The sequence below is a fragment of the Aphis gossypii genome, unplaced genomic scaffold (assembly GCF_020184175.1).
Source record: "Aphis gossypii isolate Hap1 unplaced genomic scaffold, ASM2018417v2 Contig00441, whole genome shotgun sequence".
Taxonomy (NCBI): domain Eukaryota; kingdom Metazoa; phylum Arthropoda; class Insecta; order Hemiptera; family Aphididae; genus Aphis; species Aphis gossypii.
In genome coordinates this window covers 29,669-101,757 of record NW_026083107.1, presented here as the reverse complement: position 1 = coordinate 101,757, position 72,089 = coordinate 29,669, and the positions used below count along the sequence as shown (strand labels likewise).

The window sequence follows — 72,089 nt, the reverse complement described above, 5'->3', positions numbered from 1 at the left end:
GGTGGTGGAATGGTGTCTCTACCAGTGTTACCAACCAAATTACAATTTTCAATTTCCGTCATATTACGGTCTGAAAAATTCCTGTTTTCCGTCATATTACGGTCCGTAGTTTTTTTAATTCTTCAACTTGACGGTCCGTAATCTGACGGTTTGTGTTATTTTTTTTTCCGTAATCTGACGGTCCGTAACTTGACTGAAGAATTCCGTAATATGACGGTCCGTTCGATTATTTTCCGTATATTTACGGCCTCCCATATCGTTTTGTTCCATTTTAACTAATTGTTGTTCGATTTCCTTTTGTTGTGCTTGTGGCAATCTATACGGTCTCTTATATATTGGTGGCTGATTAGCGGGTAATCTTATTATGTGTTTAGTGGCGTTAGTAAATGTTAAATAATCGTTTTTAAAATGAAATACTTCAGAAAAATGTTCGCATATTTCTAATATTGTTTTACGTACCTCGTTATTTAAATGGTCACTACGTATTAAACTTTTTATTTTATTTACGCGATCGTTATTGTCATTTACTACAGTTATTTCGTGTAATTTATATTCTATGTCATGATCGTATAATATTTTATTCAATTGGTCCTCAAAAATGTTTCGTGGTAATTCAGAAATATTCAGTATAATTATTACCGTGTTTCCATTTTTTACCGTGTTTATTATATTAGCGCAATATACGTCCTATATTAATTCTTGTTTCTGTATTAAAATATTTTTATTTTCCATTATCGGATCAGCAGGGCCGGCTTTAGATACGATCGACGTGTGCGACTGCACAGGGGCGCCAAAATCAGGGGGGCGCGCAAGATGCGTTAAAATTAGAACACCCTCAAGCACTGGCGGTAAAATTCTTGTACGGTTTGCAGACGAGCGGTGGTGTGGTGGTGGTACTAGGCAATTTCTAATCTTGTCGTCGCCGCTCGGGATCTATGTGTTAGTCGTAAATGATTATTAGTGTGTGTGGAGTTCAGGGCGGTGGTCGTTTGGGCGAAGGTAATAATTTTTACCAAAAAAATAATAGTCCGTTTAGGCGACTATCATTTGTACCGTTTGGGCGAGTGAAATTATTTTTACCTGTGCGAGGTAAAAACCGGATGATAGATACTCAGATGATATTATTGCAATATTGCTAATTGTTATTAATCACTATTATCGAAAATAAGATTACGATTCAGACACGCTGTACAAAATATATTGTACATAATAACACTGTAGTATGTTATGTGTAGTGTCTTAAATAATACTTTCACGTGTATGATTATTTAAAAATTAATTCTAACGATATTAGTCAGTTGTAAGTTTTTATATTTTCTTACATTTATAATGGATTTAAAAATTGAACATATTTTAACTACGAAAAGAGGTAAAAGATGTATAGTTATCGAACAGTACAAATACACAGAATCAAATATTCTTCAAAATGAAACAATTCGATTTCGTTGTACAAACAAAAAATGTAAAGTAAGTGTCTTGATTGATAGTAATGTAAAAAATATATTAGAGATGACAACACATTTACATAATCATGAGCCGAGTACAAAAAGGTCTTTAGCTATAGATATAATTCGAAGTTCTTCTAAAAAAAAAGCTACTGAACAAACACATGAAAAACCTAATAAAATTATTAGGAAAGAATTATTAGCAGATAAGTCAGGGCTTCAGAATGAACTTAACTATTCTGATATTAATTTAATTAGGCGATCAATTTATCGTAGTCGTAAACAACAGTACCCAATATACCAAAATCTCAAAAAGAATCATTTGATCAATTATATGATATGCAATCAACAATTAAATACAATGATCAACAATTTTGTTTTGTAAATCAACAAAAGTCAATTGTTATTTTAACTTGTCGTGACAATTTACAGCTCCTGTGTAATCTAAAAATGTCTTTGGAGACGGAACATTTTCGTATTGTCCCAAGTTTTTTTGTCAACTATATACATTACATGTCTATACTTACAATTATTATGTACCAGTAGCATATATATTTTTAACATCAAAATCAACAAACAATTATTTGAATATGTGGTTTGAAATATCTAAGTTATGTAATGAACTAGTTGGCAAAATTCTTCAAGTAGATTTTTTTCATTCGGATTTTGAAAAAGCTGCACATTTAGCTACAACGCAAACATTTCCTAACTGTCAGTTAATAACATGTACATTTCATTTAGGCCAAAGTTGGTATAGGCAAATAGTAAAACATAAAAACTTATCGAAAGCGTATTCAATTAAAGATTCTGAAATCGGATTGTGGCTAAAATTTTTTTTTGGTTTATCATTTTTGCCACCATCCGAAGTAGGAGATGCATTTACTGAGTTGTTATCAATTATGCCAGCTGACAATGAATGTGTACAATTTGCTGATTATGTCTTGGACACCTATATAGACGAAAACTCAGAGTTCCCCCCTCATTTGTGGGCGTCATCACCAATATTTGACCATCCCAGAACCACAAATGGACCAGAATCATTTCATTCTCACTTTAACAAACAATTTTACACACCACACCCTCATGTACATCAAGTCATTGCAGTATTATTAGAAATCCAAACTGAAAATATGATTAAAATCAATTCCATTTCAAAAAATATCCCTAACGTTCAACGAAAAGAAACTATAAAAAAAAAAGAGTTTGTGCAAGAAACGTGGATTAAATATGAAAAAGGGAACATTAGCCAATTAGAATACATAAAATGTTTAGGTTTAAAATATCAGGCTAATAAATTACTTTAAACTGTACTATAATTATATTATATGTAATTTTATTTATAATTGTTGACTTATTATTAATTATTTATGTGTTATATGATTTTTGACTGCAGATTTCTTATATTTTATATTATTTTTGACTGCAGATTACTTATATTTTATATTATTTTTGACTTATTATTTGTGTTTTATATTATTTTTGACTGCAGATTACTTGTATTTTACATTATTTTAGACTTATTATTAATTATTTATATTTTAAACGGTTTTTGACTAATTAGGTATTTATATTTTATATGATTTTTGACTGCAGATTACTTGTATTTTACATTATTTTTGACTTAGGTATTATTAATTATTTATATTTTAAACGATTTTTGACTAATTATTTATATTTTAAACGGTTTTTGACTAATTATTTATATTTTATATGATTTTTGACTTATTATTTGTGTTTTATATGATTTTTGACTTATTATTAATTATTTATATTTTAAACGATTTTTGACTAATTATTTATATTTTATATGATTTTTGACTAATTATTTATATTTTAAACGGTTTTTGACTAATTATTTATATTTTATATGATTTTTAATTAATTATTTATGTTTTATATGATTTTGTTTAATTAATTGTTGAGTGTATATTATAAGCATTTTCATACCGCTCAAACCGCGGTATTTTTAATTGAATAATTCTCGCCCAAACAATATGTATCTATTCGCCCAAATGGTATATATCTATTCGCCCAAACGGTAGTTTTAGTTGACTAAACCCTCGCCCAAACGGTATATAGTTATTCGCCCAAACAGACTATATTTTGGGTCGATTCGCCCAAACGGTCTACGCCCGGAGTTCAATGTGGGTACATATTATTCTCTAACAATCCAGGTAGTCGTAAATTTTTATAGCAATAATAGTTTGTCGAATATTGTATCAGATATTATTATGTTTTCTTGTACAACAGTAACTACTAACTAATATTATTGTGACCGACTGAGCGATTAGATAAGTGGACCGATTCGATAACGATAATTTATTATGAATCGTATTCGCATGTACGTAAAATCATTTTTGAATTTCTTTGTTCTTTTCATTTTGACTGTTTAGGTGAACACTTGTTAGTTGCAGTCTACAATTACAATTTACAATAGGTAAGCTTTAAAACTTAATTAAACGTAATATTTATTATGTATTTAAAATTGTAAATGGTTTTGCTTGGGATGTATTATAGTTTTTTTTTGTTTTCTATTTTTCAATTCACTGAATCGTTATCGGCACTTATTGCAGTATCTACTTGCAAATATCGTATAATCATAATTGGTTGAATAATAATAAAGTTGTGGTAAAAATATGTACTCACGTTTATTTTATAATTTTGTATTATTTATACATATTATATATATTATAAATTGTGTTATGTTCATTTTTCATGATAATTTTCTAATAAATAAAATTATTTTCTTTAACAGTTTCGATTTATTGATAATCAAACATAAAATAAAAATGTCCGGATTAAAAAAAAAACCCTCTGGAGCAGAATATAAAAAAAGAAAAGCTGCCAAAGAAATCGAATTTGAACGAAATAAAAAGTCAATGAATCTTCAAAAGTATTTTAATAGCTCATTATCTGAAAGTAATGAATTTCATAGTTCACCATCCACCTCGGCTTCAATAGGATCTAATAGTGAAAATACCCAGATTGAATCGGATAAAATTTCCAACAATCAATGTGGTTCTATCGCAATTACGAGTAATTTTGTTCTTAATAACATTAATAAAACAATTATTCCTGATACTGCAAACAATGACATAAATAAAAAATCACATTAAGTTCAAAATTCTCCTGTTACGATCGATAATAATATATATGATCATGATCCAGCTTTATGGCCTAAAGTTATAAGTTCTAAACTAAAAGATTTAATAATTTCGTATGGCCCTAGACAAGTGTTTTTAAAACAATATCCAAAGGATGATAAAGATCGACATTTTTCAAGTACTCATTATTCTCGTACACTCCCAAATAATGAACTTATTCCTCGGCGTTGGCTCATATATTCCGAAAGTTCAGATAGAGTATATTGTTTTTGTTGTTTATGTTTTCACCAAGGATCAAGATCTTCTCTGGCAAATACGGGCTTCAATGATTGGATTCATTTATCATCCACCTTAAAATCTCATGAAACCTGTAGTTATCATATTTTATCTTATACTAAGTGGATAGAAACTGAATTAAGACTTAAAAGTGGGAAATCAATTGATCACTTGGAACAGTTACTAATTCAAAAAGAATCTGAGCGCTGGAATCAAGTTTTAACAAGCTTAATGAACATTGCCTTATACTTGGCAGAAAATAACATAGCTTTCCGCGGAGTTTCTGATAAACTTTACAGTCCAAATAATGGGAAATATCTTGGTCTTATTCAATTGTTTGCCAAGTTTGATCCTATAATGCAAGATCATGTAACTCGAATTTTAAAAAATGAAATTAAGGACCATTATTGTGGAAAAAATATTTTAAATGAACTGATTCAAATAATGGCAGACAAAGTCACTGCTACAATCATATCCAAAGCTCACAAAGCTAAATATTATTCTATCATAGCTGATTGCACTCCTGATGTAAACCACATAGAGCAATTGTCTTTGACTATCAGATTTGTCGATTTATCTAAAGAAAATGTAGATATAAGTGAACATTTTGTTTAATTCACTCCTATAAACGATTCAACTGGAGAAGGGCTGTCTGAAAGTATTTTAAATTTATTAAATATACATAATCTCAAACTGAAAAACTGCAGGGGACAAGGCTATGATAATGGCGCTAATATGAAGGGCAGACATTCTGGTGTACAAAAGCTGATTATTAACAAAAACCCATTGGCATTTTATATGCCTTGTGGTTGTCACAGCCTCAATTTAGTATTATGTGACGCCGCAAAATCATCGACAAAATCCGTCACTCTATTTGGAGTATTAGGAAGACTATATAATCTTTTCTCCGCATCAGTAAAACGTTGGCAGCTCTTGGTGGACCATCTGAAAAATTTTACTTTAAAACGATTAAGTGATACTCGTTGGGAAGCAAAAGTTAGAAGCGTTAAAGCAGTAAGATATCAAATTGGTGATATGTATGATGCTCTAATTAGTCTTTCTGAAAAGGAAGAAAGACATGATCATATTACTTCTCACGAAGCCTTCACATTATCTAATCAGATAAAAGATTTTAGTTTTCTAGTTTCTTTAGTCGTCTGGTATGATATATTATTTCAAATTAATGTGGTCAGTAAATCTATGCAAAAATCAAATTTTGATGTCTGTAATTCAGTTAAGTTGATCGAAGGGTGTTATAACTTTTTAAAAGATTACAAAGTTACTGGTTTTGAAAAAGCTATTTCCACTGCTTCTGAATTAGCTTCCGAACTTGGTTCTGAGCCAGAATTTAAAGATTCTAAAAGAGTAAGATACAAAAAACGACAGTTCCAGTATGAGTGTAGAGACGAGCCTATAATTTCTCCAAAAAAAAATTTGAAGTTGAATTTTTTAATCCTTTACTAGACACTGCTATTTTATCCATTAAAGAAAGATTTGATATGTTATTAAAACATACAGAAATTTGGGGATTTTTTTATAATTTCAGTAAAATATCTAGCTTTGAAAAGGATGAATTACTAAAATATTGCGCTGATCTCCAAATAGCTTTGACTGATGGGTTAGAAAGTGATATTGAAGCAGTTTTTCTTTGCGACGAATTAATTAGCATACAACACTTCACCAAAATCAATGATTGCAATTCACCCCTCGATGTACTTAACTTAATTAAAAAAAATCAATTAGAGGATTTATACCCCAATATATGGATTGCATTAAGAATTTTGTTTACCATACCGGTCACAGTCGCAAGCGGAGAAAGAAGTTTCTCCAAACTTAAGTTAATAAAAACCTACCTAAGGTCAACTATTTCACAAGGCACATTGACATCCTTAGCTACACTAAGTATTGAAAATACTATTGCTCAAAATTTAGACTTCTCAGAACTAATTAAAGTATTTGCTGATAAAAAAGCGAGAAAAGTGAACTTTCATTAGATTTTTTGTATATATTTAGTACCTCTGTAACAAAGTTTTTTAATAATAATAAAGTATGTTTTATATTGATAATTACTATACAATAGGTAATAAATAATAATAAAACTAAGGAAGTATTTTTTTTTTGAATTTGACTAATCCCCTAATTTTTCCTGTTTAATGTTTAAAAAGAGGGCAAAGGGCGCCGAAATAATTCTTGCACTGGTCGCTGAAAAAGCTAGAGCCGGCCCTGCGGATCAGCTATTGGTATAGATAATATTGTTTCCGTTCGCGGTTTTAATGTGTAACATATTTTATCTTTATTTAATTCGCACGGAGTGTCATTATTTATTGTTAATATATTATTCGCAACATCTATTATCGCGTTATTTTGTAACAGGAAGTGGTGACCTAGAATTCCATCTCGCGGTATTGGAAATTCCTTATCGACCACATGAAATTCTGTTTTTGTTTTATTATTTTTTAATATTAATATTATTGTAATTTTGCCTATGGTAGTTACTATTTTATCGATAATACCTTTTAAATTTATTTTTTCTTTTTCATTATTAATGTTTCGCCTGTTAATTTATTTATTTTTATTAAGTTGATTTCACTACCGGTGTCTAAAAGAATATCTGTTGTGTTAATTTTAAAATTAGGTGATTGAAATGTAACGTGATTTTCATTAATTACTGATACGATGGTGAAACATCGTTGAGTGACAATTCCTCCGTTACGGCCGTTATTTGGTTGATCGAACGGACGCCGTTCCCGTTCGATACTTGACCGTTTCCCGTCCGGTTTCAGGTTTGCATCATTACGCTCATCCCGTTGCTTACTATAACAGCTAACATTAACGTGTCCTATCTTATTGCAATAACTACAAGTTATTGGTGCCGAATTATTGTTAAAATTATTATTAGTATTTTGCCTTGCGTTATTATTTTGCGGTTGCGCATTATTATTATTATTATTATTTCGACGCGCATATGTGTTTCATCTGTGCACTATTACCACGACAATCGCGAGCGACATAATTAGTTCTGCCGCAAATATAACATCCGGGATTATTTTGCTGTCTCCGATTATTATTGTTATATTGACCGTTATTATTACGCAGATAGTTATTACAATTATTATTATTATTATTGCGACCAAAATGGTTATAATTATGTTGCGTCCCGACTAGGTCAATTCATGCATCAACGTACAAAATGAATACGTCGTGTTGTTCAAGTATAAGTTAATTGTTTATTAAAATAATTCTTGCACGAATACAAATATTATAAGCTTAATGTAAAATATATAAAATAAGATGGTGAGTGGTGTTACGACCTGCCTCAGAAACTGATATCAAAATGACTTGAGTGGTGTTACGACCGGCCTCTGAGTGTCATAGATATCCCTATTCGTTGGTTATACAGTAACCGTCTGTCGAGCTTTTGTCTCGATCCCTCTTATATATGATTTCTTACAAGAGTGGGCGGTGACTTCGTCATACGAGGGGTCCCGGAACGACTGCTTGTGTATTCTTACCCATGATTCTTATCGAATCGTTAAGACACCGAGTTTCGACTTTTGCAAAGAGACGTGTGAATTTACTTTAATTGTCAAATTATTATATTAATATAATATTCTACTCTCTCGTGTCCTGTACTCGTGTGCCTGTGGTATTAATTTTACAAGTTAGGAAATTTGACATTGTATGATCTTATGCATATAAAATAATCGATACGGACAGTATAGGTCCGTAACAATTATTATTACGATTAACATTATTATAATTATTAGGACTTTGTCTATTCTGACCACGATTATAGTTTTACTTATAACCGAATTTTTGTCCGTTTGGATTATTTCCCTGATAATTATTTGACCAACGATTTCCGTTATTATTTTTATTTCCGTTCTGATTTATTTTATTTTCATTATTCTGTAATTCTTTATTAAAGTTAAATTCTATTTCTAACTGCCTAGCCATTTGCATTGCCAGTTCTAACGTTTCTGGATTCCTAGCCCGTAATATCGTTTGTAAATCCATTTTTAACCCATTTATATAAATTGCTAAATCTAATGCCTGATCTTTAAGAGTTTGCCTTAAAATTCTCGCCTCTTAAGGCGTTTTATTTGCTAAAGTTGCATTACATAAATTATAGTATAATTGTTCTACACGACTTGTATAAGTTAATACATCTTCGTCATTTTTCATACGTACGGAATTTAATCCTATCTGCAATGTTTGTGGTGACAATTACTGTTCAAAAGCCCCCCGTAATATTTTTTTAATAATTTCCCAATCGCTAGTTTCTCTATAGCGACATACTTCTAACGCTTTGCCAGTAATTCTAGTGTTAATACATTTTACTAATAAGGGTATGGTTTCTCTATCTACGGCCTCGCATGCATAATCGCATGCCCTTATGAACGAACAAACGTCTTTCCCATCGGCGTAAATTGGTATCATAGCAGTGACCTGCTCAATTGTAGCCTTTACACTAGACATCTTCGTTCTTCGTCTCCTTCTCACTGGTCTTAATTCTGTATGGAATAAATTTGGTGTACTACATAACCCTATTATTCTTGGTTCTACTCCTGTATTCGAGTCTTCTCTAACAGTAGTATTTAACAAACTTTTCTCTTTTGTATTTTCCTTATTAATTCCCTGTGTAGAGTCGCTATCCTCTTTCGTATTTATACTTATTTCTACTTATTTTTCTACTTCAATATTTTTATTTAACTCTACTTGAGTTTTGATTTTATTTGTTTTATCAGTTTCCTCTTCCGAACTGTTACTTTCGTTTTCACTATAACTATTTTCTTCTCCTTCCTTATTCATAAATTTATTTTTATACTCGTTTATTATAGCTTAAATTAATTATATTTTATTTCTTAAAATAAATTATTTATTATTTTTTTCTTCAATTATTATTTGTTTTGCGCAACTTAGTATTTTTTTCTCAATTATTAGTTTAACATTAATTTCTCTAAATAATATTTATCAATATTATTTTATTATACAACTTTTCGTAATATTTTTATTATTCCCCCAATTATTTCTATCAATATTTTTTAATTATTATTTTTTTTTTTTTACTTAGGATTTTTTTTTATCCTCTCTAAAATTCACAATATACGTCAAGTAATTTTTTCAACACGATAGGACTTTTTCGCCTATAAAATTTCACAATTATTTCTCAATTATTTTCTTTCTCATAAAACACTGCTTATTTCTGCTTATAAAATTCACAATCATTTAAATCACTAAATACGGCTCTTCTTGGCCCAATAAAATTTAATACTTATTTAATTCACATTATATATGGCTCAAATCCGCTCCAAAATAATTCCTTTCATCAACTTTTTAAAATATGGCACTTTTTCAGCCTAAATAAATTCAATACTTTTAATTCTCAATATATGGTTCAAATCCGCTCCAAAATAATTCCTTTCATCAACTTTTTAAAATATGGCACTTTTTCAGCCTAAATAAATTCAATATTTTTTAATTCTCAATATATGGCTCAAATCCGCCCCAAAATAATTCCTTTCATCAACTTTTTAAAATATGGCACTTTTTCAGCCTAAATAAATTCAATATATATAAGGACTTACTACTTGCTTTCCCAATAATTCAATAAATAAGGTCTTAACTGCCTTCAATAAAATTCTCTATTTATATTCTCTTTAATTCACAAAATAATTTTTCTCGCGTGTTTCTTGACGTATAATTCACTAATAATTTTTTTTTCTTTCAATAAATATTTATCCCGTATTTCTCACGTATAATTCTCTCCAAATAAAATATTCCCCCTTAATTTTAATTCTCTTTTTTTTATTATTTAATGATATATCCTCTTTTTTTCCTTGTATTATTTTTTTTTTGAAATAAATTTATTTTATACTATTCTTCCGATAATTATCTTAAATAATTTTTCCACATAAAAAAAGTAATATTTTTTTTTCAAAAAATATTTAACTTAAATAAAATAATTTGTCTTGTCTCTTATATTCTTCTTGGTTTTTTTTATATATTAAGATATTATTTTTTTTTTATGTATCAAAAATTTAATTTTCTGCTATTATTAGTGATGGCAAAAGTCGTTCATTTAGGTGAACCGTTCGTTCGTTCATCGTTCACTCAATTGAACTAGTTCATCAGTTCACTAGTTCACTGAACAATTGAACCATGATATCATGGATTGAACGATTGAACGATAAACACTTCAAAAAATTTAGGCGTATCATCCTCCCCCCCTAAGCCCGCCCAATCGAAGTGGTGAGTTCCGTTGTGATTGATGCAGGCACTATAGCTGATAATAGGAGGCCATACAACATTTTCCAGTGTATACTCGCTCCTAAATCAAGGGGAACTAAGTAGGGCAGGGATTCCCAACCTTTTTATCATCGAGTACCACTAGACACTTTTTCAATCAATACGCGTACCACTTCAATTCTAAAACTAAATTAGGAGTCAAATTTTTTTTAACGTATATTTTTATGATTCATTAATTTCTTAACATTTTTTTAGATTCTGAACGAAGTGATGAATGTATTGATTTTACAATGGTGTGTGTTTTTTTTTTTGTTTTTGTGTCTGTGTACAGCATAATTAGTCGAAATAATGCTCCAATTTCAAACAATGGGGGTGGTTTCCGATGTAAAAGTGAATATCCTTGGTGCATTATAGAGGTAAAAATTTAACATTTCCCAACAGTTTTCAAAAAAATCGAAAAAAACAAAAAAAAAATGACGGAAAAACGGCAATTTTTACTCAAAACCAGTTTTCGACCAAATCGATTTTTTTTTATGGTTGTAATTCAAAAACTAATCACTGAAAATACTTGAAATTTTCACCAAATGTTAATGTCAGTAGTATCCGTATATAGTTACATTTTCAAAAAATTTTGACTTTTTTGAGTTATTTATAGACCACTGAAATTTTCGATTTTTTTGAGAAGTTTTTTGTAAAGTGTCGATAAAAAATTTTTGGATGACCAAAAAGTTTTGAAAATTTAATACAAGGTTCCTTATGAGTTGTTTTTAATGTAGCTAAAAAAAATTAAAAATCGTTTGTCACAATTTTTTTTTATAAGCGTTTTTAGTTCAAATTTTTACGAAATCTGTCGAAAACGCGAAAATTTGCAAGTAGTTTTGAAGTTGAAAAATCATAAAATTTTTTTCTTTTATAACTAAGTTTTGAAAATTTGGTGCAAGGTTCTCCATACATTTTTCTTCAAATATCTGTAAAAAAAACTCTACCGGATTCAGACAAAAAATTTTTATGAGTGTTTGAAATTTAAATTTTTAAAAAAACCGCGTTAAATAACAGTTTAGCCTCAAACGATTTTTGATATTTGTTATTATTCAAAAAGTATAAGTCGTAGATACTTGAAAATTTTACCAGTTATTAAGATTCGCGTTTTCTTTACGTGATTTAATTTTCAAAATATTTTGAGTTTTTTTGAGGTATTTATAGACAACTGAAATTTTCAATTTTTCTGAAAAATTTTTTTGGCCCTATCAAAATACTTGAAAATTTTATACAAAGTTCCTCATATGTTATTCTTATAGTGATTAAAAAATTATAAGAATACATAGGCACAATTTTTTTTTATTAGCATTTGAAGTTCAAATTTTGACGAAAATTCGTCAAAATTATGAATATTTGCGAAATATTTGAAGTTGAAAAATCATAAAATTTTTTGTGTTTATAACTAAGGATTAAAAATACAACACTAAGTTTTCCATAAGTTTACCTTCAAGTATCTATAGAGAAAACTCGAAGCATCATTATAGGAAAAATTTTAAGTGCGTTTGAATTTTAAATTTTAACGAAATAGCGTAACGATAACGATTTATCCTCAAACGATTTTAAATATTTATTATTATTCAAAAAGTATAAGCCGTAGATACTTGAAAATTTCACCAGTTATTAAGATTCGCGTTTTCTTTACGTTTCAAAATATTTTTTAATATAAGCTGGTTTTTTTAAACCACCTTTTTCACAAACCACTAGAAATTATATCCTAGGCTGACAAATCATCTTCGTTCAGAATCGTTTTTCGTATACAATGATAACTATCATTGGATTCAAATTTAACACTCCTATAATATATAATAATGATCCATACGGTACCTAATGTACAGCAGAGCGGTACTCACTTGCCCGCTTTTTTATTGTTGGATATTTATGAAAGTAAAAAAAAATTTAAGTTAAAATTTCTTTACGTACCACCTACGAGCTTTCCACGTACCACTAGTGGTACGCGTACCACGGGTTGGGAACCTCTGAAGTAGGGAGTACTCGCACTGATATTAACGTGTATGGAAAATCTTTATATATTAATCGTTATGAACTCAGGTGTTCCAAGTGAGAGCTAAAATATCACGCGGACACGCGACATCTAGTGATAAAAAAAAATCGTTATTTCGTATCCAATATATTATCATACTTATCATAGATAAAACACGATAGAAAGCGATAGAAAGCTTATCAATTTTTAGGTCGGCGGGGGGTGGATTTGTAATGGGGCCACTGGAAAAATAACATATAAATGATACACAGCGAGCCCCGTTACTCTTTTTTTACTCGTTATCACTTTCTATCGCCAATAGATAAAAGAAAAATTTACAGTACTTATTATTTACACATAACACTAAACACAATAACACATGATGCTGTACCACAGAACGATGGTAAGAATATATATTTTTTTAATTCTAACTATAAAATTATAATAAATTGTCTTAATTGTTTTAGAAGAAAAATATAAATATATGATATTTCCATTAGTGATGCATTGGTGTCCATGCTGATAATATGCATTTATCCACGACCCTTGTACAAGGTTCCATATTACAAACATAATTAAAGTAAATATCAATATTAATTATTATTATTAATAAAATCTAAACTGAGTCTCTCATTAAAAATATTATTATTGTAGCATCAGATAATATTTGAATAATTATTTTTCAAAAAAATACTAAGATAGTTTACTATTGTATACAGATGCATTGTTATGCTATCATATAGTTTTAAATTAATTGTAAAAATTGTTTATTTTTTAACTGTAAAATTTAAACTGATAGTTATTGATAAAAGCATAAACTTAAAAACATGCTATATTATTATTTTTATTATTGCTCATACAGTAAAGGCTAGCTTGTGCCTAATCATATAATATGGTTATACTAGGTTTATCAGGATTGGTAGCATGACATTAAATGTTAACTTAATTAAAATTTTACTTATTCAATACTTAATCAATACTTATTCAATAGTTATTCTTCAATATTTGTTAACAATACAATTATTGATACTTAATCACTTTTAATGAAACAAAACAAACTCAATTACATTTTAAATTTTACTTATTCAATACTTACTCAATACTTACTCAATACTTATTCAATAGTTATTCTTCAATATTTGTTAACAATACAATTATTGATACTTAATCACTTTTAATGAAACAAAACAAACTCAATTACATTTTAAATTTTAATATTTACCTTTAACAGATTAAATAAATTATAAGTTTTGGTTTAAAAATAATACTTTTGATGCTTTATCAGGTTTCAAACGACTTCTTTGATCGGTTATGATATTACCAGCCTTACTAAATAAGCGCTCGCATGGCACTGAACTTGCAGTTATACAAAGTCGCTTTTTGGCTAGAATGAAAAGTCGAGGATACAATTTTTGACGATCATCCCACCAAGCTAAAGGGTTTTCATGTCTCCCTATTGCTGGTTCATTAAAATATTTGTCCAGCTCTATAATCCCGGCCGCTTGTGGATTATGAACTGCTCTACACCGATCAAACTCTTCATCAAATGACTTCCATAACAATGACTGACTATGAGTTGAAGCCTCTCGTGCAATGGAAGTATCTGTATTAGTTATTGTATTTGGTATGGATATTGAACACACTTTTGTTTTTAGTGAAGACATAGCATTTGTTAATTTTCTTTCACTTGTGTTAGAGAATGCCAGTTTTTTAAATCTCGGGTCCAGTAACGCGCTTTGAGTAACCAACTCATTTTCCTCCCATGGCCTCAAACGTGTCATTATTTCTTCTTTTAATGTACTAACTAAACTAGATACTTCCGATGGTAAACATGCATCATTTTCATACCTCATCATAGATTTAGTCATTATACCAATAAAAATGATGGTAGTAGATAGAGTCAAATACTTATCTCCACTTATTTCCTTGGTGACTTCATAGAAAATTTCTAATATGTCAACAGATTTTTCAACAATACACCATTCCATTGGTGTCAATATTGGGATATCAACCTGGAGTTTTTAATTGTAAAGAGAAATTACTGAATTAAAATCTTAATTAAAACATCTATGTACTTGAAGGACTGCAATTGTCGAGATAACAGCATTCTTGACTGTGATGATTCTTCTCAGCATATCGTAAGTGGAATTCCACCGTGTTACGACGTCTTGTTTCAACTTCAGAATTGGCAGTCCCATTTGTTCTTGGGTGGCATGTAACTTGGACAATGCATGATGGCTACGTTTAAAATATTCTACAATCGACTTGATCTAAGTTATAAAATTTAAATATTAACATTAAGATAGAATCTAATTAATTGTTTTTTCTGTACTAACTTTAACTGTTACAGGTGCTATGTGCTCAAGAGACTTTTGAACTACCAAATTGAGCGAGCGAGCAAAACATGATAAATGTCTATACCCAGTCATTCTTACACCAGCTACGAAATTGGCAGCATTATCACTAACAACGGCTGTAACTTTATAGTCAATATCCCAAGCCCTGGCTATTGTCATTATTCTGTCCCCAATGTTTTGGCCAGTATGGCGGTCACTAAACTCAGTACAATCAAGACAATATGATTTCAGTTCCATATTGTTATTTAAAAAGTGTGCTGTTACTGCCATGAAACTAGTGTTGTTCAAAGAGGTCCAACAATCTGTGGTGAGACACACAGCACTTGATTTAGTTATTTGTTCTACAACAAAATTTTTAGTGGCCTCAAACAACCTTGGTATCAGATTTTTAGATACTGTGTTTCTGCTTGGCAATGTATATCCTGGGTTTAGCATTTGGACAAATTTTTTAAATTCAGGTTCTTCAACAATAGAAAATGGGTAATACCTAATAACATGTACAATATAATAAATATGTTAGCAAAATATTAGCAAATATTACTTGTAAATTATTCTTATTACTTTTTGACAATCATTTTTGTTAATTGCTTATCAATTATTTTTTTTCTAGGAGCAGTTACCGGTCTTCTTATTTGTACAAAATCAGTCATGGGTCTCTGAGAATTCATTGGTATACTACTCGGTGGTATTGCATTAGATGGACCCGGTTGTGAAGTATCTGTTAGTTGTTCAGGCACTTGCTGATTTTGCTGTACTATTTCTACTGGATCGTCGATTGATCTGCACTCTATTTTTATACATTTTATACATTTTATATTTTTTTTTAATTTAGTGATAAGGAAGTATTGTTTTTAGTTTTAGTTTATTTGATTAATTTATATAGTATATTTTTTATTTCATTCATAGTTGTTTCATCTCATCTATGACTTTAGTTTTGTACATAATAAATTATAATAATAATAAAAAAAATTAATATAATTATTACCTTGTCTCTGGTTTATTGATGAACTACCTCTATTTAATGGCACTGTAGGATGTTTTGCCAATAAATGTATTTTTAGATTGGCAGTATTCCCCCCAGAAAAACTTAATTTTGTACTACAATAACCACATTTTGCTTTATTGTCTTCCGTAGTCACAAAATGGTTCCAAACCTCAGACGTTTTTCCTCTATAGAGTGGCATTTCTATATTTTTAAGTAATATTTTAATAACAATAAAGACAAATTAATTTCTTTTATAAATTAATGTTATTTACTTACCAAAATATGTATGATAATCACACTAGTATTACAATATTATAATAATAATAACAGTATAAAATATAAATAGTGGTATAAAATAATAAACCACACTTTTTATATTTTCCAGACTTTAAGCTTCTCAACAGTGAACACTTAACAGTTTATGATTAATATTCATAAAGGATATTTTAGGATAGTCATAGTGAGGTTATGTTGAATAAAATACAAAACAATGTAGAAATGTAAAACATTTTTATTTTCAGCATTTACAATAATAGTTTAATTTCTAAAAATCATCAAAATAAAAAATATATAGAACAAAATTAGTATAAAACAAAATATTTTACTACCTAAATACAATTACAACAACGGATAAATAAATCATTCAGTTGAATTTTTTGAAACAAAGAATTCAAACATGTGAACTGAGTACATGTGATGACGTACAAGAAAATCAAATTAAAAATTGTAATATTTAAGTATAGTTCAACAAATGAACAATTATATTTATACATTGTAGACTTTTTATCAAGGTTATCATATAAGAAATATCATTTAAATAATCAACAATCTATAATAGTACCTGTAGTACTATTGTAAACTACTGAATGAACCATGGCTAGTATTAAATATATGTATTTAAAGGTGTATTTATATTTATAGCCATGTACTGAACTGCCAGTACACCAGTTCAGTTTGGGTAGTATATATAGATAATATTTATATTTAGTGCCATAGTTCAGTACTCAATAGACAGTTTACCATTATGTCAATGAATATTTATTTCGTAATTTCGTGGTTGGTTAAACTGTTTATTTGAACATATGAAAACTATAGTACACCGAACTACTCTAAAGACGTGACGTAAAAATGTTCGTAATTCGTTCAGTAAACGAATAGTTCAGTTGACTTTCGTTCAATAGACGTTTCGAACATTTTGATAAACTAGTTCAATTTGTATGGTCGTTCGTTCACTAACCGTTCGTTCAGTAACTCATCGTTAAGTGAACTAGTTCGTTCGTGAACGACTCATCTCTAGCTATTATATCTTATAAAAAAATAAAATTTTAAGATTTTTAATTTATTATTTTTTTCTGAAAAATTCTTTATATTACTTTGTTTTATTTTTAAAAGAATAAAATATTTTTATTTCTTAAGATTTTTAATTTTAATTTTTTCTGAAAAATTATTTATGTCCCTATATTTTCTTTTATTTTAAAATAAAATAAAAATTCTTATTTATTTAATTATTTCTCGAAAAATTATTTATATTGTTTTATAACTTAAAAAAAAAATTGTATTATATTTGTTCGCGCCAAGCCGATCCGGCGACGATCGTGATATTCGGTAGGCTATCGCGATATGCTAATGACCACGACGACGCACTATTCCGTTATTATCTCCCGTTCCTTATTATTGTTTTTATTTTATTATTATTATCTATTGTCTTTGATTACTGAGGTGGCTAATCATATGTGATTGTCTCTTTGTTTGTTTTATCGGTTTTATATATTATCATTTTTTTTGTTCGGCCAACGCCCTTGTTCATTTTTTTTTGTTGTTACTTTTTATTATTACTGCTATTGCACAATACGTACGTACTTTTTCGTTTTATATATCTTTTTCCCGCATGGTGTGAAAACATTATTATTATTATATTTACTCAAATTGCATTGAGCGATCAGTCAATTATTTATTTATTAAGTCGCAGTTTGCGCATCCGGCTTCCGGTGATTATTACAACTATTATACTTATTAAATCACTGTGCGATAAGTCAACAATAAACTAGCCTCAACAAATCGTGAGTAATTATTATCATATTTCTACATTAACTTCCCGCCAGCTGGCGTACAATCCGACAACTCGGTTGTCGGTGTAAGCCTGTACCCAATACACACAGTCCGACCGACTTTGTCGGGTGTCAATATTTTCGCCGATCACGTCAATCGTCGAGATACTTCAGAGCGTAAGTCCGCCAGCAACAAAACGTTGTGTGAGAGGTCGCCCAGGCCGTCCAGACCAACGTCGTTGCAATCCAACCACATCAAGACCTCATTAATTTTAAGATTAGTTAAGTATTGTCCCTGGTTTTTTTGTGAGCTCTGTGGTCATTGCATCATATCGAACCGACCACAGAGACCCCCTCTCCATAATTAACTTATACCATCCTAATTCCGATCTTAAGCTCTATTCACATTAGCGGTCTCGGTTCGGTCCGGTCACGGTCAAGTCACGGTCAAGGATTATGATGTACAGTTCTCACTACCGGTCACAATCAGTCAAGTTCTATCTGCACGTTACCACTAAAAGTGTACTAAAGTGTTGACTAAGTTGTTTCACTAAGTGTACACTGTTATTGTTTTCATTAAGTCCTGTCGTGATGGCATTTTCAAAACGTACTTTAATGAAAATCGCATTACTTCTTGATGAAGAAGAAATGAGACAGAGTAAACGAACTAGGCGATTTTGGGTTCACCCGTTGGTCCGAACTCGCCAGGAGGAAGTAGAATATACAACACTCTATCGCCAGTTAGTAAATGATGACGTAAAATTTTATAAATATTTTCGTATGTCCCATGGAGAATACATGGATATACTGTCAACAATTGAAATAGATTTGAAAAAAGAGGACACACGATTTCGGAAAGCTATATCTCCCACAGAAAAACTATCTGTCTGCTTACGGTAAGCAAAAACCTAATTTATACTATTTTCGTGTGTTTTAATATGTTTTTCTTGTATACTTACTTTGAAAGCAAAGTTTATTACATATAATTTTTTTTTAAATAAGTATAGTATGTTATCTTAAATTTGAAACCAATGTTAAATTGGATACATTTTAGACGAATATAAATTTATAATTATCCAGATAAATCTCAACACTAATAATAATTACAACTACAGTTAATCAAACGTAAAAAAGCACACATCGTTTCAAACCAATACGTTTTTTGTTTGACTCAAAATCTAAAATACAAAATATAATAATGAAAAAAATTATAACAATTGAGAATTGAAGCATTTATTTTGGATCATAATAATAAATAATACACTTAAAATTAAAATTATATCATTACATGAAAATAATTGTAAACAAATTATAATTAATTGTTCTGTGGACTTGGATTATAGTTACTAAGGTAAGAATGAATACTATCAGCAGAAGAAGGTCGAGAGTAGGAAGTCGATTGGTTGCTTGTATCATCGTAATAAGAATTGATCTGCGGCCCAGACGTCTGTGAGGAAATAAATTGCTGTTGAGTGTTTGGTGTTAAGTTGCATAAGACGTTTTCTTGAAAGATCTGTAGAAATGAGGTTAAACTATGGTTTTTGTATTTAATATTTTGTCCATATGATTGCTGACGCTGAGGCTGTTCTTTGCCAACATACTTTCCTTCTACATCACTCACAATGTTAAATACTTTACGTTTCACTAATAACTTATCTGCAACAGAAAATTTTTTAACTGTCCTTTTCATTGTATCAAAAAAAAGATCAATCTCATCTACTTCTTCTTTTTATTTTTCTTCATTCAGTAAATGTTTCATGAAAGTACTACTAGCCGTCTCTGCTGTTACTGATTTTCTTTTCATGCTTTGAGGAGTTTTCCAAGCTCTACGATTTTCATTTGTGGTTGGTGACTTCATTTCTTTAAATGCAGTCTCAGTTGTTAGCTCGTTTGATTGCAATATCTCTTCAGTATCATCTATTGGGTCTTCTAAATTTACAACGGAAGATATTCTTTTTTTATCTTTCATATGGTGATGAATAAATAACATTTGTTCGCTATACTTCCAGGTTGATTGCGACCCACCAGGATCACCTGTTTTAGGCTTTTGGTTACGCAAATACTTCCTGTATTGAGAGCGTAGAGATTCCCAACGTTGTTTGCACTTTCCAGCATCTAGAATGACCAATAAATTATTAATAAAAAAATATTAAAAATAATATTGTCTAGTAGTTTTTTCAATTCAAAATTAGTAATTTATAATTATTTAATTGTTGTGTTCATTTTTAATTTTTATTTTTTAGAAACTAATAATATGGTTATTTTTTTAATTATTAACTATTATAAGATTACAGATTTTATAGCTTTAAAATTAAAATAAATAAATACTCTTTAATAAGTACCCTTTTGAATGTTAAATGTTATAAAAATATTTTTTTCAGATACCTAGCAACCGGCGATTATTTTCAGACAATTGCTTTTAGTTTCCGTATGGGCCATTCAACAGTTCATTCAATTGTTCACGATGTATGTGAATCAATAATTAAACAATTATTTGCCCAATGCATTCCAACACCTGACAAAGAACAGTGGGAAGAAATCGCCAATAGATTTTGGTCCGTATGGAACTTCCCGAATTGTATCGGAGCCTTAGATGGTAAACATGTTCAAATAACTGCTCCTGCTAATAGTGGTTCTAACTATTTCAACTACAAAGAAACATTTTCTGTAGTTTTACTGGCACTTGTGGATGCTGATTATAGATTCATTGCTGTGGACATTGGGTCCTATGGAAAAAACTCTGATGGAGGCATTTTCTCTAATTCAAAACTAGAGAATGCTTTAAACAATGGTACACTAGATGTTCCTGGAATTAAACAACTGCCTGGACCCCATATTTCTATGCCACATGTTATTATCGTAGATTCTGCTTTCCCACTAAAAACATACATAAGTAGTATATATTTGTATGTTCTGAGCACCTTTTGACTACGGAGATTTCAAAATTTTAAGGGAGACTTTTCCCCTCAAACTTTTTTTTCTCCGCTGTACCAGTTAAAAACACTGATTTTCAAAAACCATAATGTATGTTCTGAGCACCTTTTTTACAAAGAGATTTCATAAATATCAGATAAATCGTGATTGTAAAAGTAACAATCTGACTACTAAAAGTAACAATTTACAATTTATTTATTACTTATACATGTTGGCTACACTGAGCTGTAATTCTTTAGTAAAAAAATTATTTTTTTCTTTACATTTTAGTAACTAATTAACCATCGTTAAACCAAGTTGTGTTTTATGTTTATTTTTTCTATCTCTTAAGAACATATTTTATATAGTAATACATTTTGATTTTCAATGCCATTTAAAAAAATGAACTTACAAAAAACTAGCAATGACATTTCTTCATTAGTTTCTTTAGTACGAAACAAATCATTCCCAACATATCCGGAATACATTACATTTACATCCAGATTAAAAACGTATGATATATTACCATCAAAAATACCTCAAAATAAATATTTATTGGCTGATTGTGGTTTCATATACAGAGGAGTAAAAGACGTTGTAGAATGTTTTTCCTGCGGACTTGTCTTATACGATTGGAAAAAAGACGATTTACCATGGATTGAACACTACTTAGACATAATCCGGAATGTGTATATGTATTATTATCAAAAGGAAATCACTTTGTTGAATATGTAAAAACCAAATGCAGAAAAGCTAAATGTAATTGTGAAATTGAATCATATGATACCACTTGTTAGTATATTAAGATTTATATAAAAAAAAAAAATGTTATATAATAGGTATCGAATAAATTATCGAATTCTATTAAACAACTTAAATGTGTTATTATTCAATCCTTTATCTTGTAAATACGTGACCTAATGGATAAGGCGTGAAGTTCTGTTTAAATAATATAAGGTTTAATTTCAAGTTTGATGCAAATTAATGTAAGTATATAATCATTAATAATTAATAATTCTTCTCACCCCCTCCACACTTATCAATTAGGTCACGTATTTACTTTTACATTTTTTTTTTTTTTTTTAATAATTTTAGTCATAGAGTATAATTTATAGGGGCGTCTCTATATACTCTATGATTTTAGTATAAAATGTTGTTATATAAATGTTAATATTTAGCAATATTATCAGTATATGATAAACACTCTAACAATCATAGCACTACTTCAACAAACGTAATTCATTAGAATAAAAAAAAAAAAAAATCTATAAGAATTTAAAGACCGCTAGCTACAATATGATTTCACCAGTTGTTTCAAAGTCAGTATTCGAAATTCGACCTTATGGTAAAAAAAGTGTAACAGTTGGATTGCTTGTTAACAAAAAGATTTCAATCGTTATATTATTAGAATGTAAAATAACTAAAAAGATTTTAAACCTTGATCTTGAACAATGGCTTACATTAATGTGTGAAAATAATTACAATGCAATTATCGATAATCTGCAAACTCGATGTAAACGTGTAAGAATAACTGACAATTTAAGTTATTCTGTTAATGTGAAACAGTCTTCAATTATATTACATTCTAATGAAAATTATATTACTTTATCACATATCGATTTACACCGTTTGAAACAATTGCAACACTGTATTGATTTATATATTATTGAAAAACAAAAAAAATTGTCAAGTTATCAAAAGACTTTTGACACGGCATATTCACTAATTATGGCAGATGTAAATGGGTTACCTTTTTCTTGTCGTCGGAATGAATTTACAAACCAATATATTCAGAATTATGACTTAAGTTATAGTAATATGGAGTCTAACGATATTTCTTTTATGCATGTATTATTACAGTATCATTATAACTCACTATCAGATATGATATTACAAGACTTAGTAGTCTAATTTTTTTTCAATCAGCTGTTAACCAGTAATTTATATTATTATTATTATTTTTTTTTTTTTTTGATTACTACTTTTTACTACATTTTAAAATAAATGTACGATTAATTTTTGTTTTATATACATAAAGAAAATATAATATAATATAATATAATATTTAATTGATATACAATGTGAGTGATGGTATAAAAAAAATAACACAAGTATATTTAAACTGAAATTTTTTTTATTTTACATAGTACCAGCTATTATATATTCAAATTTTTTTTTTCTACTGTCATTAATAAATACATTATTATGTCTTTGATAATTTAGATCTTGTTATCTTCCTCTTTGGATCAGACATAAAGCGTGTGAATATTTTTTGTACAACCTCTGTTAAATTATTCTTAAGTTCTTGATCTTTTGTTTGATCGGTTATCGTTACTTTAAGGCTACATTCAGCGTGTTTCCATCTATATAAAAAAATAAAAAATTTATTTTTATTTTTTAATCTTACTGTAGTATGATTATTAAAAAATGTATTACAAGTATATTATATTAGGATCTGGGTAAAGCGGATAGCTGGACATAGTGAATAATGTTAATACATTTTTGAATATTTGTGATTAAATAATAAAGAGCATATAAGTTGTCAGCAGTGCTCGAAATGGACCGGATCGCACCGGAATGGCGTTCCGGTTCGTAAAATAAACTTTGCGTCCGTTCCCGTTGGTTAAAATTAAAATTTAAGAGTTCCGTTTCGTAATAATTCAAAGTATCACAATTTCGAGGATTAAAATTATAAAATTTCTTTCGACAAAATATAAAATTAATATAGGTAATATACTTAATAATTAATATAGAGAGAAGTTTAATTTGTAACTCCGTGAGGCTTCACCTGACATCACGCGTGTATAATCGTTTTATCGTATTATCGCAATTATTCGAAATAAAAACGTAAACGATTTAATGACCGAAAAGTTCCCACAGGCTACGCTATACAATTAAAGTCGTGATCGCAATAAAAGGCAATAAAACGTAAAAATACCCAATTTACTATCGATAACGTATTCTGTCACAAATTGTAACAAACTTTATCTACCGACTATCTGTAATCGTTATACATGTGTACATTGTGTATACCTACCTAATTATATTTTGATTGTAGTTTGATAATACTTGACAAGTGACAATGTCACAATATATTTAGTCGGTGTTTTGCTTCGAGTGCGGTCAGTTACTGCATCAGTATATGTGTGAGGTGCATTTTACTTTTAAGTATTATAATTATTATAAATTATGAGTTCGTTTTTATTAAATTGGGTCAACAAACATCCGAACGATTCATTGGAAACAGAAAATCCAAATAAAAAAGTAGAATTAGAACATCCTGAAACGGTCGTCGAAAATGTTGAAAGTTCCGACTGTGATGTACATATCCCAACTTGCTGGAATAAAAGTCAGTACGACGGGTTAAATTATCATATAATTGGTTAATTGTACAAAATAAAAAGTTAGGTTGTAGTGTATGCAAAAAAATAACTCAATTAGGATTATTTGGTGAAAAAAATTTACGTATTTCAAAACCTTGGCAAGAGTGTTCAATAATGTCTAGTTTACGAAAGAAAATACATGAACATAAAAATTCGGAGGCCCGTATTAAAGTAGCAAACATTTTACAGCAATCTGAAAAAAAACAGATAGAAAAAGGTATTAGTGAGTTACAACGGGCAAAATATTTAACGACTGAAAAAATCTTTAGAACGGTTAACAAAATAATTAAAAGTCAAAGACCATTTGTTGATTTACCGGTAGATATTGATTTACAAGTATTAAATGGGATTAGTATGGGGAACATATTACACTCAGATAAGACCTGTGCGAAAATTGCGATCCATCTGGCTACTGAAATGAAAACGATTATTTGTAAAGATATAATTTTAGACAAAAAAAAAGTATAAATTTTGGTAGACGAGTCAACGACTCTTAGTAGAAAAACTACATTAGTGGTCGTTTTGCGAACATTTTTTGAAACATTTCCCGGTGAACCATATACATTTAATCTCGATTTAATTGAACTATGTAGCACTTCTGCCGAACAAATTACTATTGCGTTACTTGAATGTTTGAATACATATGGATTTGATCAACAATTTTTAAAAGAATGTCTTGTTTGTTTTGCGTGCGATGGAGCTTCCGTAATGATTGGGAAAAATTCGGGAGTAGCAACTCGACTTAAAAAAATGTTTCCAAATTTAATTATTTGGCATTGCTCGAACCACCGTTTAGAGCTTGCCGTTAATGATGTTGTAAATGAAGTTGATGGAATAAATCATTTTAAAATATTTATGGACAAATTGTATTCTTTATATCATCAATCGCCAAAAAATCAAAATAAGTTAAGACTAGTAGCAAGTTCTTTAGAAAAACAAATTTTACAAATAGGAAGAATTTTGTCTGTTCGCTGGGTTGCGTCTAGTAAACGAACTATAAATGCTGTCTTAAATAATTATTCGGCTCTTTATGAACATTTTAAATCTGCTTCAACAGATGTAACAAGAGATTCGAAAGAAAGAAGCAAGTATAACGGGTTAAAATTAATGATCTCCAGCGTCGAATTTGTTAGTAATCTTAATGCAATGGCAGACGCTTTAGATGAACTAGGAGACTTATCGGAGTATTTGCAAAGGCGTAATATTACTCTTGTAGATGCCGATAAATCTATTAGAACAACAATTAGAGTATTTGATTCGATGGTAAGTGAGCCCGGACATAAATTAGCCGGCGCTTTAAAAGCGATTGAATTAAATATTTATAAAAATGTTCCTATTCATAATGGAAAGGTAAAACAAATTAATACGAGTCAACTATACAGAGGTTTAGCAAATAATTTAAGAAATCGGATGATAACAACTAATTCATCACATGTAAGTCAACATGAAAAAGATCAACAGGATAACATATATAATTATACAAATTTAATCGATAGTCTTAGCGTACTAGATCCAAAAAAATGGCCTACTTCCGATAATGATGAAATCGAAAATATTACATTTGGAGATGATAAAATACGTCACTTATGTCGCCACTTTCAATTAAATAAAGAAAATGATATTGTTCGGTGTTTTAAAATATTCAAATTGGAAGGAGGAAAAGAAGGTGTTCCAGACGACTTACAAATACTTTTTAAAACCGTAGCGGCTATTCCGATATCTACAAGTGAGTGCGAGCGAAATTTTAGCTCAATGAATGAAATTATAACACCTCTCAGATCTTCATTAAATATTAGTACAGTCTCTGCACTTTTATTTATTAATTGTGTTGGCCCTCCACTCACTGAATTTCGTCCTGAAAAATATGTACGGTCATGGTTAGCCAAAGGTGGACATTATTATTACGGTAAAACAAGATGATGATTTGATAAATGTTAAATCTCCAACTGATGAAAGAAGTTCCGAGTACTGGACCATCAGCCACTATAAGATCAAAAATATTAAGAATGTTGATAGCAAGAACAGGTAATATAATATATTATATTATTTATATACGGAGAGACCAGGACTATTTTCGGATAAACGCTTTTATAACGAATGTAAACTAGTGAATGATATTAAATCATTATCCATACAAAGACGATACACATTGCTGACAAGCAGTGCTCGAAATGAAAAATTGCTGCTGATGACAATGCAAGTCACAAACGTGACAAAAAAATTGACGACAAATATTCAGCATTATGGAAATTATTATAAACTATGTATTCAATTTGAATTGTAAATTTTTTAAGCTTAAAATTACTTAAAATAATTAAAATTAAAAATTAATATTATAATACTCATATTAATTTTTTAAACGTTCCGGTTCGTAAAATTTTTCATTTCGAGCACTGCTTGTCAGCAATGTGTATCGTCTTTGTATGGATAATGATTTAATATCATTCACTAGTTTACATTCGTTATAAAAGCGTTTATCCGAAAATAGTCCTGGTCTCTCCGTATATAAATAATATAATATATTATATTACCTGTTCTTGCTATCAACATTCTTAATATTTTTGATCTTATAGTGGCTGATGGTCCAGTACTCGGAACTTCTTTCATCAGTTGGAGATTTAACATTTATCAAATCATCATCTTGTTTTACCGTAATAGTATTTATGATATCAGTTTCAATCTTTTCATTTTGTAGTAATTTTTCAATATTATCCAAATATGAAATATTCTAAAAAAAAAAAAAAAAAAAAAAAAAAAAAAAAAAAAAAAAATGTAAAATTTACTTTACTGTAAATGTTTTGTTTTACTTACTTTTTTAGCCATTGTTTTATTCTTATTTGATTTGACTTGTTTTATATTTTTATTACGTATGTCTTGTTTTTTCACTGATTTAAATGATTTAACCTCATCATTCATACTCATATTGTTATAATCGTTCTTCGTTACTACTATTTACTAAGCTAACAAATGACATTTATTTTTTATTTTTTTTTATTCAGTTATAACTTGTAGCTATTAAATGGATTTACGTACTTTCTCTAAAAGTGACTTGCTATTTTGTATTGAGTGATATATTTTATACATTTCAGTTGAAGCACACTGAAACGGAAAGGGTAAAATTATATTGTTTGATAGAGATGGTAATTATGTGCGACTATATTTTTATTATTTGACACCGAAATAATATTTTATAAATATGCTAATTATTATAATGAGATCACACCGCTCTAAATCAAATCAAAATTATGATTATTATTTCATAAGACGGAAATATGTAGATTATTATAATGAGATCACACCACTCTAAATCAAACCTAAATTATAATAATTATTATTTCGAAAAGTACCGAGAGTAAATGTGTCGTATCATATCATTCACCTCACACTGCTCAGCACATAGACGACACACGGAAATTTTTTTAATATTTCAACTTCTCAAAGAACATTGTAAGTATAATCATTAAACGTAAAATATAAAATAGTTATAAATCTAAGTTAACTTTTTTTTTTTTTTTTTTTTTTTACTTATATAATATCAACAGTTTTATCGTAAACATTGAACAACGGTCTCACAAACTTATAATATATCATACCACATCACGACGCTCAACACAATCACACACGGAAAAAGTTCATTTTTTTTTTCAAATATTTCAACTTCACAAAATATCAATGTAAGTATATATCATTAGTATAGATATTATTTTTATAAAAAAAAAAAATAATAATATAGGCAGATAGGTGTACGACGTACGTTACATATAGAACGATTCAAACGAATACATGCACATTATTATTGTAGGTATACGTGTACAATATTCAATTAAAAACTGTTTTTTAAATTATAAATTACAGTATGTCTTCATGCAATCGTTTCAAACAATACACGGGATAGAAAAATCAACAATATTCTAGAATCTTTAGAATATTATCGTACTAACCCAGAAATCACCTTTAGATATGTAGGAGATTATTACCTATTTATGGTAAAAGATTATATATTAAATATTTTCACCGATCCACTTCGAAATTATACATTAGTTGAACTGTGTATACAAAATGTAGGAACCCAAAAGTGGTGTAGCAGTGCATGTTATCATGATGAAAGATCTGGCGGTTTTCAAACTTACAATTCTATATACCAGTTTGTTCGATTTAAAAATATAGAAGCGTTTAAAGATTATTGTTATTATACACAATGTATATTATGTAAACGGTTTTTAACAAAAGGAGTTTGTTTAGAAAGTAACCCATTCCCTGCTAGTATTGAAGTCGTACCTGTACCCGTAACATATTCAAGATTTTTTGTTTTAGATATGATGAGAAATATAATATCTCATCATTAAAATTTTAACTAACGATAAAACAATTTTTTCTAAGATGTATACATTTTAAAACGTTAATTATATTGTTATTTAGTTTATTGTAAAAACCAGTAGCGGCTCGTGAGTTAATATTCTGGGGAGACTTAAAATTATTTAACATAAACTACGTACAACAACGAACAAGAAAAACCCTGTTATTGAAAATCTAATAATATTATAGTATTACATATTTAGTTAATATTTTTAAGTTTAATTTGATTTTTTGTTCGTAAGTTAAAGTATTAAAACCACTAGTTAATAATATGTCTATTATATTGTCTTTTTGCATTTTTAAAAGAATTAGAAATATAACAAATATCAAATAGAAGATAGTATAAAACCCTGTAGTAAACGTGTTATAGTTATCAGTAGCGTATTTAGGGGCAGGCTATGAGGCTAGAGCCTAGGGCGGCTTTTTGGGGTAGGCGGCTTATTTTTATAATCAAGAGATAGGTAGATACTTGGAAAAATTATTTTAATACATATTATAAATTAATATGTTTTGATTATTGATACATATGACATGCCCATTTAACAAGTTCATGTGAAACAAATTTATGAGTGTTTTCTAAAAATATAACTGTTATCGGAAAAGATAACAATAATATTGTACTTATTGCCACTAATTGTCTACCACGATTAAAGATATTATTTAATCGTGATGTCTACCCGCGTCTATTCTTCTGATTCACTGTAACAGAAAATTATTGTATATTTTTACTATTATTAGCAATAATTGATAATTTTGCGTTCAATAAACGTAAAACTTTTATTTATTTCAAATTCATTTTAACGTTGACAACGTACGCGAGTAGTTTGGAACTGGATATCATAACATTTTAAGCCAAGCCAAGTCATTCCGATAAGGTAAATATTTAATTATTATTTTATTTAAGCTTCTAGGGAACTAATTTATAATTTATAAACAGTTTTATAAATATTCTACGTCGCTTACATATTATAGATATTTTAAATTGCTTAAACTAATTTTTTAAAAATTTTATCTATTGTAGCATTTAATACATTATATTTTTTTTATTTTTGGTCAAATTTTGTTAATAAATTAAAGTTTGCAGTACATTCATTTTATATTTTCATACAGTTATTACTAGGGCTAGGATTTGTATGCAATAAAAATTGTACAATATGCATTTTAGTTTTTGAAGGATACACACAAAAATATATTTATTTCAAGAAATACATCATTGATTAGCTGATTATCATAAAATACAAAATTAAAAATTATTTATTTATTTTTAGCTTAGATTAATTTTATTATTATTTATTATCTTAGTAAAAAAATCTATAATTCTCATTTAATAGTAGAAATATGTGTATTATATGCTACGTCTGTATATTTTTTTAAATTTACAAATATTAATGATCGGTGAACGTATATAGAACATAATAATATATTGTACCATAGGATTGTATTTATAAAAATAAAATTGATGTTTGACCATAAACAAAGTTATATACTTTGATCAGTTTAATTATTATCGACTTAAATACAATAATTCGATCATACTACATAATATTATGCAAAAAAACAATGCAAAATAAAAATAGTACCATTTTCATCACAATAATATAAATCGTGGACATTACTCACTTAAATTCCGTTTGGACGTAGCAAAAAAACATGCTGCTACATACAAATCCTAGCCCTGATTATTACCAATTACTATGAACATTGAATATAATGTTATAACTTCTAAATTTTACCGGGTACATTTTTTTGTTATAATAAATAGTGCACCCGCTAGAAGGTCAATTTATTATAGTTTTAATATAATGATATTAGATTTTATAATTATATTATAAATTTAAATATCGAAGCATTCGCTTCATTTAAGTCCCAATATAGGGTTTTATAAAGGTAAATATAAATTTTAAATCAGTTGCCTTTTTTTTTTTTTGTAAATTTAGTTTCGAAGTCTTGAAAGTATAATATTGCATAATCAATATGAAAAGAACTAAACTAAGTGGTGCTCAGTACAAACGATTATCAAAAGAAAAAAATGAAATACAAAAAAAAGTATTAAGTCAAACAAAAAAATTGGATTCGTTTTTTCCTTCTAATAAAAATTGTTCAAATATATCCGAATTAAAAACTGACTGTTCTGTGAATGACTCTGGTGAAATTCCTTTTGCAAATTTGAACTCTCCTGAACAGACTAGTAATATTATAAATGACATCGATAAAAATAAATTAGAATATTCAAAAAATTCTGAACAAATTATCGATAATATAAGTAATACTGGAAATAGTACTTCTAAAAATTTAAATATTGTTTTTGACCAATCAGTTGATAGAGTAGATGGCGAAATGTATGACACCACCAGTGGTAGTTTTGAAAATTCAAATATTGTTGAAAAAATAGTTGATAGTGTGAATATTGATAAATGTATTTCTGTAAGCAATGATGCGTTTGAATCAAATCATAAGAATAACAATGTATTTTTCGATAAAGACCCTGCGTTAGGATATGTAATGAAAGACTCGTGATCACTTTGTCGTACACGGTTTTCATCAGAATAAAGATGTTGATTTATCCAAATCCAAAAGACAATATTCTGATCAAATAAGGTACTTAAACAAGCGTGTTTTTGTAAAAGTACTCAAAAATGGAGAAACGTGTGATAGGACATGGCTAGTATATTCTGAAAGTTTAGGAAAAGTTTTTTGTGGTCCTTGTTTATTATTTAATCATGGAAATAACAATTTACTAGCGTCAACAGGATATGATGACTGGAAAAATGCAAATGTACGCCTTAACCAACACGAAAATTCAAATATTCATAAACAAAGTATTTTAATAATGAATGATAGAAGACATATTAGTTGCCGTGTAGATAAACAGATTGAGTCCCAAATAAATGAAGAAATAAATTATTGGCGTAATATTTTACATAGATTAGTGGTTATTATTCAGTCATTGTCTTCTCGTGGTTTATCATTTCGAGGACATGATCAAAATATAGGGTCAATTCACAATGGTAATTTTTTAATGGTCGTTGAAGTTTTGGCAAAATTTGATCCATTTATGTCTCAACACATTGCAAAATACGGTAACAAAGGTAGTGGATCGACTTCATATTTATCTTCTACTATTTATGAGGAACTTATACAACTTATGGCTAATAAAGTAACTTCTAAAATTATAGACGAAATAAAAAAAAACAAATATTTTTCTATAGTGTTAGATTCGACTCCTGATTTTTCTCACTCTGATCAGTTATCTATTATCTTACGCTACATTCATCAGGGTGTCCCAGTTGAACACTTTTTGACTTTTATTTCTGGATGCAGTCATAAATCTTAACAGCTTTGTGAAGTTGCTTGTAACACTTTAAAAAAATTTAACATCCCCATTGAAGATTGTCGGGGTCAGTCATATGACAATGCCAGCAACATGTCAGGACAATATACAGGACTACAAGCAAGAATAAGAGAAATAAATCCTCTTGCTGTGTATGTCCCATGCGCTGCGCACTCGCTGAATTTAGTTGGAGTCCATGCTGTAGAATGTTGTCCTGAAGCTACTAATTTTTTTTGTAATCTACAGTATTTATATACTTTCTTTTCTGCTTCAACTCATAGATGGGATATTTTAATGACTCATTTCAGCTCTAAATCTAAAACATTGAAACGAATTAATACTACAAGATGGAGTTCAAGAGATGATGCTTGTCTCAGCTATAATGAGTCTTGGAATGAAATAATAAATGCTCTGTCAGAAATAGAAATAGAAAATAGTGAAACACCAGAAACTCGAAGTGAAGCAGCTGGGTTACGTCATAACTTTGAATACTTGGAAACTAATTTTATGGCAATTTTATGGGGTTTTTTACTAAATAGATTAAATGCTGTAAGCAAAAAATTACAAAGTATTGAAATCGATGTAGTCATTGTTTTGGAGTTATATGATTCATTAATTGAACTTATACGTTCACAACGTAATGAATTTGATAATTACGAAGAGAAAGCACTTATTCGATCTACAATAAAACAGTATAAAACTAGTATATCAAGAAAAAAAAAGAAAAAAATTCAATACGATGAAAATAGAACTGGTGACACTGATCTTAATGAAAAGGATAACTTTAGAATAAATTCGTTTATGGTAATTCTTGATGTTTTAGGAAATGAATTATTAAAAAGACGTCAGGCTTATAATTCATTCTGTGAACCCTTTTTTTTCTTGACAAGATTATTTGAATTGAATCCATGTGAGATAAAACATAAATCAAACAACCTCTGGAAAATATATCCAAATGATATTGATCGTGAAGACTTGCAAACGGAATTATTACATTTAAAAGATCATTTACTTATTAAATTTGGTCCAAAAACACAGTCTCCTTTAAAATTAATAAAATTTATTTTTGAAAATGAACTTAAAACAGTATACCCGAATGTAGAAATTATTTTAAGAATTTTTGTTTGTACACCTGCAACTAATTGTTCGGCCGAAAGATCGTTTTCGTGCCTCAAAAGGATTAAAAATTATCAAAGATCGACAATGAGCCAACAAAGATTAAATGCTTTAGCAACATTGTGTATTGAAAATAAAATTACAACAGAAATGGATTATGAAGACATCATAAAAGCCTTTGCGGAACAAAAAAGCAGAAGAAAAATAATTCTATAATATTTAATTTTAGGTATTTTAATGAAAAAAAATGTTTTCACAAATATTTGTAACATTTAAAAAAAAGGTAATTATTTAATAAATTAAAGTTTTTTTATATACGATTTTGCTATTGATATTATTATGTTGACTATGATTATATATTATGTTGATTTTTTACTTTCCATTGTTATGAAACTGTACAAGAGTCGTATTGACAAGTAAAAAAAAACTATTAGGTCTGCAAAAGCATGTATTTTTTTAAATTTGTTTGTTTTAAAGATTTAATATAAATTATTTTAATAAAAATGTGCATACAAAAATTTATCATGAAAGGTTCAGACCAAATATTGTTGATTCTTTGGTGTCACGAGGTAAGGATAGGAGCGCCAGAATAATTTAGCCTATGGGCGCCAAAAAGCTAAATACGCCACTGATAGTTATTAAATCATAAAAATGCATTAAATTATGACAGCGACTAAGAACGGCGCGCGGTACGGCAATTATTGTCGTGAACCCAGTCTCAATAGAGTCTATAATACGCAGCTTATTCTCCCTGCCCCCTCCGGCCCTCCATCAAACCGGCCGTACCATTTTACATGTTATGATTGAGACTGTCGGGCAGCAGTTTCACTGTAACGGCGACCGTCACCGTCATCGATAAAACTAAAATAGCATTTCTATTAAAATAACTATTTAAAGGTTTTAGACTTGGTTGCTTTCAATTTATAATAATAAACAAAGAAAACGATATAAACTATATAATATTATATTTTCAATTTGAATAAAAATATTTTTATGCATTATTATTTTAATTAATTATTATTTACAAGTAACTGGGTTTTTTTAAGGGGGAGACTCAGTCTCAAAGTCTCCCCTGACGAGCCGCCCCTGGTAAAAACGCTGTTGAATAATGATAGTAAAATAAATATTAAAATCGCTACTATTCTTTTAACGATAAACAATTATACACAGTTTAAAATAACATTTATTATTATTATTATTATTTTTTTTTCTTAATCGAAACCATATTTATCTAACCCTATTATATTTAAACACTTTTAAGGTTATTATTATTATTATAATTATACGCTTTATATATACGAACATTGTTAATATAATTCTTACAAGATATTATATTTTAATTACTACCTACAAAATGTTGTATAAATTTCAAATAATGTATTATATTTCGTAAAAAAAAAGAATGAAATGACAACTATTAAAACTTATTATGTTTATGAAAACCATGAATTCATATGATTATATTATTAACATTGAAATCTATAATGTGAAAGATACAATTAATGTTGAACGTGATTATACATTTTATCACATAAGTTTGAAAAAATACTATGTAGGTACTTGTATCTATGTTTACGTTCAACATTCTTTATTAATATTTTAACTGTGTTGTAAAAATTTATCACATAATACGAGTTGAATATAACATATAAAGGAAGAAAATAATATCGTATCGTTTACCATTACTATCGTTCGACAAGCGTTCGTATAAACCAAATCCGATCACGTTTGATGACTGTGATTTATCGTTGAATTACAAAAGTACAGTAGAAGCCGCTTATTTTAAATAAATAAAAATAAATATTAGAAAGAAACACTTTGGGACCAAAGTGAAATGTGTCAATTAACCGATTGTTTCTAATAAGCGATTTGTTAGATTTGTAGTAAACCCAATGCACCTGCATTATATTTTATTACATTATATTATTAAATCAGGTAGAAAATGTGTATTAATTTAAGTAATACACCTGCATTGTAAGCAATAGGCCAGAGATCAGAAAAACATGTTCTTTCCGCCAAATGTTAGCTTTGACTCAGCGGAAACACCTGGTTATATTTACATAGTTCAAAGATCACCAGAGATACGTGTTTTCCGCGGGTACAACACGATTGCGAATGTTTTACCTTTCATATAACACGATTGCGAACGAATAACGCTTATCAAAGAATTTGTTTTTTAGCCGAAAAACGAACGATTGCGAACGTTTTTTTATACTACGTTGCCAAGTTTATAATTTCAGAATATTTTAAACATTTATTTATTTTTATTCGTTTTTAACATTTATTATCTATTATAAACATTTTTTTTATTTTAAATATAAACTATTGGTATTAATAATACAATTAAAACAGCAACTCTTCGTTACAAACTAAAATAAATTATACAAAATAATATGTAATGTTTAGGTACAATGTTGATTAATTAAAACAATTTTCGTTATGTAAGTATCAATTCAAAGTGTATTAAAGAAATCAAAAGTAAAGTTTTCAAAAAAATCAAGAAAAACAAAAAAGTGACGGAAAAAACGTGTGATTTTACGCAAAACCAGTTTCGACCAAATCGATTTTTATATGGTTGTAACTCAAAACTAATCACTGTTAATACTTGAAATTTCACCAAATGTTTATATTAGTGTTATCTATATGCAGTTAAATTTTCAAAATATTTTAAAATGAGACCACCAATTGATATTTTAGGGAGACCACTGAAATTTTCGTTTTTTTTGAAGTGGCGATAATGTATAATATAAATAATATAATACATTCAAAATAATAGTTTTTAAAAATATTTTCCAATTTTAGTATTTTTAAATTTTCCTTGGTAGAAATTTCCAGTTTTTCTTAAATACAAAATGCGGCGTAATAGCAAAAACCTTATTATTTTTACTATTCGATTATTTTTAAAATTATTATTAAAAATTTGTTTTTGACACCAAATCTGACAACACGGCAAAATTAAAGTAAGGTAAAAACGATCGCAATCGTTTTACCGGAAAAGGTCCGTTCGCAATTGCTCCATTCGCAATCGTATATTACCCGTTTTCCGCATGTTTTAGCCACACGCAGCGGAAACAACAGGTTTACTAACCTTCGTCTAATTGATTCAAATAACCGATGTACTGTTTCAATAACGTGATTGTATCAATAATCCGTGTTTCTAATAATAGGCTTCTACTGTATATTAATTATTGAATAAAATATTACCATTTACAGTTTCAAAAATAAAAATAATAAAATGGAATCATCTACGTTCATCAAACTACAAATTGAAGAAATGTATGAACGGCATGAAACAAATTTTACCGATGCAGACGAAGAAGAAAAGATACACAAAGAAAAAATAAGAATATAAAACAAATAATTAGAAAATTAAAAGATGAAAAAAAACAACTTAAACTTAACTATGAAAAATCACAATATGCATTATTTAAATCTGAATTAAGTATACGCAATGTTAAATTCACTGCACAAACAATTAGAATCTTTGAATCTACTAAAAACTATTCTAAAACTTTGCTATATTTATCATATAATAATATACATTAAATAATATAATGAAATTTAATGTAACAAAGTATTTTCGTAAAAATTCAAGGTTGACACGTACCATAACAATGTATAATTCTACATGTCAGCTTTGAGTTATGTTCCACAGAAGTGATTGTACGGTACGTACGTTTGGTCTATGTGCGTAAATGGCAAAGTTCCAGCGTTGTGAATGATCGCACCATCGTTGCTGTTCACTGCGCATACCACTATCATGACCCTACAACGCGTTCGTATAATCCGAATCCGATCACGTTCGGTGGCTGTGATATGTCGTTGAATAACATACTTTAATTACATTTCCTGTAATATTCTGGTGAAATAATTATTAAAACGTACACTACAATAAGCTGAATATCTGATACACTAATAATTAAAACATTAATCACTTAGGAATATGAACAAATGTATTATTATTATTATTATTTTAATATAAATTTATTTACAGTTACATAATGAAAAGAAATACAATTACTAAACGTAGACGGATGGAATCAGCTGTTAAGGGTGAACTTGTTGAAATTGAACGATTTAAAAACTGTTCGAGAACGTTTATTGTTAAAACAAGGAAAAAATAATAGATTACTATGTATTTTTTAGTTATGTTTCTGAAATGTTAATTTCTAGGTTAACACAATCAAGCCAGCAGTCAACATTAAATAATTTAATTTACATGTGATAGCATGTATGAACAACTATTAACGAATGAAGTACAAGATATGTCATTTAAAACAACAAACGTATTAGCATGCAAATCATCCAATTTTAATAGCTTATTAAACAAAATGTTTAACAAACTATTATCTGATGAAGAACAGTTTATATCAAAAAAATCAGGCTGGTCACTTAAATCTATAGATTGTATACAATTACGAATTAATACAGTTAATCCTCTTAAAAGAGGAAAAACATATTTAGATTTACCTAGTCATATTAAAAAAAAAAAAGCAGTTATTAATGTAAAAAATAACGATAACGAATGTTTCAAGTATTCAATACTAAGTAAGTACGATAATCGTTTGAATAAATCTTGGTTTAACAAAAAATATTTTGGTATGTTAGAAAAAAAAAAGTGGGTTTAATTTTAAATGCATCGATTTTCCAACACCTATAACTCAGTTAAAAAAATTTGAAAAAATAAACAATGTATCAATAAATATTTACAGCTTAGATGATAATAATGTAATTTACCCATTACGTATAACCAATATTGAAAAAAAAAAAATCATTTTGATCTTTTCTATTTGGTGATAATAATACAGCTCATTATTGTTATATTAACAACTTCTCGAGGTATTAGAAGCCAAAGAACTAAAAATTGTTCAAAATTGATTATATGTAAGAGATGTTTTACAAGTTTTGGAAATAAACCGTGTAAAAGCAAACTTTGGGGTGAAACAGATTAATTAGACATAAAGAAATGTGTATTAAAAATAAATTAGGAAGACCTATAATGTTTGAAAAAGGAGATGACGATTTTATATTTCAAAAACTATAAAAATACTCAACGAATCCCAATTGTTATATACGCTGACTTCGAATGTATTTAAAACCCTAAACAACCTGATAAATTCTTTCAAAATGGTAAAAAAAAAAAAAACTCATATCACACATTTACATAAACTATGAGTTACGGGTTTTATGTAAAAGTTGACTATAATATTATTTCGAAAAAATTAATAAAAAGTTTGAAATTCCTAGAAAAGTAGTAATATACAGAGGTAAAAATGCCGCAAAAAAATTTATGAATAGTATGATAATTATAGGAAATAAAATTAATGATATTATAAAACTAATTTACCAATTAACGAATTGACTTTAAAAGAAGAAAAAAATTTTCAAAAAGCTAAGGTTTGTGAAAAATGTTTATTAACTTTTAAAGATAATAATTGTTAAAAGTTTGAGATCACTGTCATATAACTGGAAATTACAGACGATGTATTTGTGTAAAATGTAATTTTCAGCTAACTAATCCATCATTTGTACCAATCTTCTTTCATAATCTAGCATATGACAGTCACTTTATAATTCGAGAACTTGGATGTAACGATAAAGATATTCATGTTATACCTAATTCATCTGAAAAATATATATCATTTAGCAAAGAAATAGCACCAAAATCTAACATAAAGTTTGTTGATACATACCGTTTTATGACTGAAAGATTAAGTAAACTAGCAAAAAATTTATCCGAAGATAAGTTGAGGTTTAGAGAAACTATTAAAATATTTTCTATTGAAGTGTTAGATTTAGTTACACGAAAAGGAGACTTCCCTTATGAATATGTTGATAGTTGGAGAAAACTTAATGATTCTTTTTTACCTTCAAAGCTTGAATTTTATAGCACTCTAACCGATGAAAATATTACTGATGACGATTATATACATGCGAAAAATGTATGGAACGTGTTTAATATAAAGACATTAAGTGAATATAGCGATCATTATTTAAAAACTGATGTTGCTATACTAGCTGATGTGTTTGAAAATTTCAGAGACTTATGTTTATCTACTCTTGAGCTAGATCCTGCTCCAGGATTTGCGTATGACTGTATGCTTAAATATACTAAGATCGAATTAGAAAGGTTAAAATGTCCTAACATGCTTTTGTTTATCGAGAACTCAATTCGTGGGGGAATAACTCAATCAACTAAAAGGTATGCTAAAGCAAATATACCAAATATTGAAGGATTGAATTATAATTCTAACGAACCGATTACATGGTTAACATATCTGGATTGTGTAAATTTATATGGGAAGTCTATGTTAACAGAATTACCTTTTAAAGATTTTGAATGGGTTGATGACTTAAATATAGACGTAACTAAAATTGCTGATGATTCTGAAGTTGGATATATATTAGAAGTTGATGTCGACTACCTTAAAAATTTGCATAAAACTCATAATGATTTCCCATTTTTACCGTTAAACGAATGTCCACCAAATTCTAATGTTAAGAAATTGTTAACTACACTATTACCGAAAAAAACTTAAATGTTCATTACAAAAATTTAAAACGAGCGATTTCTCACGGTCTTAAACTTGTAAAAATTCATCGAGCTATCCGATTTTCTCAAAAGAAATGGATGGCATCGTACATTGAATTATGTACTAAAATGAGAACAGAAGCTAAAAACGAGTTTGAAAAAGAATTCTGGAAGCTTTTAATTAATAGTGTTTTTGGAAAATGTATGGAGAATGTTCGAACAAGAATTTCTAAAAAAATGATTTCGTCAGAAAAAATAAGCTAATAAATTAATGGCAAAAACTAATTTTAAAGATAGAACTATATACTCTACGAATCTTATGGCTATTCATCAACATAAAGAAACTATTAAATTTGAAAAGGTGATTTATGTAGGATCTGCAATTTTAGACGTTTCAAGAACTTTTATGTATGATTTTCATTATAATGTAATGAAAAAGAAATATGGTAGAAAAATTAGTTCTTTATATTCGGATACAGATTCCTTGGTATATAGCATTCAAACAAAAAATTTTTTCGATGGTTTAAAAAATGATTTATTGTCATATTTTGACACATCTGATTATCCTAAAGACCATTATTGCTTTAGTGAAATTCATAAAAGCCAACCAGGATTCTTCAAGGACGAACTTAAATCAATAATTCTTAAAGAATTAATTTCATTGAGACCGAAATTATACGCTTATAAAACCATAGATGATACTGTAGAAAAAAAAGCAAAAGGTGTAAAAAAATATGTAATAAAAAACCATATGCAATTTATTGATTACATAGAGATATTAAATGCTTTTATCAACCATAGAGCTGTTGTGAAAAAACAATCTCACAGAAACATGAATTTCAATCAATCGAATAAACATGTTGTTCATTCAAAAACAATGAACAAGCTTGTTCTCAGTGCTAATGACGATAAAAGATATATAATGAATGATGGGATAAATACATTGGCGTATGGTCATTACAAACTCACAAAATAATTTAATTAAAAATTTAATGATTCAACAATCAGTAGGTATATACAGCGTTATTTTAGCGAAATATTATACAAAATTCAACAGTTTTATTATTTTTCATCGAATAAATTTATTACTATATAGCGCTTTCTGTTTATATCAATTGTGGATATATTAAGTTTTTTAAAAATAGACTACGGAGTACTAGGAGAGCATGTGAAATAATTAATTTTACTTGATAAAAAAATTGTATATATTTTTTTATTATAAAAATGTGTCATACATTTAAAAAAAAAAAAATCTTCATTTTAAAATATCTGATGATGTTATCCACGAATTTTGACTCGAATCGAAACCTAGCCATTTAACAAACATTTTATTCCCACTTTTTTTATACTACGTTCAACGAGGAAAGTGTCTGGAAAATCAGTTAATTTAATTTCCTGCTCGTAAAAACCACCTAAGATTATATTGTCTGATCCATCTTTTTGATTAGTTGATTACTGGATTTGTCTGTAAAACTTTTGAAACTGTAAATATGTCCGTTGTCCAATTTGGTGTATATCCTTTACTAAATATATGTTTATACTTAGATATTCTTACTTTGTCATTAACTTTTAATTTTGGTTTGTATAATGTATCATTAAATTGTGTATTAAATTTAATTTTGTTTGTATCCGCTCGAGCTTCATTCGGTGTACATTTGATTGTTCTATGTTTTGTGTTATTATAGTTATGCATAATTTTCGATATTGTATTATACCAATTCCATGTACCTGTTGCAGTAAAATGTTTATATATATTATTTTTAAGAGTTTGTATGACACGTCCGTCGTTCAGCCATCGAACACTTAATAACACTGTATGAACTGTAATGTTTAATTTTATATTTTTTCATTAAATTTTGAAATTGAATATTATAAAATTCTGTACCATTATCTGTCTGTAACAATTTTGGATGAGCTTTTTTCAATATATTAAACATACGATTTGTACATTCCTTTGATGTTTTATTTTTCAACGCTTCCACCCAAACGTACTTACTATATGTGTCTATGAAAACTAAAATATATTTAAAACCATAATTCTGTCTAGAATGAGATTGCATATCCATTAAATCAGCTTGCCAGAGGTCGTCAATAAACCGCGTTACTACACTACGTCTAGGAAATATTTTTCTCGCTGGTCGATGAAGCTCATTAGCTATACTCTCTAAGGTTGTCATTAAACTATTATATTTCTCTCACGTAGTTCTTCTAAAATAGATATTATTTCATTATTAACACCAGTATTACCAATAGTTTGCGATGATGTTAAAAGATTTAATCTAGTTACTAGTTCATTCGGGTCGTCATAATAAACTAATTGCGTTTGTGGTATTACATCTTTACATAAACCTGAACCTTTCTTAGGTTGCGGTGTTAGAGTAAAATTAAACATATTTTTAACTGCGGGATCTGTAACCATAGAACTGTTTGCTTCTGGATTAAAATAAAATGGTTCGTTTTTCATGATCGTATCATTATTAACATTACTACGTTTAGCGTTCGAACTAGATAAATGATCCTTAATTGATGTAAAGTTAATTTGAGGAGATCTAAGGTTATTAGTTTTAGCTATATGTTCGTTTAACTGTTTTTCTTCATGTTTCATTCGTTCATATAGAGGTTTTACAACGACTGACCATTTATGATACTTTGAGGTTTTAGGTTTCCCATCTTCTTTTAAATGAACTCCAGTAGTTTTCAAAATGTTGTAATAGTTTTCTATATCTTCTATAGTTGTTTTTTTCGGTTCCTTCTCAAATAATAAAGACCATAGTCCTATAGTCCATGGATAGTATTTATTGAGCAGCTGTAAGTTACCATGACTAAAAGTTATAGCATGTTTTCTAATTTTATATGAATCACTGACTTTATCATAATACATACCGTAGGATTTATCATATCGTTTTATTGTAGAACGTTTATTATTAAAAAAATGTTCAAATGATGAATTTAATTCATCGTCATCATCTTCGTTACTAGAGCATATGGTTTCTATTTTTTTTAGTTCAGTTGGTTGTGAGTTACATAAAGTATTTTTTTCTGCCCGTGTACTTAATGGTTCGGTTATTGGCTTAAATACATCACGGTAATAGTTGTCAGAATCTATAACACCACGTTTCATTTCCATTATTTTCCGTTTAATATTTTTTTTTGATGCTATTAAATTTTCTAACAAAGCTTTTTCTTTTTTCATTGTAAATTATAAACCCAATACAACTGTATCGGATGACTACTGATAGCACTATGTACGGAATAACAGTACTACAGTGTATATATATATATAAATTATTTTATTTTAATAAATGTATGGAAACCGCTTCTATATCTTCCTTCATTCATTTCCCGAGTTTTATCGATAACCAAAAACCCATAATCACTGTGATTCCAACAGAAATGAGACATTTTCCGAAATTCTGAGAAATCCATATCTGCAGACGAATGATCGTTAAATTTATGTCGTAAATTTGTATCATCTTGTTTCAGTATTATTAAGAAGTTTGAGTTATCTCTTACTAACTGTTTTGGTATTTTAGAATACGTTTGCGCCAAATAAAATACAGAGCTAGCACCTGAATGTCTGCAAATGCTGAAGTATTCTCTGATTACAGATTGTGGACCACATATTATAACATCATCAAAAATTATAATTGAATTTTTCTTAGTTAAGTTCGATTTTATAACCTTATCAACGCTTGTAAATATGAAAAAATTAGCACCTTCTACATCGTCTATTATTTTTTTTAATAAAACATATTTTTCCTGATTCGAGGTTTTAGAGTATAAATAAATATTTTCAAATCTTAACCCATTTGCATGAGTGATCAGATTATACATTATATTTATTTTTCCTGAATCGCTGGGACCTACTAGTATAGCACGTATAGTGTCAAGTAATAACGAGCCGTGTCTTTATGGTTTTTTTACCATCTGAACATCTACATTTATAACCTCTAATTTATCTTTTTGATCAATCAAATCCATTTTTTTTTATATATACTCTAGAATTTTCAATTGTTAATCAGTTATTGATGACGCGTTCAACTCGTAAGTTAATATCAAACGAGACTGACAAAATATTTGTAAGCTCCCTTATAAATAGTCTCCCAGTTGAAGCATGTTTCAGGCTATCAGTATTGTGGTCCTTGTACGAAATTAAAAAAAAAAAAGACAAGATCGCGGTGATAAAAGAATAAACCCATTGGATGCTGCTTATCGTGATCGCGATATTGTGTATGAAAGGAGTAAAAAATTAGACGATAGACATAAAGCTGATAAAGTGTTAGAATATCGTGCTTGAGAAAAATTTAAAGCAAAAGACACTCCTAGAAAGAGAAATTGGTTGCGTATGTGGTAACAAACGTGATGAAAGCTAAAAGAAAAATTGATATGCTTGTAAAAGTAAACGGAAACGTGTTACAAAAAACAATAGTATGCTAGCTGCGAAGAAAAAAAGAACCTCGAAGAAAAAGAATAGTGGTAAAAGGTTGATTTCAACCCCAGGACAATCAGGAGGTGCGGTTCCCTTAATACTTATATTAGCAGGATTGTCAGCACTTGGTAGCTTAATGTCTGGAGGTGCTAGTGTGTACAATGCAATTCAAAATTCAAAAAGTAAAAAAGGCAATGGTTTATATTTAAACAATAATGGGTTGAGAAAAAAAAATAATAATAATGATTACGCTACCTGATAGATCGCTTTCGACCCAAGATATTATAAAATACGTTAGAAAGTTGAAAATCAATCATTTCCGTGGTGTGTTTTCACGTGATAGCTTGCCTAAAAAACCGCAAGTCATTGAGTGTGGTATATTAAACTTAGACATATCTTCAGGCGACGGAAGCCATTGGGTAGCGTTTCATAAAAATAAAAATAAAGTCATATATGTATTTCGATAGTTTTGGTGATTTACCTCCACCAATTGAATTACAACGTTATTTTAAAAAGTTTAAAATAATATATAACTATTCTAACTATCAAGACTTCAATACATTAACTGTGGACATTTATGTCTTGAATTTTTACAATACGTGAATCTTTTACACTAAGTTTAACTGGAAATTCGACTGTATTGACTGCAAATTATTTTCCATCTCTAAACGTTTACGAGGATTCAGAAATAGCTTTGTTATCTTTACAAACGTTCAATTCATTTCCAATGCATTTAATATGCATTTAATAACCGACTGAAAATAGAAGTAATTCCTTCAAAGAGAAATAAATATAAATTTTTACTTTTGAAATTAGTTTGGAAGAAGGATGCTATGAAATAGAAGATATTAACAATAAAATTACAAAAGAGTTATCCCAAGTTAATAACAAGTACTAAACACAGCTAACATTCAGTGTACGTATCGATCCTGTTGATTTTAGAACGTATATAAAATGTAATGGAATACTTCAGTTCAATACTCCATATAGTATAGCACCTGTTCTTAGGTTTAAAAAGATAAGATATGGACCGTTTTATGAAGCTCGTCGATCGGAAAAAGCAGCAAATTTAAACACAATAAATTCTTTAAAAGTAATGTGTAATATAGCTCAAGGATCATTCAACAACCATCTTCAAAGTCATTCGATTTACGAGTTTTTCCTGAGTGGAAGGACAGGATCTAAAGTAATTCAATCACCGTCTAACCGTCTAATTTAATACATTACAAATTAAACAAAACAGATATTAATTCAATAACTGTTCAGTTAGTTGACCAAAACAATAATCCAATTGTCGATTTTAACGAGACGTTGACAGTTGTTCTGCATATTAAACGTCACGGATCTCATTATTAAATTTATATTTTAGATTTTAAAATGTACGAGTCAGTTACTTTAAGTTTAACTGGGAATGCTACTATATTATCTGTAAATTATTTTCCGCCTATAAACCTTTACGAGGACTCAGAAATAGCTTTGTTATGTTACAGTCATTTAATTCATTTCCAAATATAATGAAAATAATAATAATTTTCTATAGAAATAGTTGACAATGAAAACAATAATGCTCCTATGATGTGTTATATTAAATTGGAAGAGGGATGTTATGAAATTGAAGATATTAATCAATAAGTTAAGTAGCAAATAGATGTCTATAATAGTGAAAACTTAACCCAATTAACATTTGATATTTCGGTTGATCCTAATGATTTCAGATCGTATATAAAATGTAATGAGATACACACTTTGAGATTCCATATAGTATTGCACCTGTATTCGGTTTTGAAAAAAAACAATATAAACCAGTGTATGAAATTCTTCGATCAGAAAATGCAGCAAATTTAAACACAATAAATTCTATAAAAATAATGTGTAATATAGCTCAAGATCATTCAACAACCACCTTCAAAGTCATTCGATTTACGAGTTTTTCCAGAGTGGAAGGACAGGATCTAAAGTAATTCAATCACCGTCTAATTTAATATATACAAATTGAATAAAACAATTATTGATTCGATAAACGGTTAGCTAGTTAATCAAGATCATAATCCGATTGATAATTTTGGTGAGGCATTGACAATCGTGTTACATATTAAACGTTACGGATCTTGATATGGGATTAAAATTCAATATAAATCCACTACTTCGAATCAGTTCAACTAGTCATAAGACTAAAGTGGTACCGGTAACATCAAATAAAGTAAAAAAATTGACATTGAAAAATAAAAAAATTTTTACAAGCTCTGGGTTATCAATTAAAGCAAAATGCCTGAAAGTGATAATTTAGATATAAGTTCATGGTATGAAACGGATTCTAAAATAACAAAAATTGAATATCATTCATCCACGCCGTATACTACATCATTTAATAATAACGACGAAATTCGTATATCAATCCAGCAAACAGATGTTTATCCGTATCTACACGAAAGCTTTATTTTTTTGGAAGGAATGTTTTCGGAACCTGACAAAGTTAAACTATCTAATAACGGTTACTCTTATCTCTTCGAACAAATACGGCTGGAAATCAATGGTATAGAAGTTGATTGCACGCGTGTTCTTGGAATCACTAGCTCGTTGAAAGGATACTTATCCGGTACACCAGACAACTATAATTGTTATGACAATTCTGGCTGGAATTTCAAAAACGCAACACAATCAGCAAATGATAAAGGTGAATTTAGTGCTTGCATTCCATTGAAATATTGGCTAGGTTTTTTTGAAGACTATAGAAAAATATTAGTTAATTCTAGATTGGAATTAATATTAACTCGAAGTCATAGCGATTTAAATGCATTAAGCTTGAAAAGTGGTATAAATATTACTACAGCCATAGTTTCTTTAAACAAAATAGTATGGAAGGTTCCACATGTTGGTCCACATGTGCTTCACCGTTGACGATGGAGAAAGGTTGAAATTATTGAAACTTGTAGAAAAAGAAAAAAGTTTGTTTATTCCTTTCAGATCTTTTGAAACTTTTGAATATCCTGAACTAGGAACCGCTAAAAAAGTTGTATGGAATTTGAAAACTGCATCGAAATTAGAATAACCGCGATTTATAATAATCGGGTTGCAAAAAGGACGTAAAAATACGTTAGAAAAAGACTGTATTATATTTGACCATTGTAATCTAACAAACGTTAGAGTATTTCTGAACTTAATAGCTTATCCGTAAGATAATTTGAATTTAGATTTTACAAAAAATAATTTTACCTTATTATATGATATGTATACATCATTTCAAGAATTGTACTATGAAAAAAGTATACGGAATCCGATATTGAGTCCTTCTACTTTTCTTTCAAACGCTCCAATTATAGTCATTGATACTTCGAAACAGAACGATTCAGCCACAGCCTCAGCAGTAGATGTACAATTAGAAATTGAAGCTTCAGAATCGCTTACAGGTGTAACTGCTTATTGTTTATTGATTCATGATCGTATTGTAGAATATGTACCTTTTACTAGAGAAGTAAGAAAACTTGTGTAAATACAATTTATAATAATAAAAAGTTTATTTAATAATTTGTGTTCTTTTCTTGAAATAATTATTTCAGTAGGTGAACAATATATGTGTTAACACCGTATTGTGTTACATGGTAAATCTGAGTTAGCGTAACATTTACATAAAAAAAAAAATTTGAAAATTTTTTTTTTTTTTTTTGTTACACAGTAAACGTGTGTAGAAATCTCTCTTTGTAAAAAAAGGTGCTCAGAATATACATTATGTTTTTTGAAAATCAGTGTTTTTTACTGGTACAGCGGAGAAAAAAAAGTTTGAGGGGAAAAGTCTCCCTTAAAATTTTGAAATCTCCGTAGTCAAAAGGTGCTCAGAACATACAAATATATACTACTTACATAATGAGACTATATCCTCAACATCGACATGATTTATCCGTAGAAAGAAAAATTTATAATTATAGGCATTGCCGCGGAAGACGCGTTGTTGAAAATTGTTTTGGAATTTTGACCCAACGGTTTCGAATTTATTTCAGGACAATAACTTCCAAACCGGGTTACATAGAAAACATAATTCTAGTAACCTGTATTTTGCATAATTATTTACGGAATAATAGAATGTCTTTAATAGAAAATAATTCGTATGATGAGCTAGATCATACTAATATTTTGAATGATTTACCATCAATCGGTATTAATGCCCAAACTGCAGCATTCAAAGTAAGGGAAAAGTTTACCGACTATTTTAATTCAAATGAAGGATCAGTACCCTGGAAATACGGATGCATTTGAAAGAAAGTGTATTTACATAATGCATGTATGATTAAGAAATCATATTTTAAGCAGTTTTTTGATATTATTTTTATAAATTTTTACTCAATATATTAGTTATTATATGTGTTAATTAATTTAGGTATAATAAACTTTGTAATATTTAACATAACTTAGATATACGATATACCTATTATTTATACTATGCATGGATTAAAATGTCAATATATAATAAATCAAAAGTAAATAACTCACCTTGTTGAAGTTTTTCCCCAATTTCTTTCCATAAATTGAATTTATACGTCGCATCACAATACTTTTTGTGTGAAAAGTCATATAAAACTTTATTTTTACGTACAAATTCAATTGGAATTTCATCGTCCATTTCACAGTTTTTTTTAAATTTATAATTTTACATAAATTATTTTTTCTAAGCTAAACGAAACAATCAAAACAATGGATATGACCGACATTAGCGCGGCGGTTGACTGTTCACACTAGGCGGTCTCGATCCAAAAGCTTGTGACTGCCACGGTCTAGATAGTGCATCGACCGATCGAGACTTGACCGGACCTGACCGTGATCGATAGTGTGTACGATGCCGTTGGATTACGTACTACCGATGTTGACTTGACCGTGACCGGACCGAGCCGAGACCGCTAATGTGAATAGAGCTTTAGTTGGCTCCCGTTCCTGGCCGCCGTCGGCGTGTGTAAAGTTGCCTACCCTGAACATTCTCAGGCGAGGGCACTTATAGTTGCCTACCCTTGTAACGAATCGGCGTTAGTGGTGACATAAGCTCAAAATAGGTGTTTTCAGTTCTCGGGCGTGCCCCGAGTGGTCCTTCGGGTTGCCCCTATTCAGGGCGCATACAATATTATTAATTTTTTATTTTATGAGTAAAATATTCTAAGTGTAATATTAAAATATTAAAATTATTTAATTGTTGCGTTTTTTTTTTTTTTTATTTATTTAATGTTTTACGGGAAATATAAATACAGGGTGATTCTTTTATCATTGAACACTCATTATTTCATTATGTGTTGACTGTTTTCAATTTTTTTTTTTCAAAATGTTTAGTTTTATGCTTTTCTAGAATTATATAAAAATTTTATTTTTTTCACGCTTATATTTAACTGTGAAATCACCATCAACTTTTGATTTTCAAATAACAACCTATATTAATAAATACATAAATTAATAAAGACATTTTTTTCATGAATTTTCACATCAAAATTTTGAATTTTCATTGATCCGTTGGCGAGTTATAGGTGCTCAAAGTTGGTTGATTTTAGAAAGTTTTTAGGTGTTATACATCAGTACTAATTAATCAGAACTGGGATTTTTATTTGTTAAGTCCAGTAGCTATTATAGTAATGAATTCGATATCATTGATCCATGGTGTAGCGGAGAGTGGTGATAATATTAATTTTATACCTGTTATAGCTTATTATCAATACGGACGGATAGTGCTTACGTCATACACGTTCTTATCATAAGTACAAATCTTATCAATGGATCCGTTGGATCCAAACAAAAGCTATTACAATGTAATAATATCGCTTAAAATTAACATTTTACACGTTGTTTAAGTAGAATTGTTTAATTCTTAAGGTTTATGTATACTAATGCACTGTGCATAGTTAGTTTAATGAAAAATCGCGTAAATTGAAAGTTTAAACTAAAATTTTGTTCAAATTTTCTAAAAGTATATGTTTTTCATATAGTACGAAATACTTTTTTGGATCCAATTGGGACATTTGATAAGGATTTATAACATTTGTGACGTAACACTATCCGTCCGTATTGTCATATAATTATAATTAATTGGACTAAAATTACTACTATAAAAACTATTATTCGCTTATCGCTTTCGATTACCGACACCGACGATGATGCATAATAAGTCATTCTAATAATATCGATTAGTGTTTATGAAAAGCCAAAAGTTAAGAATACCCCTGTATTCTGTAACTCCGCCCAACCTATAACATTAAATTTATGAAGCAAAATAATAATCTTGCGTCCTGTATAATCACAAAACAATAATACCAATACCATAATATACCTTAAGTATATACCTTAATATACTTATTACCTAGTATTAGGTTCATGTTTATGTATAGTAAGTACACATCCGAGATCGGCAACTGGCAAGCTTGCTATCATTTAGATTGCAGTTATATAATGTTTTATGATTACACGACGATACCTCGTGACAACTGACAACTCTACTTAACGTAGTAACTAGTAACGTCTGACAATACGCCATATTGTACAATGTAGTATGACTATTGTAGTAATCTAGTGATGTATAGTACATCAGACATCAACATTATAATAAAATAACAAAACATAACAATTAATATTATATTATAGTAATATGTCATGGTGTGTTGTTTATAATATATTTTATTTTATATATTAATTTAATTAAACATAGAAGTACCTATTTAAATTGAGATTACGCGTATAAATTGGATACTTGAAAAGTCCTATTAAATATTGGTAAGTATTACTTATTTTGTATTTATATGTATGGTGACCAGATATAAAAATTTAAAAAAAGTACATTTTAAAATTTAGCTTCTCCTCTGTCATAATTGCCAATGCATATACCCATTTCGTCCATATCACAGACCATAAGTCATATCCTACAAAAATTGTATTGTTTTTTAATTATTATTATTCCCTTGGTACTAAAAAACTAATTAGTTAATAATTATAAAAGAACTTAAATTTTGGTGTATTCAGGCCATTAAAACACAAACCACCTTTTTCACCAACCACTTGAAATTATATCCTAGGCTGACAAATCATCTTCGTTCAGAATCGTTTTTCGTATACAATGATACCTATCATTGCATTCAAATTTAACCTACCCTAGTCCGAGGTCAACCCCGCCCCCTAATGTACAGCAGAACGGTACCCACTTGCCCACTTTTTTTTAATTGAATATCTATATTAATATTTTTTTAATGCATAGTTTATTAATTCTAGTTAATGTTTTTTTTCATCTTTTAGTAAAATTTAATATAATAATATGTTCTACATTTTTAAAATAGTTACAATATTGCAGAAGCAGAATAATTTAAATTTTGATCAGATTTTCAATCATGCATTTATAATTTCCTTTATAAAATACCTGATACACTTATTAGTTAAATAATATATTTGCATTATATAATACATTTTTGATGCACAAATAAGTTCATATTCTACAATAAATTTTTCATAAAAACCAGGGGGGTGATTCTTGAAAACGTGATTAATTTATCGCACTTGAGATAAGTCATACATTTTATCGACAGTGACAAATTTTTATCGCATGCGATATATAATTGGTATTCTTGAACTGAAATCGATAAGATTTTATCATTTGTCGAATGCGACTAATTAATCTAATGAACCACTGTGGTAACATCAAATCTAATCAATTTTAACCTCAAATAACTGATAAATAACAATTTTCTGGTGATAAAGTTGTTAAAAATATTATTTGAAAAATACTGAGAAGTGAAAAGTTCTAACTTCTAACTACTAAACTACCTAATAGGTACTACAGTCTACAATATTGTTAAAAATATAATAATTATTAATATATTATAAACAATGGCAAAATCGAGGCCTACAAAACATCAGATGAAAACTCTCGTTGAATTGATATCTAATGACCCAAAATTGAGTGCTGGAAAATTTTCAGCAAATTTCACAAAAAAAATTGCTAAGGCAAGATGGGAGGACATTGCCATTGAATTAAACTCTTTACCTGGCTGAGAAAAATCATGGGATAAATGGAAAAAGGTATTTAAAATGTGTATTTAAAATAATGGAAATTATAGGTTAAACTGTTTATTATTTTTGAGGCATGGCAAGACACTAGGGCAACTGCAAAAAATAAGGCTTCAGCAATCAAAAGACATATTAATGGTACTGGAGGAGGACCTGTCACTAATTTGGTAATGTCAGAGGCTCAAATGGATAGTATTCCATTAATGAGCCAAGTGGCTATAAGTCGTCATTTGAATTCAGTGGAGTCCGCTGTATCATTTAATTATGAAACACTTTCAGAACAAACAACATGTATGAACATCTATAATAAAGATGCAGAAACAATAGAAGGTACAGCTAAAATATTATTTTGTTTTTTAACTAATTAATAGGTATATTTATATTTTATATCCAATACTAAAATAAACCAAAAATGAATTCTAGGTGATTTAGGTAAAACACTGTATTTAATATTGAATTCAATATTAAAAAATTACCTCCAGCAACATATTTTGTTATATTTTTATTATATAGTTGTATTGTGATTTATAACATAGATCCTCAATTTGAAGATTTGCAACTGGACATAAATCATTTTGATGTAGTTATTGAGAACAATCAAAATTATGGTAAGTTTATTATTAACAGTTATTATTAGTATGTATTATTTATCAATTTGTGTTATATAGTACCCAATGATGTTGATGATTTATCACCCAAGCTTGTAGAGACTGGACAAGAATTGCAGTTAAAAAGTGTACCTAAATCAAGTAGATACTTTCAAAATTTTTTATACTTAGCTCTTACGAATACAACCTAATATTAGTTAGAATAAATAAATGCAAACTCCCCTATTACTAGGTATAATGCTTGTGTTGGGGATGAAAAGTGTAAGTTCATTACAATCAAAGTTATATAGTAAACCTGTTTAAGGCTATTTAGAATTTAAATATGGCTTACTTATTCTAAAATTATACAGTTTGAGATGTTATGCAGATATCATAACAGTTTGACAAGTGAAAACATATTTTGTGGCATGTGTTAATAATATTGAGTAGTTCTTAAAATAAATATATTTTGACTTATTAATATTTAACTGTGATAGATTATTGTCGAACCAGTCTTTTACTTTTTTTTATAATAAAATTAGCGTTTTTGTACAAAATATCTATATTTTTTATTACAATATAATTATTTACTATTGTCTATTGTTGATCTATTATATTTGTTATATCTTATTCCCAGTAAGAAATTTTAGAAACATTTCTGTATTTTTAACATTTATTATTAATAATTTGTTTTTAGAGGGTATAAACTCTGAACAACCTATGAAAAAACAATCTGCTTCTGAAAGATTATCAGATGGCAACAAAGTTGCCCAGAATATGGTTGACCTTACATCTAAAAAATTAGATATTAAATCTAATTATTATAATCAAAAGTTGATTCTTTTACAACAAAAAAATAATATCCTCAGCAACATTCATACACTTTTGGAAACATACATTCAAAATAAAATGTAAATATATATTATAATTAATACAAAATGTTTGTAAAAATAATAAATATATAACGTTATACATTTTATAGTCTTGTAGTAAACCGACGTTTTTAGTATAAAAACGTAGTTCCGAAGTCCAGTGGCCTATGACTATATCACGCCACCGAGTCGGACCACTAATGCCGTTTCCTGATTGGATTAGACACATCACGCCACTTCATAGACGTAGATCATCCGATTCTCCATCACGGCATGTTCCATATAAATATGAGTCCTCATCATAGATTTAATTAGAGTTAGTAAGAGTCAGTTAGACCAAGTTAGTGTTGTCACTTGCTCTCCGATAGCTAAGTACTTGTGCTTACGCTAACGAAAGCCTTTTCATTATTGTTTTAACAAGTTAATAAACGTATCAATTGTCTTATTAATTTATTGTTAACTTATATATACCTCAACTCTCCAACCTACGACGGAACGTGCATTCGTCGTAAAAGAAGGGTGCAGTAACTATCACTGGTTACTACATAAAATTTGGTGTCAGGTGTGGGGTCATACTTCATCAAACGAAAATTTTTTGAGTCAAATCAAAAAATAAGTACTTTGAGACCCACCGACGAAACCACGTTCACGACAAGAAGGAGAACAGAGAGAATTCAAGCAAACGGTCTAGTCCAGGGAGGACAGAAATCAAATTCCAGAAGGACGGAAGTCAACTTTTCAAACGATCCACGGATAAAGATGCAAGCTCTGTAAGTCATTTGAATAATATATTGTTATAGTATATTGTATGTCTGACAGAGATCCCACAAATTGGCAAGTAGTATCATATAATCCAGAAACATTTAAAATAAAAATGGTTAACCCAGAAAAATTAAATTTACAAGGGGCAACCGCATTGGTTCCTGCTTTTTCGGGAGGAACAGAGTCCGATTTAGTTTCTTTCTTGGCTAAATGCGAGTTCATTTTTAATAATATTTCCGATACTATTAAACCTAATATATTAGAAGCGATACTGGCACAATTAACGGGTAAAGCATTATCGGCCGTGAGGTATAAAAAAATTACTACCTGGGATGAATTAAAAAATTATTTAAAACCGTTTTTGGATCGACACATTCAGTGTCTTACTTACAAGTACAGTTAAGTCAAATGCGTCAGAACGCAAAAGAATCAGTTAAAGATTTTTCTATTAGAATTGAAGAAACAGCCCATGCATTAATGAACGCGTTAACGGTAGGTAGGGACGCAGTAGAATCAGAAATAATAGCGCAAACAGTGCGAACTCACGCACTAAGCGTATTCATAGTGGGTATCCCACAAACTATCGGTTTATTATTAAAAGCGCGTAACATACAAGGTTTCGAAGAAGCCGTTTTAATTGCAATGGAAGAGGAAACAACAATAGAATTTTATAATAGCATAAACGGGTATAACAAAACACCGAATTATAAAAATAATAAAGTTGATAAAAAAAACACTAGAGATAAAAGCGCGATTAAATGCCATCGTTGTGAGAAATTTGGTCATTATGCTAATGAATGTAGAACAAGCGAGCATAAGCTAGCTACTTTCAAAAATCCGAATAATGGACAAAGTCCAAAGACCGAATTTAAACGCGAATATTCTAGTAAATTCTGTAAATATTGTAGAAAAAAGAATCACGATATAAGTGAGTGCCGTAAATTAAAACGTAACGAACAAGATAAAACCGTAGAAAGAAATAGTCAGGAAAATCACGATAGGTCTATCAGTGAAATACAATCGGGAAGTAACGTTCGTATTATAACACCAATAACACAGGAACATATTACGTGTTTTTCGGATAAATTTGTTAAAAACGAAATTAAATTTTTAATTGATAGTGGTTCGGAAATGAACATTATAAAAATTTCAAGTTTAAAAGGTCACATAATCGTGAATGAAAAAGATAAAAAAAAGATTAAGGGCATTAATGCAAGTCCAGTAGAAACAGTAGGATCTGTGGTAATTCCAATTTACATTAACAAACAACTTTTTACAGTTAAATTCGATATTGTATACGATGATTTTCCAATACCTGAAGCAGGTATAATAGGCATAACATTTTTGAAATTAAACAAAGTCGTATTAGATTGGGATAAGGAAATATTAATAATACCAGAAAAAAAAGAAATCGATAATAACGCGTTAATTATTCCACCGCGAAGTAACTGCGTTTTACAAATTAGAGCGGACGAACAAATTAAACACGAATTTATTACGATAAAAAAATACGAGATTAACGAGGACGTAATTATAGCTAATAGTATCAGTCCGGTAAAAGGCGATAAAATTATAAGTAATATAGTAAATATATCGGAGCAACCATTTATTATCGATCAATTAACCACGAGTAATCTAAAGTGGGAACCTTTTAATGATTGTGTTTTTATTGCTAACGAAGAAAAATACGCAGATAGTAAAATTAGAAAAATTAAGGAAACTATTAAAACGGAACACCTTAACAACGAGGAACGTGATAGTATAATAGACCTTTGTAGCCGTTTTTCTGATTTATTTTTCTTTGAAGGTGATCAATTAGGCGCTACTGATATAGTTACACATAAAATTAACACTCCTAGGTGCGTTAAACCGATAAATATACGTCCATATAGGTTACCACATGCATATCAAGATGAGATAGAGAGACAAATAAAAGAAATGAAAGAAGCTAATATTATACGTGACTCGGTATCACCGTTTAATTTTCCTTTGGTAGTCGTAAAAAGAAAAAAGATGCAGAAGGGAAACAAAAAATGCGAGTATGCGTAGATTTTAGGAAACTTAACGAGGTCACTGAAAACGAAGCGTATGGGTTACCAAATATTCTAGAAATATTGGAATCATTAGGTTCATCAAAATACTTTTCGACTTTAGACCTTGCGAGCGGTTATCATCAAATAATGGTAGATAAGGGGGACACGCATAAAACAGCTTTTTCTACAAAATCAGGTCATTACGAGTTTTTGAGATTACCATTTGGACTTAGTTCTGCGCCTGCAACGTTTACACGGGCAATGAAAGCAATTTTAATGGGTTTAGAGGAGTTATGTACGGCGTATCTAGACGACATCGTCGTCCATGGGTCAAGTTTACGTGACCACCAAAATAAATTAGAACAAGTATTCACACGTCTGAGATCGCATAAACTTAAGTTACAGCCAGCGAAATGTGCGTTCTTACGTAAAGAGGTGGTATATTTGGGGCATTTGATTAGCGAAAACGGGGTAACACCAGATCCGAATAAATTAAGTTGTATTAAAGATTATCCGAGACCTTTAACTGAGAAGGACGTTAAATCCTTCTTAGGTTTACTTAATTATTACCGCCGATTCGTGGACAATTTCGCCAAAATTGCTAAACCTCTAACGAACTTATTGAAAAAGAACACACCATTGGTATGGACTGACATGTGTGAAGACGCTTTCCAAGAATTAAAAAAAGCATTAATGAACCCACCTTTATTAGTATACCCTAACTGGGAGAACGGGAATTTTAACTTAATGACGGATGCAAGTCAATATGCTATTGGGGCCGTCCTTTCACAAGGGGAGGTACCAAAAGATCAACCAGTAGCTTATGCAAGTAGAACGTTAAATAAGGCCGAAACGAATTACAGTGTAATTCAAAAAGAATTGTTAGCGATAGTATGGGCATTTAAATATTTTAGGCCGTACCTATACGGAAAAAAATTTAAAATAATAACTGACCATCGACCATTAACATATTTATTTAATATAAAAGATGTTTCATCTCAATTAATGCGCTGGCGTTTACAACTCGAAGAGTACGATTACGAAATTGTTTATAGAGCGGGACCACAGCATGCAAACGCGGACTGTTTATCACGTATACACGTAGTTACAAATAATGAGCCAATTAACGATTTCGATGAATTTAAAAAGGCGGAAAATAAACCGATATTTAATTCTAAAATCAAAGAAATAGAAGGCAGTATTAAACACGCGAAACCCGACGAAAACGTAATTTTACCATATCAAGCTATAAAATAATAACGCATCCGGCGATAAGAGAGATATTAGTAGTAACAATTTACTAGGTCAAATAACGTTTAATAAAAGTAATTTTTTCGTTGTTAAACAATTAGACAAGTTAATAATATTTTATAATTTAAAAAATAATTATTATACAGAGATGAACCCAGAGCAATATTATAACGCGATAGCCGAAATTAAGTTATTCTGTGTCGGTGAACAAATTAAACAATTTTCAATCATTAGATTAGAAGGGTTAACGACATTGACCTGTTTCGAGCGCATACGCTCAATGTTTCGTTTTGTTTTTAAAAACACTGATATAGAAGTAACGATATATAAAGAACAATGTTTTACGGAAGACGGAAAAAATCAAATAATTAAAGAGTATCATGACACATTAGTAGGGGGGCACCAAGGTACTTCCTGTACAATAAAAAGATTAAAAATGAAATATCAATGGAGAAATTTGAAACAAGATGTAAAAAATTACATTAAAAAAATGCATTATTTGTCAGGGAAACAAATCGGGTAAAAAAACAAAACAACCTATGTTAATTACTTCTACCGTAACTACTACGTTTCATAAAATATGTTTAGACATAGTAGGACCATTACCCGTAACAAGTTCAGGTAACTCGTATATTTTAACTATACAGGATGAATTGTCGCGTTATGGCGTAGCCATAGCGTTAGCCTCCACAGACGCAACGACAGTAGCACAAGCATTCGTAGAATGTTTTATATGTATCTATGGTATACCAGTTACTATTCTAACAGATTGTGGTACCAATTTCTTATCAAATTTGTTTAAAGACGTTTGTAAATTATTGAAAATTGAAAAAACTAAAACAACTCCGTGGCATCCCCAATCAAATGGTTATTTGGAATGATCACATTTAACTTTGAAAACGTACTTACGTAGTTTCGTAGACAAAGATAATAATTGGGACGCGTTAATTAGTTATGCTATGTTTTGCTATAATACCACGGTGCATACTTCAACAAATTATACTCCATACGAGTTAGTTTTCGGAAAAAAAACAATAATTCCGACACGTTTTTTTCAAACGACTGAACCACAATATAATTATGATAACTACGCGTTAGATTTAAAAGAATAATGCAGAAAACACATAAGATAGCAAGGGAAAATCTAATAAAAAAGAAAAATTCCAATAAGCAATATTATGACCAAAACGCAAACATATTAGAATTACACGTAGGAGATAAAGTGTTACTAAAAGAACAGAACAAGAAAAACGCATTATGTTCTAATTGGTCAGGGCCATACGAGGTGATAATGATTCACGACAATGAAAATATAACAATAAAGAAAGGGAGGAAGGACTACAGGATCCACATTAATAATACAAAAAAATATTTCGAGACCGATTTATGAACACTTCAGGTGTCATAACATGTTAATTATATAATATATAGCTGTAGGATCCTCTAAGTTTTTTTATTTGTTATAAGTAGTCATAGTCATATCATTATCATTAGTATTATTTAGTAAATTCGTTATCAGGTATGATATATCGAAATATGACATCCGAAGCTGATATGAGAAGCTTTCTAACGTATCATTTTAAATATTAAGGTAGGAATGCCAAGTGGTACAGACTTACCCATAGATTTAAATGAAAGTAATGTACAAGAAATGATACCCCTATCAGACATAACGATATATTATTCAAATGACAAAATTGTTTTTATTTTAAATGTACTTTTAGTGTATCAATACGAATTGACACTTTTTCAGCTAATACCTTTACCAGATTGTAATAATAATAATTGTGTTTATATAAAACCTAATTATAAATATTTAGCTGTAAGTAAATCTAAAGAAATGTATTCAGTCTATGATGAAATTGACCAAAGCCTTTGTAAACATGCCGGCGATTTCCTTTTATGTCCTGAAATTTATCCTTTACATCCTAGAAGCGGACGTCCTATATGCGAGGTGCTTTTACTACAAGAGCCAAAAGAGATTCCAGACAGTTGCGAAATCATGCAAGTGCAGTTGCGAGCAAATCTATTTCACAAATTGAAGTTCAAGAACGAATGGATCTATGCTACACCAGGAGAAACCATATTCATTACATGCGACCAAGACAAGAGAAGTACAAATCATTTCCTAGAAGGAGTAGGTTACTATCTTTAAACGAAACGTGTAAAGCCTATGCGTCACGCGACCTATTGATTCCACATAAAGTCGAAACAGATATCGAACTAATTGATTTTGTACCAAATTCTCAAATTAAAGAACCTGAAGATCGATATGCTAAGTTAACGACTAATATTTTGGAAAATAAGCATATTCGAACCAACCAGATGTTCGATTTAAATATAGTCGCTAAGTCAACAACGGAAATTAAAGAAATGGTGATCAAAGATGCCAAGACAGAACAAATACGAAATAGTAAAAGCAGACACGACTATTTATTATATGTAATTAGTACAATAACAATTATCTGTATTGTTCTAACTATAATAAGATGCACAGAAAAACAACCATGGTGCACAATAAGCAGTACCAGGAGATCCAGACGAAATATCGCAACAGATCCAGAAGTAGAATTATGGCATTTTCAAACTCCAGTACAAGTCGAAGAACCATACCCGACAGAACCAAACGAAGACGTTCCAGCAACTAATCGAACACAGGACCAGATCAAGGACGACATTATTCCATTACCATCCGCACCTCAGATCAAGACAAGGTATTCCGTGTACCCTACCCCGATGTGATACGGAGTATCGTCTTATAGGGGAGGAATGTAGTAAACCGACGTTTTTAGTATAAAAACGTAGTTCCGAAGTCCAGTGGCCTATGACTATATCACGCCACTGAGTCGGACCACTAATGCCGTTTCCTGATTGGATTAGACACATCACGCCACTTCATAGACGTAGATCATCCGATTCTCCATCACGGCATGTTCCATATAAATATGAGTCCTCATCATAGATTTAATTAGAGTTAGTTAAGAGTCAGTTAGACCAAGTTAGTGTTGTCACTTGCTCTCCGGTAGCTAAGTACTTGTGCTTACGCTAACGAAAGCCTTTTCATTATTGTTTTAACAAGTTAATAAACGTATCAATTGTCTTATTAATTTATTGTTAACTTATATATACCTCAACTCTCCAACCTACGACGGAACGTGCATTCGTCGTAAAAGAAGGGTGCAGTAACTATCACTGGTTACTACAGTCTGTACATTTTAATCTTTACCTATAAATTGTTATTAAAAATTTAAATATATATATATATATATATAATGTATTAATTTTGAATAATAATTAATACATAATGTTATACATGTTATAGTCTAATATCTTAAATCTTTATTTTTTAAATTGTTATTAAAATTTTTAATAAATATTATGTTGAATTGTAATTAATATAAAGTGTTTATATAAATATATTATAATGTTATATTTCTTCCCTAATATTTCTATTTTGTTATATATATATATAGGTTTTTCTTTTATCATCCTGACATGTTGTATCGCGTTTACTTGTTCTTCAATATTATTAATTAAAAATAAATTTAAAAATTTTAAGTTGCTGATAGACAATCTTTTTTTTTTTACTTAATAAATATCATTGCCTCCCCCATTTCTATAATCCGTATCTGCCTTTACAAAATGTCTAATATTAGTATTTGGCATATTGCTATGTAAAACAATACAATTTAAAATTAAAATACAATATGTTCTTTTACTACTTTGTATTAAAATTAATCATACATCATACAAATAAGCACTTAGTAGCAATTTAAATATAGTTATAATTATAGATATTAAGATACCCAAAAATTTTTTTTTAATTATTTATTTGATTTATACTTATCAATGCACTAGCAAGCCATAATATTTCATATTTATCTTTTAGGTTTAAAACTTAAATGATTGATGTTGTAACCTTATTTAAATTCAAGTATGAAATATCATACAAATTACAATACATATTTTCCATTTACAATTTTTTGTTTTATATACAAAATGATTGGTAATAGATTTCCTCTGGAATGTTGGTTGGACTCAATTGTTTACACTTCTTTCAAACTTAGTTGATAATGAAGAAAAACCTATGAAGAACTTAGTGTTGTATTTTTAATCCTTAGTTATAAACACAAAAAATTTTATAATTTTTCAACTTCAAAAAGATTTCGTAAACATTTGAACTATAAACGCTTATAAAAAAAAAATTGTGACTAACGATTTTTAATTTTTTTTAGCTACAATAAGAACAACTCATAAGGAACCTTGTATTAAATTTTCAAGTTTTTTTGGTCATCCAAAATTTTTTACCGACACTTCAAAAAAAAATTCGCATAAAAATCAAAAATTTCAGTGGTCTATAAATAACTCAAAAAAAGTCAAAAAATTTTGAAAATTTAACTGTATATATATAACACTAACATCAACGTTTGTTGAAAATTTCAAGTATTTACAGTGATTAATTTTTGAATTACAACCATATAAAAAAATCGATTCGGTCGAAAACTGGTTTTGCGTGAAAATTCCCGTTTTTCCGTCATTTTTTTTTTCTCTATTTTTTTGAAAACTGTTGGAAAATGTTTACTTTTTACCTCTATAATGCACCAAGGATATTCACTTTTCCATCGGAAACCACCCCCGAAGTTCGTAATTGAAGCATTATTTCGACTAGTTATGCTGTACACAGACACAAAAAAAAAAAAAACATACATCATTGTAAAATCAATACATTCATCACTCCGTTCAGAATCTAAAAGTTGGCAAGTGGGTACCGCTCTGCTGTACATTAGAGGGTGGGGCGGACCTCAGACTAGGGTAGGTTAAATTTGAATGCAATCTAGGTATCATTGTATACGAAAAACGATTCTGAACGGAGATGATTTGTCAGTCTAGAATATTTAACGTTAGATATAAATATAAACAATTTTATGAATTTTGACGAGTTTTTGTCAAAATTTGAACTTCAAATTCTAATAAAAAAAAAAAAATTGCCCATGTATTTTTATAATTTTTTTATCGCTATAAGAATAACTTATGAAGAACTTTGTATTAATTTTTCAAATATTTTAACTCCACCAAAAAAATTTTATCGACACTTCAAAAAAAAATTCTTAGGAAAATTGAAAATTTCATTTGTGGTATCTTTAAAACAATTGAAACTAATGAAACAATAACTAAAGAAAATACATTTTATTGTAATTCTGAAGACTCTTTACCAGCACTACAAGTTGAATATGATGATGTCGAAAACTCGGATTGGTAAATCATAAAATACTAATTATACTATCTATATAATAGTTTGTGTTTAATTATTTAAAAATTTAATTATATTTTGTATAGTGTAACATCAGATATGCGCCAGGGGCGGAGAATTGTTGTTTTTTTATATTTTTGAACAAATAAAAGATAGTGAACATTAAAACTAAAACAACTAAAACAACTACAGGTGATTTTGGTTGTTCATTTATAAATATGACATTTATATCCGAAAGAAAACAAGAGTATGATTCTGAATTTAAATTTAAATGTAAAATGTGTGGTATTGTTAAAAACATTCAATCTGAAAAAAATATTCAACGTTTTTACCGATTAATGAGGGAATCGTAAGCGGGACTATTGCTATTGGAATTGGTCATTCACAATTGGCTGAATTATCAGCCTCAATTCAGTATATGTCACCAACAACTTATTTTAAAGTGCAAACTGTTCTAAGTAAAAAAATACATGATGTTGCCATACAAGAAATGTTAATTGCTGGTGAAGAAGAAAAAAAAAATAGCATTGGAAAGTGGTAATATAGACAACGATGGTATACCTATGTGCACAGTGATTGCAGATGGACAGTGGAGCAAACGTAGCTATAAGACAAAGTATGATGCTTTGTCGGGAGTGGTAAAGTTAAAATTTAATCAATACATACATTTATATTACTATATTATATCATATTATATTCATTATAAATGTAATACCTACAGGCGACAACTATTGGATACCGTTCTAAAAAAATATTATTCATTAGTATCAGAAATAGATACTGCGTTATTTGCGAACGAGCCAAAATTAATAATGAAATCGCTTTAGAACATGTTTGTTTTATGAACTGGGCAAAAGGAGCTACTAGTATAGAAGCGGACGCAGTAGCTGAGGGATTTAAAATTAGTGTGAAAATGCATGGCTTGAAATTTAACCAATTAATCGGTAAATATTAATATAATGTCTGTTAAAAATAAATGTGTTTTTATATTTTTAAGATTTTTTTTATAATAGTTAAATATTTTATATTATTCAATATAATAAAATATACAATGTTTGTCAACAATTTAATTCACGCACCGTAATCTATATACATATAGGAGACGGCCCCTATTCACTCATCAACGCCCAGACCAAACCGCTGGGTCTAGAGACTTGAAATTTTGTACAGAGGTTCCTTAAGCAATGTAAGGGCGCACTAAGAAAGGATTTTTCGAAATCCACATTTTAAAGGGTTGCTCAAACGGGGATTTTGAGATTTACGATGGAAATTTTGTTTTTAATTTTGTTTATTAAATTATTTAAATAAATGGTTGCTATAACAACTTGATTTATGTGTTAACACATTTATCACTTTATTATTACAGCTAATTATATAGCTAATTATTTTGGGTTATTTTAGCCCCAAAAGGCAGTACCAAAAATACTGTTTATAAAGAGTTATTGAGATGAATAATATATTTCAATATAATTATATATTTTTTTTTTTGGTTTTTATAACACCATAATGTTTAGTATTTTTTGCCGACAAATTACAATGTTACAATACATGGGCAACCAAGGATCAACATAACATCTAAAAGCAGACTGTAATAAATATAAAAACTGATAAAATAAAAGTTATAGTAGGTAACACAAAAAAATGTACACGGGCAAAGCCGGGTTATTCAAGATTTTTGAGAATCAAAACCTAGGTTAGGATTATGTATTAATTGATTATATTAATCTACCTTATTATGTCAAACTTAGTATAACTTTGATACTTTATTAGAGTTAAATCATACACTTACGTACAAACAGCACTAGGTCCGCGATCTACCGCAGGTAGATTGCCTATCTGATAATATACTGCTGCGAATCAGAATTTTTATTCCGGGCAACAGAAAACTTAAGATAAATCTAGAACATCATCCATCGAATATTAAATAACGTATTGAACAAAGTCTGAGTCATAAGGAATTGGCATTTTTAACGGGCATCGAGGTGCAAAACATGAAGTAAGCAATACGAAGTCTGCCGGGTCAGCTATTATTATTATTAATATAATATAAAAAAAATCTCGGTTCTCACCTGAGGTGACTTTTGCGCGGGCAACGCCGGGTGGGACAGCTAAAATTTACGATTGAATTTTTGTTTATAAATAGTTGCTATAACAACCTGATTTAAATGGTGATACATTTACATTTAGTCATTTTTGTCCCAAGTGGAAGAACAACCAATGTAGTATTATATATGGAGGTGCTTCAATAATAATATAAAAATATAATAATATTCATGGCCTATAAATATATATGTTATCAATGAATTTACTAGTGCTATGTTTATAGCAAAACATACGCACACACACACAAAATTAAATTGTGAATTCGACGTAATATTAGCACTATCAATACAATTAAATTAAAAACTCACACGGCATACGAAAATGCAAAAAAAGAAAGTAACACACGGGCAACGCCGTGTCGGGTCAGCTAGTACCTACTATAATAGTAAAACAAATTATTTTAATAGTAATATCATAAATATCATGACTTTAACTGTATTTGTTATTTGTTTTTTGTATATTTTTAGTATATTATACATTTATACCTATAGGTACCTATATGAATTTTTATAAAATATATTATAGGAGATGGTGACAGTAGTGTTATGAAACGTTTGAAAGAAATAATGCCATATGGATATTTATGTGTCGTTCAAAATGTAGAATGTCGTAACCACCTTTTAAGAAATTATTGTCAAAAGATTATGGCTTTAAATAAAAAAACGGAATATCCTATTCGAATTAGGAATTATATAGCGAATAATGCAATGTGGTTTAGAACTGCTATAACGAAATCCATTGCACATCATAAAGACGTCGATGGCACTATGTCTGATAAAATATATAGTATGTTATACAGTTGTACATTTACAAAAAAGTTTATTATTTTTTTACTATATTTTTACAAATATTGTAGGTATCCGAAAAGATATTAAGAATTGTTTTTACCACATACTAGGAGAACATGGAAATTGTGAACCTTACTTTTGTATTGGTAAAAAAAACAGCGAGGTTAATTTAATTTTTGAAGCTAAAAAAAGTGGTTTAATCCAAGAAGTAACACAAATTAGCAACAGAATAGCGGGACATTCTGATAGCCTTTATATGAATGTAGATAATAACGCTTGTGAACAGTTTAATTCGATAATAAATAAACACATTGCCGGAAAGCGGATAAATTTTTCACAGCGTAATTCGTATAATGTTAGAGTTGAAGCTGCATTAGTTTGATACAGTTCATATGGTCAGTACCTGAGAAAAATGCATAAAAACATTACAAACATAAGTTCAGGTAAGTAAAGAATTGTTTTTTTTATTTTACATTTTAATAAAACGATAAAACAAAATAAACATTTTGTAATAGATTAAATTTTACTCGAATGTGACTATATGTGAGTTTTATTTTAGTGATAATTATTAAAAATTTAACAAATCTAAATTTTCAATCTTTTTTTTTTTTATAAAATTCAAACTTTAAAGTCTATAATTATGTCACAATATTTAGGTGAAGTTGGAAAAACATTTTTAAAAGCCAATGAGATGAAACTAACAACTAATAAAAAACGAAAAGAACTCTTCCCGAAATCCAGAGTAAAAATAACAGCCACCAAGCCAAACCAACATTATGGTTTAGCTGAGCCACTTCCGGAAGACCACAAAACACACAAAGAAATTGAATGCAAAAAATTACAATTTTTAAACAATTTAAAATTAGAAAAAAGTGAACGATTGGCTCTTGAAGAAAAGACAAGAGACCAAGCTAATAGTCAACTTTGACATAGTGTTCGCGCCACACGTCGTCGTATTCTCCGCTAATTATTATTATGTTTATCCAAAAATAAAAGGTATATTCTCTGTTCAACATCTATATTATTTGTACGGGGCCGTAGGCCAAAATACGTTGCACAACAGCATGAGATTCGGAATACAGTCTGTCGGCACTCTGTCTGGTCAATCGTCGCGAATAAAACGCTGCAACGGGCACGTTTGACGTCGGGAGGCGTACAGATGAGCTACTAACTTCCCGCCGACTGTAAAGGGCCGAATCTATGTACTGTGTCATAAATGTTCATTACACCAGTAACGGCATAAGGGCTCACGGGTGAGCAAGGACAAAGCGTTCGGCGACCCGCGCGCTATGCGCCGGAGGAGCCTAGGTCTGCACGCTGGCTACGGTGCCACACTTAACAAAACGGCCGGTCCCGCGTTCTATGATAGAATGGGGACGCGCTTTAGCCAATCACAAGCCAGAGTACGCGTATCTCACGCGCTTTAGCCAATCACAAGCCAGAGTACGCGTATCTCCAGGCGTCAACGAATCACAGGCCACGGAGGGCGTAGTTACGACCGCAATAACCAATCACAAGACTAACGCGAGCGGCTTCGGCGATTACACAGCGCCGCCGCCTATAAGTACCAGTGTGGAGCACAAAATCATTTAGTATTCAGCCTACCTCAACCGTAGCAAGACCTACCCAGGCAGACTTGCGCGGTTTTTGGGACCTCTGATATACGGCACCTAGCTGTAGCAAGACCCACCCAGGGTAGACTTGCGCAATCGGACCGTACGGCAATAACACCGCCAAACCACCACAAGCGAACGCACGGCAACTAAGAAGATACAGTCCACTCAACAAGGCACGGTACAAAACACATAGTGAAAAAAGACATCGTTTAACCGCGTCCAACTTCGGGCGTTTTTGTAAAATGAGATCAACAACTTCGTGCAAATCAACTGTATATGGCTTATTATACAGAAAATGTTCCACTGCAGCCACTGAATATCGAAAAGCATTAGAATCTTCTGCTTTAACAACACTTGAAACTATTTTAAACTGTAAGGTACGACCAAGCGGACTGGTGATAGATGCAAATTTATGTTATTTAGCAGCTTCTCCAGGTGTGTATTCTGTATTATAATAAATCTATCATTAATATATATTTAGATTTAGGTTTACAGAAAAAAAAAATTATATCTTTCATTTTATAGATGGCTTAGTTGAAGATGACGGGGTTGTAGAAATCAAGTGTTCTTTTGGTGCAAACGATTCTATTTCATTTGAGGAAGCTATATTAAACAAAAAAGTAAATATAAAAGTTATAACCTATGCACTTTTGTTAGTTGTTACTAATAAAGCTGCTTTTGACTAAAATATATATATTTTATTTTTGAAAACTTTAGATGCCTTATTGCCGAATTGTAGAAAATAAAATGCAATCAAACCTGAAAGCCATTATTATTTTCAAGTGCAAGGCCAAATGCACATTTGTCAAAAAAAATTTTGTTATTTTGTTGTACACTCAGCTAATTGGACTAAAATTCAGAAAATTGTATACGATGATACATTTTGGTCACAAAAAATGGTTGAAAAATTAGAAATGTAAGAAATATTTATATTATTTTTAAACACCGCAATAAGTAGAAAATAAATAATAATAGGTAAATATTATTCAATTTTTTTTTTAGTTTCTATATGCATTGTTTATTGCCAGAAATAATAAGCCCGCAATACGGCAAACGATTACTTTTAGATGATATAAAAGAACCTCCACATATATTGGAAAATATAAATAGTAAACTCAAAAAAGTATAAAATGTTATAAAATTTATTTATGTATTATACTGTTATACGCGTGTATATACTATGTACTATTATTTATATTATTTATTTTTATTAGGAGGTAATTATACATATATTATATTATGATTATATGCATTATAGTATAAGAACATTATAATAATAAATTATAAAATATATAATATCAACTATTTACCTATGTGTTATGCCTATGTATATTTAAATATAAAATATTGTATTTATAATAAACAATTAAAAAAAGTGGGCAAGTGGGTACCGTTCTGCTGTACATTAGGGGGCGGGGTTGACCTCGGATTAGGGTAGGTTAAATTTGAATGCAATGATAGGTATCATTGTATACGAAAAACGATTCTGAACGAAGATGATTTGTCAGCCTAGGATATAATTTCCAGTGGTTGGTGAAAAAGGTGGTTTATGTTTTAATGGCCTGAATACACCAAAATTTAAGTTCTTTTATAATTATTGTAAGCTAAACCTATGAAAAATCTTGTATTAAATTTTCAACTTTTAGCTACCTATACAAACATTTTTATGAAATATACCTACAAAATAATTTGCAAATATTTTCGTCAAAATTTGAACTTCAAATACTAATAAAAAAAAATTGTGGCAATGTATTCTTATAATTTTTAAATCACTATAAGAATAACATATGCGGAACTTTGTATAAAATTTTCAAGTATTTTGATAGGGCCAAAAAAATTTTATCGACACTTCAAAAAAAATTTTCAGAAAAATTTAAAATTTCAGTTGTCTATAAATAGCTCAAAAAAACTCAAAATATTTTGAAAATTAAATCATGTAAAGAAAATGCCAATCTAAATAACTGGTAAAATGTTTAAGTATTTACGACTTATACTATTTGAATAACAACAAATATCAAAAATCATTTGGGGCTAAACCATTATTTAACGGGGTTTTGTAAAACTTTAAATTTCAAATACTCATAAAAATTTTTTGTCTGAATCCGGTAGAGTTTTTTTTACAGATATTTGAAGAAAAATTTATGGAAAACCTTGTACCAAATTTTCAAAACTTAGTTCTAAAAGAAAAAATTTTTACGATTTTCCAACCACAAAATTACTTGCAAATTTTCGCAATTTTGACATATTTCGTATAAATTTGAACTTTAATTACTTATAAAAAAAAATTGTGACTAATGATTTCGGATTTTTTTTTATCACATTAAGAACAACTTACAAGAAACCATGTATTACATTTTCAAAATTTTCCGGTCAACCAAAATTTTTTTATCGTTATTAAAAAAAAAAATACTTAGAAAAATTGAATATTTCAATTGTCTATAAATAGTTCAAAAAAAGGCCAAAATTCTTTGAAAATTTAACTGTGTATGGAGAACGCTAATATAAACATTTGGTGAATATTTCAAGTATTTACATCGATTAGTTTTTGAGTTATAGCAAAATAAAAATTCGATTTTGACGAAAACTGGTTTTGCGTAAAAATTCTTGTTTTTCCATCATTTTTTTTTGTTTTTCTCGATTTTTTTGAAAACTGTTGGAAAATGTTTACTTTTTACCTCTATAATGCACCAAGGATATTCACTTTTCCATCGGAAACCACCCTCAAAGTTTGAAATTGAAGCATTATTTCGACTAGTTATGCTGTACACAGACACAAAAAAAAAAAACATAAATCATTATAAAATCAATACATTCATCACTTCGTTCAGAATCTAATATGACATGTATGCAAAATATAAATTTTGAAAAAGCTTGGCCTTAGTGACATTAAAATAAGTTGTTTTCTTAAGATATAATTGTGTTTAAAATAATACTTACTTTATTCAAAGTGTATGTGCTTGTTACTTTTATATGTAATCCTATAATGTTTTGTTATGTATAAAACAAACAAACAAAAAAAAAAATTGTAATAAAAAAATAAGAAATTCCAACACATGCTCATTAAAAAGTAGACTAATTTTGTAAAAATATACCAGTTTTATTTTTAATTAAAAAAAATGATTTGACAGGTTTTTTTTTTTTTAACTCCTTTGCATATTATAAAGCAAATAAATATTTGTGACTTCAACCTGTATTAATGTATATTATATTTTTAGTAAGTATGAACATGTTACAAATTCGTGTTAACTTCCATGTTAACAATTACAAACTGTTGGAAAATGTTAACTTTTTACCTCTATAATGCACCAAGGATATTCACTTTTACATCGGAAACCACCCCCATAGTTTGAAATTGGAGAATTATTTCGACTAGTTATGCTGTACAGGGACAAAAAAAAAAAAACATACATCATTGTAAAATCAATATCGTGACAAATTATCGACATCGGTACTATTTTGAATTGTATGATATATCGTGATATCGAAAATAATATTTTTCAAGAAAAATACATAGTATTTACTATTTATTTTGTAGGTTTTAAGACGTTCAACGCCAGCGTCGATGCCTAGTCGACAAATTAGTTATTAACTTAAATGTCTCCTTACTTTTCTGGGATTGTTTGATTTATGATAACATTACGAAATACAAATTGAATGGTATATTTGGTTTTGTATATGGTCTATAAATACATCTGTTATTTCAATTTTTCCCGGAATGCAAAGAAGGAACGGAAATGATTTTATTATTATTAATTTAATACCATCATATATACAATATACTTGGATGTTATCGTCTATAATAAATAGAATTTAATTAATTCTAAAGATTATAATTAAAATAGTATTTATAAGTTATAATAAGCAAATATATTGATAGTTTCTACAATGATATTGTTCGAACACCGACCCTCTTGGCGCGTTTTCTATGACCAAAGGTCACTACGGCACGAGCCATTATCTGGTCGGCTGTGATCGCCGCGTCTTGTCGCCGTCGTTCCGGGTCGACGCGTCAACTTTGTCGCGTCGTCTTCACACCTTTTTCACTTTTTCGCCCGACACCGGTTGTGCGTGTTATTGCCGCAGTTGTCGCGACACCTTTAACGCGTGTGCGTGTTGTCCGGTGACAGCAAAAAACCACGTTGTGTCCTGTTCTCTATACTATACGCAAGTTCGTGTCTGGACGAATTTTATTTAAAATTATTCTATTTAATATTATTGTGCACGACTCGACCGCGAAATATTATATAATATATTATATAC

The 72,089-nt window shown here is 29.2% G+C and overlaps 2 protein-coding genes and 3 pseudogenes across 2 annotated transcripts; 2 read left to right on the top strand and 3 right to left on the bottom strand.

Moving 5' to 3' along the window:
• Window positions 1–4,957: 4,957 nt before the first annotated feature.
• On the top strand, window positions 4,958–6,824 carry LOC126554180 (uncharacterized; annotated as a pseudogene).
• A 2,228-nt stretch (window positions 6,825–9,052) lies between these two features.
• LOC126554171 (E3 SUMO-protein ligase ZBED1-like) lies at window positions 9,053–15,610 on the bottom strand. Its single transcript, XM_050209266.1, has 4 exons — window positions 15,431–15,610; window positions 15,170–15,364; window positions 14,416–15,106; window positions 9,053–9,339 (listed from the first exon to the last, which is right to left on the bottom strand). The coding sequence occupies exons 1-4, from the start codon at window positions 15,608–15,610 to the stop codon at window positions 9,053–9,055; spliced, it is 1,353 nt and encodes a 450-aa protein (XP_050065223.1).
• Window positions 15,611–19,799: 4,189 nt separating this feature from the next.
• On the bottom strand, window positions 19,800–49,159 carry LOC126554170 (transcription factor Adf-1-like; annotated as a pseudogene).
• On the bottom strand, window positions 27,184–27,715 carry LOC126554179 (uncharacterized). The gene is made up of 2 exons (XM_050209269.1): window positions 27,592–27,715; window positions 27,184–27,508 (listed from the first exon to the last, which is right to left on the bottom strand). The coding sequence occupies exons 1-2, from the start codon at window positions 27,700–27,702 to the stop codon at window positions 27,308–27,310; spliced, it is 312 nt and encodes a 103-aa protein (XP_050065226.1). The 5' UTR covers window positions 27,703–27,715; the 3' UTR covers window positions 27,184–27,307.
• Window positions 49,160–52,386: 3,227 nt separating the features above from the next.
• LOC126554169 (uncharacterized) lies at window positions 52,387–54,068 on the top strand (annotated as a pseudogene).
• The last annotated feature ends 18,021 nt before the right edge of the window (window positions 54,069–72,089 follow it).

Excerpts from the sequence above, each read along its gene's own strand:
- LOC126554171 (XM_050209266.1), bottom strand. The coding sequence starts at position 15,610 with ATGACAATAGCCAGGGCTTGGGATATTGACTATAAAGTTACAGCCGTT. Across the intron at positions 15,107-15,169 it reads CGACAATTGCAGTCCTTCAA|GTTGATATCCCAATATTGAC; the intron begins GTACATAGATGT and ends TAAAAACTCCAG. Across the intron at positions 9,340-14,415 it reads GCGCTTATTTAGTAAGGCTG|AATTAAGACCAGTGAGAAGG; the intron begins GTAATATCATAA and ends TATTCCATACAG.
- LOC126554179 (XM_050209269.1), bottom strand. The coding sequence starts at position 27,702 with ATGAGTATGAATGATGAGGTTAAATCATTTAAATCAGTGAAAAAACAA. Across the intron at positions 27,509-27,591 it reads ATAAAACAATGGCTAAAAAA|AATATTTCATATTTGGATAA; the intron begins GTAAGTAAAACA and ends TTTTTTTTTTAG.